The 72089-nt window shown below is 38.6% G+C and overlaps 1 protein-coding gene across 1 annotated transcript; it reads right to left on the bottom strand.

Moving 5' to 3' along the window:
- Positions 1 to 34242: 34242 nt before the first annotated feature.
- Positions 34243 to 35686, bottom strand: LOC145097586 (uncharacterized). Its single transcript, XM_079035172.1, has 3 exons — positions 35098 to 35686; positions 34800 to 34985; positions 34243 to 34610 (listed from the first exon to the last, which is right to left on the bottom strand). Exons 1-3 carry the CDS (start codon positions 35545 to 35547, stop codon positions 34326 to 34328), a joined length of 921 nt encoding a protein of 306 aa, XP_078891298.1. The 5' UTR covers positions 35548 to 35686; the 3' UTR covers positions 34243 to 34325.
- Between the last annotated feature and the right edge of the window lie 36403 nt (positions 35687 to 72089).

The following is a 72089-nucleotide window of genomic DNA, read 5'->3' as shown; positions in this document are numbered from 1 at the left end:
TCTCCGACCTCAAAACCCCTAGAACCTCTCACAGATGCTCCTCATACTGCTCCCTAGACCTCAAATACACCAAGATGTCATCGATGAACACGATCACTGACCAATCCAACGTTGTCCTGCACACCTGGTTCATGAGATCCATGAACGTTGTCGGTGTGTTGGTGACCCGAAAGGCATCACCACAAACTCGTAATGCCCATAACGAGTTCTAAAGGCCGTCTTCTGAAAATCCTCCTCGCATACTCTCATCTGGTGATATCCAGATCTCAAATCAATCTTGGAAAACTAAGACGTACCCTGCAACTGATCGAATAAATCATCGATCCTCGGAAGTGGATAACGGTTCTTGACCGTCAACTTGTTTAACTCTCGGTAATCTATACACATCTGGTGTGAACCATCCTTCTTATTGACAAAAAGGATTGGTGCTCCCCACGACAAGCTACTCGGTCTGATAAAACCCTTCCACAATAGCTCCTGAAGCTGGGAGGATAACTCCTGCATCTCAGGCGGCGCAAGGCGATAAGGTGCCTTGGCGATAGGCGCCGCTCCCTGAACTAAATTAACCTGAAACCCCACCTGCCTCTCAGGAGGCACTCTTGGAAACTCCTTGGGAAACACGTCTGGGAACTCGCACACTATCGGAACCTCAAAGATAGAACTCGGTCTCTCTGTAGCAACCCGCGTATCCACCACATACGCCAAAAAGCCCATACAGCCCTGCTGTATACTTTGTCTCGCTCTGGTAGCAGAGCAAAAAGCTGATCCGAACCTGGTACCCTCGCCGTACACAGTAAGCACTCCCCCACTAGGGTCTCGTATAGTCACCATCTGTCGCTCACAATCGATCATAGCCCCAAATCGACTCAACCAGTCCATGCCCATAATAGCACAGATGTCACCCATCGCTATCGGCACCAGATCTATCGAGAACTCCACACCAAAAATCTCCAAAACACATCCCCGGAAATCCCTGATCGCATAAACCGCATGCTCGTCGGCTATAGAAACTCTCAGAGGCCGACTCAACGCCTCTCGCTCGACACTAATGTGACGACTAAAAGCTAAGGACACGAAGGATCGACTCACACCCCAGTCAAATAACACTAACACATGTACATAAATCACAATAAAGTACATATATATATAACACAATATAATCATGCACAAATATCAAAATAACAGGAAAAGAGGGAAACACGTACCAGCTACAACATCAGGTGCTGCGCAGACCTCCTCCGCTGTCAGCTGAAAAGCTCTCCCGTGAGCCCTTGGTGTCTCGGCCTTCACTGGCTGACTATCTGTAGCATGAATAGCAGTAGAAGCAGAACCCTGGGTTGATCCCTGAATGAGCTGAGGGCACTCGGCCTTCCCATGGCCAGATTGGTTGCAATGGAAACAAACAGAAAAGTCTTGGAGCAGTCCCTCGCTATATGCCCTTCCTTACCGCATTTGTAGCAAAACTGTCACACCCCGGCCGTCTGCGGAAACACCGGTCAGTGTAACGTCATTTCTCGTATCATAGTTATCAACTTCCTGAAAACACATGCAATTTAAAATACGTCAACATAAAGTTGGTGAGTCCACAGGTTTTGACTCCATATAAAAATAATACATATTCTGAGTTTCAAAAGTATAGTTTTGAAAGTATAATTTTGACTCTCCAACGTTTACTATATATATCCTAGGTATAAAAGTTTACTTACAAAATAAGTATATACTTATAAGTCTCATATACTATAAATATAAGTGTTTGTAATTCCATACAAACAAAAGTTGCTATGTATAAATGTTATTTCAATTCTATACGAGAAAAACCACTACATATAAATCTATTTCAATTCTATACGAGTGTGTGTGCTAGGTATAATTATCTACTTAATATAAGTAGTACCTAGGGTATAAGTAGGGGGAAACTTATACTTAACATTAATACTTATATAACGACAAAGTATAATACTTCTAACAACCTGCTACCATGAGTCTGTAACCGCTGCTTGACAACAAAACCTCTGACAAAACAATACACTCGTGATTTACCATGAGAACAATACACTCATGATTTACCATGAGAACAATACACTCATGATTTACCATGAGAACAACACCGCACGCTTCATCGACGCCGGAATAAAAATAAAAGGAACGAATCGTCACTCGCTTGTCTTGGGTTGTAATTAACAACCACAAGTGGGACGTCAGCCCGTATCTTATTCATACACGACTTCCTCGCTCACACGCGATTAACGGTTACAAGTCAGAGGACTTCCACTAAGATCCCCAATCTTAGTTGATGAATGAGGTAGCTCATGTAGACTTTGACGGCTTCCTATAGCTCTAACAACAAAAGCATTTTTATGTCTAAAACCCTAAGTTACTAGACTATGCTTTTAAACATTACTCCTAATTTCATAACATTTAGGCAGTATAACAGTTATAACTTGACGTAAAACCAGGTTTTATCTTGACCTAAAACCAATAAAAACAACATATAACGTTCCTAGTTTTATCTCGACATAAAACTATCAATAACAACATATAACATACCAAGTTTTATCTTCACATAAAACCAATCATAGCAACATACTTTATAACTTAACATATAGAACTTCCGAATATAACTTCGGAACTATATCGTACACAAAATATATATAGAATCCTAAGTATAACTCAAGATCTACATGGATATACTACTATAACAATAACATACTAACAACTTTACGATAGTTGTATACTTGTAGATACAAAATAACTATATCCCGATTATTATAACTATCTACGTTGATACTAATATACTATCATATAGACATAATAATAACGTATATATAATATTTAGCATGCGTTTTCCCCCGAAAATATTAGAAAGTGGGGCCGTGAAACTCACCTTAGCAGCGTGATTTTATGTAATCTAAGCAGAAACAGTCAGTGGTACGAGGTCGTCGGGGTTCGGGAAGCGAAACGGCTTCATCAAAGGAGAGAAGAGGAAGGAGATCAGGTGTAAGAATGGCTGGGGTCGATCTTGCTATTTATAGTAAGATTTTTGGCTCTCACAACGTGAAAAACTCATTGTTCACTTCGTGAGTTTGTATCTTATCTCTTCGTAGACTTACCATCCGTCTTCTAGCTTCCGAAGGTGGCAAAATGACTCCTCACAATGTGAAAAATGCCTTGTTCACGTCGTAAATTTAGATCTTATCCCTCCACAGCCTCGTCACACCTTCTAGATCCGAAATATGGCAAAAATGACTCCTCACGTCGTGAGTGTCATAAAACTCACGTCGTGAGTTTAGTTAGATTAGGGTTTATAGAAGCTGAATCTTCGGAAGGCCATAACTTTTGCATACGAACTCCGTTTTTGATGTTCTTTATATGCACGCGTAGGTATTTACGAGTACTAAAATTCTATTTTAGACTTAAATAGCTAATTCTAAATCTATTTTAAATTCTTCTTATTATAGAGATTTATAGTGTTCGGTTTATCATAACTTCTTCATGCGAAGTCAGATTTAGACGTTCTCTATATTTTTGGAATCATATGGACGTACACTTTGAGTTGTATCATAAAATATGTGTGAAAGCTCATACTTTAACATGAATTACATAGTAAGTTTATAACGTTACTAGTTTAACAAAAATCACATTACATGATTGGCATAATCACATGTGATTGTTTTTGACCTATTTTGACTGGTGTTACATTCTCCTCCGTTAGAATAATTTTGTCCCGAAATTTATCTTGTGGATGGGGAACAGTTAATTAGTTGGTTAAAATATTGTGTATACGGCTTATCTCTTGAGGTAACTTGAGTTGGTATGCGTCAGAACCAATTCTTGCAAGAATTTCAAAGGTCCTAAATACTGTGGGTTTAGTTTGCCTTGTTTCCCAAATCGAATCATGGTTTTCCAAGGAGAGACCTTCAATATTACTTTATCTCCAACTTGGAATTCTAAAGGCTTACGTATTACGTCAGCATAGCTCTTTTGACGATCACGTGCTGCCTTTAATCGATCCTTAATTTGCAGTCTTCCGAGTTGTCTCGTGGTTTATTTATGGCTCAGAACATAAGGTATATATGTTCTCTGGCCAATTGTGTGTCTCCAACTTCCCCGTGCAAAAACTACAACTCCCAATTCAAGGTCATGGGCAGTGTAATTATTCTCATGCTCCTTAAATTGTCGTAATGTGTTGGCGATAACTTTTCCTCTTTGCATCAACACACATCCCAATCCTTGATTTGATGCGTCGCAGTATATGATGAAATCTTCTGTCCCCTCTGGAAGGGATAGGATTGGTGCACTACACAACATTTGCTTCAGTTTCTGAAAAGTTGCTTCTTGTTTATCTTCCCAGTTGAACTTCATATCTTTTTGGGTTAGTGTTGTAAATGGCTTGGCTATTTTGGAGAAATTCTCTATGAATTTACAATAATAGCCAGAAAGTCCTAAGAATTGACGCACTTCTATTGGCATCTTTGATGCTTCCAATTCTTAATTGCTTCAATCTTGGAGGGTTGGACATGAATCCCTTTGTTGCTAACTACATGTTCTAAAAATTTGTACTTCTCTAATCTAAAATTCACATTCGGAGGATTTGGCGTACAACTTTTCTTTTCTTAGTAGTTCCAAGATTATTTGAAAGTGTTGACCGTGTTCTTCCTTGGTTCGTTAATATATCAATATATCATCGATAATACTATCACGAATTTATCCAAGTACGGTTTGCAAGCACTATTCATGAGGTCCTTGAACATTGTTGGATCGTTGGTCAATCCAAAGGCATAAGTAAGAACTCTGAATGACCATACCGAGTCCTAAATGTTGTTTTCGGAACATCGTCTTCTCGTACTCCGAGTTGATGGTATCCTGATTTGAGATCTATCTTTAATCTTCTAGAATCTTCATGTGTTTTAATATACCAAACACCATATCCAATTTTAGTTGTGCATCGGTCTAACCATAATTAAACATAGGTGATCAGTCAACGTTTAGTTGTGGTTCGGCCCATGTACAATAAAACTCGACTAAGTAGTTTGACCTAAAACCTTGCGTTGAATTCTTATCGAGGGTTTGGGTTTTCTATATTTTTGGTTTATACATGTGTTCTCATCGCGGGACTGAGTTCATACATAACTCTATATCTTTGTGTTTGTTGTATTCACGAGTATTATTAATTATTGTTTGTTACTTCAAGTCTAGCTGATAAGGCACCGGCCAGTCAGGACAGTCGAAAGGGCAGGATCATTTTAGCATATAGCCGTTCTGAAATCCAGCAACCCAAATCGACATGTCTATCCTTGTCACCACTCCCGTAAGTAGTCCTTCAGTAGTATAATTACTAATACTTTTTATTTGTAGGTTAAGGGATATACCTAAACCTAACAGAGTAAGCCCTAAACTATAGTCGTGCTTTCCTAAGAAAGTACTAATTCACTATAGTTAATAGCTCTGATACCAATCTGTCACACCGCGGCCGTCGAAGGAAACACCGGGCAGTGTAACGTCATTTCTTGTATCGTAGTTATAGACTTCCTGAAAACACATGCAATTTAAAATACGTCAACATAAAGTTCGTGAGTTCACAGGTTTTGACTCCATATAAAAATAATACATATTCCGAGTTTCAAAAGTATAGTTTTGAAAGTATAATTTTGACTCTCCAACGTTTACTATATATATCCTAGGTATAAAAGTTTACTTACCAAATAAGTATATACCTATAAGTCTCATATACTATAAATATAAGTGTTTGTAATTCCATACAAACAAAAGTTGCTACGTATAAATATTATTTCAATTTTATACGAGAAAAACCACTACGTATAAATCTATTTCAATTCTACACGAGTATGTGTGCTAGGTATAATTATCTACTTAATATAAGTAGTACCTAGGGTATAAGTAGGGGGAAACTTATACTTAACATTAATACTTGTATAACGACAAAGTATAATGCTTCTAACAACCTGCTACCATGAGTCTGTAACCGCTGCTTGAAAACAAAACCTCTGACAAAACAATACACTCGTGATTTACCATGAGAACAATACACTCATGATTTACCATGAGAACAATACACTCATGATTTACCATGAGAACAACACCGCACGCTTCATCGACGCCGGAATAAAAATAAAAGGAACGAATCGTCACTCGCTTGTCTTGGGTTGTAATTAACAACCACGAGTGGGACGTCAGCCCGTATCTTATTCATACACGACTTCCTCGCTCACACGCGATTAACGGTTACAAGTCAGAGGACTTCCACTAAGATCCCCAATCTTAGTTGATGAATGAGGTAGCTCATGTAGACTTTGACGGCTTCCTATAGCTCTAACAACAAAAGCATTTTTATGTCTAAAACCCTAAGTTACTAGACTATGCTTTTAAACATTACTCCTAATTTCATAACATTTAGGCAGTATAACAGTTATAACTTGACGTAAAACCAGGTTTTATCTTGACCTAAAACCAATAAAAACAACATATAACGTTCCTAGTTTTATCTCGACATAAAACTATCAATAACAACATATAACATACCAAGTTTTATCTTCACATAAAACCAATCATAGCAACATACTTTATAACTTAACATATAGAACTTCCGAATATAACTTCGGAACTATATCGTACACAAAATATATATAGAATCCTAAGTATAACTCAAGATCTACATGGATATACTACTATAACAATAACATACTAACAACTTTACGATAGTTGTATACTTGTAGATACAAAATAACTATATCCCGATTATTATAACTATCTACATTGATACTAATATACTATCATATAGACATAATAATAACGTATATATAATATTTAGCATGCGTTTTCCCCCGAAAATATTAGAAAGTGGGGCCGTGAAACTCACCTTAGCAGCGTGATTTTATGTAATCTAAGCAGAAACAGTCAGTGGTACGAGGTCGTCGGGGTTCGGGAAGCGAAACGGCTTCATCAAAGGAGAGAAGAGGAAGGAGATCAGGTGTAAGAATGGCTGGGGTCGATCTTGCTATTTATAGTAAGATTTTTGGCTCTCACAACGTGAAAAACTCATTGTTCACGTCGTGAGCTTGTATCTTATCTCTTCGTAGACTTACCATCCGTCTTCTAGCTTCCGAAGGTGGCAAAATGACTCCTCACAATGTGAAAAATGCCTTGTTCACGTCGTAAATTTAGATCTTATCCCTCCACAGCCTCGTCACACCTTCTAGATCCGAAATATGGCAAAAATGACTCCTCACGTCGTGAGTGTCATAAAACTCACGTCGTGAGTTTAGTTAGATTAGGGTTTATAGAAGCTGAATCTTCGGAAGGCCATAACTTTTGCATACGAACTCCGTTTTTGATGTTCTTTATATGCACGCGTAGGTATTTACGAGTACTAAAATTCTATTTTAGACTTAAATAGCTAATTCTAAATCTATTTTAAATTCTTCTTATTATAGAGATTTATAGTGTTCGGTTTATTATAACTTCTTCATGCGAAGTCAGATTTAGACGTTCTCTATATTTTTGGAATCATATGGACGTACACTTTGAGTTGTATCATAAAATATGTGTGAAAGCTCATACTTTAACATGAATTACATAGTAAGTTTATAACGTTACTAGTTTAACAAAAATCACATTACATGATTGGCATAATCACATGTGATTGTTTTTGACCTATTTTGACTGGTGTTACATTCTCCTCCGTTAGAATAATTTTGTCCCGAAATTTATCTTGTGGATGGGGAACAGTTAATTAGTTGGTTAAAATATTGTGTATACGGCTTATCTCTTGAGGTAACTTGAGTTGGTATGCGTCAGAACCAATTCTTGCAAGAATTTCAAAGGTCCTAAATACTGTGGGTTTAGTTTGCCTTGTTTCCCAAATCGAATCATGGTTTTCCAAGGAGAGACCTTCAATATTACTTTATCTCCAACTTGGAATTCTAAAGGCTTACGTATTACGTCAGCATAGCTCTTTTGACGATCACGTGCTGCCTTTAATCGATCCTTAATTTGCAGTCTTCCGAGTTGTCTCGTGGTTTATTTATGGCTCAGAACATAAGGTATATATGTTCTCTGGCCAATTGTGTGTCTCCAACTTCCCCGTGCAAAAACTACAACTCCCAATTCAAGGTCATGGGCAGTGTAATTATTCTCATGCTCCTTAAATTGTCGTAATGTGTTGGCGATAACTTTTCCTCTTTGCATCAACACACATCCCAATCCTTGATTTGATGCGTCGCAGTATATGATGAAATCTTTTGTCCCCTCTGGAAGGGATAGGATTGGTGCACTACACAACATTTGCTTCAGTTTCTGAAAAGTTGCTTCTTGTTTATCTTCCCAGTTGAACTTCATATCTTTCTGGGTTAGTGTTGTAAATGGCTTGGCTATTTTGGAGAAATTCTCTATGAATTTACAATAATAGCCAGAAAGTCCTAAGAATTGACGCACTTCTATTGGCATCTTTGATGCTTCCAATTCTTAATTGCTTCAATCTTGGAGGGTTGGACATGAATCCATTTGTTGCTAACTACATGTTCTAAAAATTTGTACTTCTCTAATCTAAAATTCACATTCGGAGGATTTGGCGTACAACTTTTCTTTTCTTAGTAGTTCCAAGATTATTTGAAAGTGTTGACCGTGTTCTTCCTTGGTTCGTTAATATATCAATATATCATCGATAATACTATCACGAATTTATCCAAGTACGGTTTGCAAGCACTATTCATGAGGTCCTTGAACATTGTTGGATCGTTGGTCAATCCAAAGGCATAAGTAAGAACTCTGAATGACCATACCGAGTCCTAAATGTTGTTTTCGGAACATCGTCTTCTCGTACTCCGAGTTGATGGTATCCTGATTTGAGATCTATCTTTAATCTTCTAGAATCTTCATGTGTTTTAATATACCAAACACCATATCCAATTTTAGTTGTGCATCGGTCTAACCATAATTAAACATAGGTGATCAGTCAACGTTTAGTTGTGGTTCGGCCCATGTACAATAAAACTCGACTAAGTAGTTTGACCTAAAACCTTGCGTTAAATTCTTATCGAGGGTTTGGGTTTTCTATATTTTTGGTTTATACATGTGTTCTCATCGCGGGACTGAGTTCATACATAACTCTATATCTTTGTGTTTGTTGTATTCACGAGTATTATTAATTATTGTTTGTTACTTCAAGTCTAGCTGATAAGGCACCGGCCAGTCAGGACAGTCGAAAGGGCAGGATCATTTTAGCATATAGCCGTTCTGAAATCCAGCAACCCAAATCGACATGTCTATCCTTGTCACCACTCCCGTAAGTAGTCCTTCAGTAGTATAATTACTAATACTTTTTATTTGTAGGTTAAGGGATATACCTAAACCTAACAGAGTAAGCCCTAAACTATAGTCGTGCTTTCCTAAGAAAGTACTAATTCACTATAGTTAATAGCTCTGATACCAATCTGTCACACCGCGGCCGTCGAAGGAAACACCGGGCAGTGTAACGTCATTTCTTGTATCGTAGTTATAGACTTCTTGAAAACACATGCAATTTAAAATACGTCAACATAAAGTTCGTGAGTTCACAGGTTTTGACTCCATATAAAAATAATACATATTCCGAGTTTCAAAAGTATAGTTTTGAAAGTATAATTTTGACTCTCCAACGTTTACTATATATATCCTAGGTATAAAAGTTTACTTACCAAATAAGTATATACCTATAAGTCTCATATACTATAAATATAAGTGTTTGTAATTCCATACAAACAAAAGTTGCTACGTATAAATATTATTTCAATTTTATACGAGAAAAACCACTACGTATAAATCTATTTCAATTCTACACGAGTATGTGTGCTAGGTATAATTATCTACTTAATATAAGTAGTACCTAGGGTATAAGTAGGAGGAAACTTATACTTAACATTAATACTTGTATAACGACAAAGTATAATGCTTCTAACAACCTGCTACCATGATTCCGTAACCGCTGCTTGACAACAAAATCTCTGACAAAACAATACACTCATGATTTACCATGAGAACAATACACTCATGATTTACCATGAGAACGACACCGTACGCTTCATCGACACCGGAATAAAAATAAAAGGAACGAATCATCACTCGCTTGTCTTGGGTTGTAATTAACAACCATGAGTGGGGTCGTCAACCCGTATCTTATTCATACACGACTTCCTCGCTCACACGGGATTAACGGTTACAAGTCAGAGGACTTCCACTAAGATCCCCAATCTTAGTTGATGAATGAGATAGCTCATGTAGACTTTGACGAATTCCTATAGCTCTAACAACAAAGGCATTTTCATGTCTAAAACCCTAAGTTACTAGAGTACGCTTTTAAACATTACTCCTAATTTCATAACATTTAGGCAGTATAACAACTATAACTTGACGTAAAACCAGGTTTTATCTTGACCTAAAACCAATAATAACAACATACAACGTTCCTAGTGTTATCTTGACATAAAACTATCAATAACAACATATAACATACCAAGTTTTATCTTCACATAAAACTAATAATAGCAACATACTTTATAACTTAACATATAGAACTTCCGAATATAACTTCGGAACTATATCGCACACAAAATATATATAGAATCCTAAGTATAACTCAAGATCTAGATGAATATACTACTATAACAATAGCATACTAACAACTTTACGATAGTTGTATACTTTCAGATACAAAATAACTATATCCCGATTATTATAACTATCTACGTTGATACTAATATACTATCATATAGACATAATAATAACGTATATATAATATTTAGCATGCGTTTTCCCCCGAAAATATTAGAAAGTGGGGCCGTGAAACTCACCTTAGCAGCGTGATTTTATGTAATCTAAGCAGAAACAGTCAGTGGTACGAGGTCGTCGGGGTTCGGGAAGCGAAACGGCTTCATCAAAGGAGAGAAGAGGAAGGAGATCAGGTGTAAGAATGGCTGGGGTCGATCTTGCTATTTATAGTAAGATTTTTGGCTCTCACAACGTGAAAAACTCATTGTTCACGTCGTGAGTTTGTATCTTATCTCTTCGTAGACTTACCATCCGTCTTCTAGCTTCCGAAGGTGGCAAAATGACTCCTCACAATGTGAAAAATGCCTTGTTCACGTCGTAAATTTAGATCTTATCCCTCCACAGCCTCGTCACACCTTCTAGATCCGAAATATGGCAAAAATGACTCCTCACGTCGTGAGTGTCATAAAACTCACGTCGTGAGTTTAGTTAGATTAGGGTTTATAGAAGCTGAATCTTCGGAAGGCCATAACTTTTGCATACGAACTCCATTTTTGATGTTCTTTATATGCACGCGTAGGTATTTACGAGTACTAAAATTCTATTTTAGACTTAAATAGCTAATTCTAAATCTATTTTAAATTCTTCTTATTATAGAGATTTATAGTGTTCGGTTTATCATAACTTCTTCATGCGAAGTCAGATTTAGACGTTCTCTATATTTTTGGAATCATATGGACGTACACTTTGAGTTGTATCATAAAATATGTGTGAAAGCTCATACTTTAACATGAATTACATAGTAAGTTTATAACGTTACTAGTTTAACAAAAATCACATTACATGATTGGCATAATCACATGTGATTGTTTTTGACCTATTTTGACTGGTGTTACAAAAACCCCGACCGGCAAGATCCCTCATGCACCTTACCGCAATTTTTACAAGTATGAAAAGGGTGTTTAGGCACAATAACTCTTATATGGATGAATAAGGCTGGGACCTTTGGACTCTATGGACCTCACAAGATCCAGATCTGAAGTTTAGACCTCCTGATAGACTCAATGCAGTCAATGTACCAACAAAAGGTGGTAAAAGCCCTAACTTCCATAACCATGAGATCTAACCAATAAGATGAGAAAGGTGTAGGCTTTTTACCTTCCACAGAAGCTCTCGTCGATATAAAACTACATCCAACAGTTTCTCCTCGTTTCTTGATGGATAATCTCCTCTTCTCCTCAAAAGATGCACTAGAATACTCAAAGATTAGCTTTATAACTCTCTTAGCTCGCTAAAAACGTTTAGGGTTTCACAAAGGGGAGTTAGGCAGCTGGTGAGGCGGAAATGAGGACATAACTTCTCTTAAATAAGCCCCAACCCCGGAGATTTAGGGTTTCACCTCACAACGCCAACTCGGCAAGTCAGCTCTCTTACTTGTCGAGTCGATCATTAAACCCACGTGGCCAAATCGGAGTCTACTCAACGAGTTAGGATCACAACTCGTCTAGTCACTCATGAACTCCCAATAATAAAAATAAATAAATAATAAGGAAATACATGAGAGTCGGGATGTTACAACCGTGCTCTTGCATTCCGATTAGGAGGTGTTTATCTTGAATGTAGCATCCGTTAGTATGCATGGAGAGTGGGGGTTTATAATAATGAAGAAACTAAATCACCCCATTTTATTTTATTCCTACATGGTTGTGTTCGGGACTTTACCTTGGGATTGCTAGACGTATAGTTTTGGAGAAGCATTTCAAATCACGAGTATAATTCACGTGATGCTTGTGAAGGCCAAATTCGGTCTCCTATTTATCGGTTTTTACATCGTCTGATCACTGTCTCCCTTTACCATAAAAATCATGGGGATAAGGTGCCAACAGAAAATTTGTTTTATCTTTGGAGCATCATTACACTCGAAGTTTTCTGTGACCTACCATACATGCTTGCAAGATTTTTAGGGAAGAAGGCGGCAAGTTCTTGGCCCAGTAGTCCCATTACGGGTGGACATTTGGTCACTCGACTCACCCGATCTTATGCCATTTTGAGTCCTAATTTTATTAGGAATCTTACACGTTTCAAGGATAATGATTTGATGATTCAATTCTTGATTGTTATGCGAGTGCTGGTGAACATAGGTGGGAGATTTGTAGTATCCCGTGAAGATGTTGATCAACCTATTGGTCAATAACAAGAACAACCAAGACAAAGGGGAAGGCAAAATGTTAGAGCCCGTAGGGAAAGGGGCCAACCAAAACAACCACCTCAACCATTTGAGGGTGGGGTACTAACTGACCCATTTCAAATTCGGGTCAGTACTTGTTTGGACAATCTCCGTGGGGGTGTCAATTACCACAATCAAGCTATTGATGTATTATTTACACATCTTAATGTAGAACAACCTCCAACAATGCCACCTCATTACCCGTATATTTGAACTTAGGAGGAGTTGTGGACAAGGTAAGGAGATGGAGCCGGTACGAGTGGAGCTCAAGAGGACGGAGATGATTATTAATTTTATCCTTTATTAATTTTTTATTTTGTTTTCTTTTTTTGCTTTAAGTTTTTTTTGGTTTGTTTTGAACTTGTAACCAACTATGGGATGAATTTTTTTCTTCTTTCCACTATTTATTTGATATGTTGCAGATTTGATAAGCTATCGTGAGCGGCAAAATGAGAGAATTGAGATAGGAGCGTTCGAGTAAAGTCGTTTCATAAGAGTCAAAGCCCACACTTTTAATAAGTGTGGGATTAATTTAGTGAGAAACTAGAGATGAAGGAAGAGTCCAGAAAACAATAGAGTTTTAGAAGGGTCTCGATACATTTAGACATTCAGTTGAATTTCACTTGCATTGAAGACTTAATGTATAACTGCATTTTGAGAAGACCAGTTTACACGATATGGGTCTTCTTTCCACATCGTGAACTTTGAAGCCATCATGATTTCGATTACGTTTTACATCGACAACACGGTGTGACCTCAATTACCACATCGTGGCAAGGGAAATGGCTTTTTAATTTTCTCTTCCAATTTCATAATGTGGCATATGCTTTTGCACATCATGATACTATGCTTTAAAGACCTTATACACCACATTTGTTGAAGATTCATGTTTCTGAGTCACATTCTGCTGGCACATTCTCATATCTCAGAAGATCCAAGTTCCAATCACATATTTAAGATGTTCTAAGTTGTCTACACACGTTCAGATTCGATCTCGTCAATACTATCCCAGGGGAGTCTGTTCTTTTTTCTCCCTTTTCTTGCTTTTAAATTATTGTATGTGATAAGTGTGGGGTAGGGGGTCGAAAATGTAATTTGCTAGAAATTTTAAAAATTTAAAATTTAGAAATAAATTTAGAAATAGAATTGAAATAATAATCTAAAAATTAAATCTGGTGATAATTTAAAAAAACTTAAGTTGCTAGTGTTATGTCGGATGATCCAATACGAGCTCAAATGTTTAATTGAGCCAACATATATTATATTATATTTATTACTTCCCAAGTCCTAGTGAAAATCCATGAGATATGAAAGGTAATCTGGTAGTTTATATGGCATAAAAAGTTTTACAACCTGTACTTGAAATCTATCTAGGAGAGCTTATGTAGTCATTGCACTTAGACTAATACCTCTAACCAATAAAGGTTGAAGTTAAGCTCCCTTGCTTAAGAATGAAGGTATTGAGCGAAAAAAGAGAGTTATATAAAAACCAAGAGAGAAATTACAAAAAAGTAGTTGTAATTTCTAGATTATGTATGAAGATCAAAAGATCAAAATTCTGAAGAATCAAAAAGTAGATACCAAAAATCAAACATAAAGGTGGTGAATTCAAAGATATCAACGATCAATTATTAAAGAAAGTGAAGAATTCCAAAGAGCTCCATTTTGGTATCAAAAGTTGTAATTTCTAGATTATGTATGCTTGGGTGGCTTAACTAAAAATACATGAGGTTAAGAAATATTTCTCAGTATTGATTTGGAGGGTTGCAGAAATGAGTGTCGTATAAGCTAAGGGGTGAAGGTTCATAAGGACTGTGAGTATTTAGGATTGGGAAGTTATTAGGATTTTAGACACAAATATACGCATTGAGGTCTTGGTATAATGGCTGAGTTCAAAATGGCTTGTCTTGTGTGATATTGGTTGTGACAACCCAAAGTTTATTCCGTTACATTACCCCGTTACCGTTAACGGAATATTCCATTTTATAAAAGTTCCGTTAGCTCGAGGTTGTAAAATAAATAAATGTTTTATTTATTTAGAACATTCAAACACAAGGAAATATGGGGTAAATTGGAGTTTATGGCCCAAGCAAGTGCCTAGGCCGTAAACACCCCCAAACTATGCCAAAAGATGGTTTTTGCCCCTCAAATGGCCTTAGACCTTTATTACAAATTACTAGAAGTGAACTAGGGACTTTAAACTTCCATAAAATCAAAGGATAGGAGTTCACGGCCATGAACTCCCATAGGGGTGGTTCATGGGCCGTAAACTCCCATATAGCCCCTTTAAACACTTTAAATCCCTTCATACAATTTAGTTTTGGACCTAGCAAAATTCCATGAAGATGTTAAAGCCTTAAAACATCCTAGAAACCCCTCACCATGAGTTTACGGCCGTAAACTCATGGGGAGTTGTCCCTGGGCCGTAAACACCATATGGGGAGTTTACTCTTGGAGAGTAAACTCCATCCCTAAGCCATTCAAGCCCTTAGATGTTACCCAGGACACCCCAAACACTTAACCAAAGTGTTTTCTGCTCCTTAGAGTGTGTACACTTGTTTAATTGGTATTAAATATACTAATTGTATGTGAACATATGTTATCATATGTTAAATTGGTCACTAAGTGTGTTCAAGTCTTTATTTGATACCGAGCACCCAACCGGCACCTTCGTCGGATCCACTTAGACCAGGTGAGTTCATACCTCTGAATGAACCTTTTCAATGTTTTTACATGTTTTATAGGGGGGGAATACAAGTTAAACATGCCGGTTATCATATCAATCACATGTGATTGATAACCCGCATGCACAAGGATTTACCACACTGTAAACTGTTTTACAAAGTAGGACACTATAAATGGTTTTCTAAAAGGTTTTCATTTGTTTCAAAACTCTTACTTATGGTGCTTTATCAAAGTTCATTGTAAACTGGTTTATGAAAAGTTTCCAAAGGATTTCTAAAGATTTTTCAAACTTATTTTACAACAGAATACCCTGTCGTGATTTTCTCAAGAATAAAGGTTTTCTTCCATGTTTTAATACTCCTTCTTAGTTAAAGTTCCTACTTGATAACGCTTTCACTTTGTGATGCGTCTATACCTGTTATTACATATATTTCTCTTATACTTGTGATAGCTTATACCTGTTAGACGCTCTTACTTCACTTGTTGTCGCTTCCACTTCGTGATACACTTATACCAGTTAACGCTTATACTTCACGATTCGGTTATTCCACACGATTCGGTTATACATCACGATTCGGTTATACTTCACGATATGATTCCACTTGTTATACACACTCACGCATAGTTAGATGTATGTATGTGCTTGTTTAGATGCATATAAATAATGATTGAAGGACTTAGGAAGGCTTGTCCGCCCTATTTCCTTTTCTTCGTTGAGATGTGGTCTGGTGGGATCGGATGTCCATCCGAAGGTCGTTTGATTCATTAGTTATATATTATGTACACAAGCATAGACATATAGGTTTACATTAGTCAGTTCAGTTAAGAGTCTCTACCACCAGTTCAACACTTACATTGGAAACCCTCTACCCACTATTTGGGATGCATCTTCGGGACACGGCCTTCTCCGTCGTCTAGTTGGTAACCATAGTCTCCTGTAGGGAGAGCGGACATTGTGTGTATAGATTTATACGAGATTGACACCCCCGCACCCTGACTGCTAGCTACAGTCCACGGCCTACCAAGCCAAGGGGTGACAAATGTCATATTCTCTAGACGCTTGTAGGGCGTCAGGTACTTTAGTGTCGGTTAGTATGGTTACGAGTATCCCAGGTTACCTTATAATTCATGGCCTTAAGGTAATGGCTTTTCACCAGCAATTTACACTGTATGCTGGAACCCACTCTCGGAGTCACACTGTTTTAGACCTTGCTAGACTTATCATTCATTTGATACTGTCTGGGGTCTGTATTCATTGTATTCACTGTTTTAGACCTTGCTAGACGTATCATTCAGTTGATACTGTCTGGGGTATGTGTTCACTATTTTAGACCTTACTAGTTGTACCTTTCATTTGGTACCGTCTGGGTTCTGTGTCTCTTTCTATTAGACTGAGCCAGGCATGTCGTTCATTCGATACCCTCCTGGAGTCTATGATTCCTTTTGCCTTAGTCAGCAGTCCTCACTGCTGAGGCATATGTTATTTTCCCTGATTCCTCTTGCTTTCTTTAATAATCAAATTCTGTATTTTGTTAATGATAGCGATTAAGGGAAAAACTCCTTTTTACCACATAACTCCGTCCAGTCTTGGTAGAAGACTGGTTTTATTAAAGAAAATATAGGATTTTCTGGAAAAGACACTAATGTAATAGATACACTGAAACCACCACTTTTATTAAAGTTATTTGGATAAAATGCCACTAAATACTTATGAACTCACTATCATTTGTAAAAATGCTGATACTCGCTTTTCAAATAACTTGTATTCTCAGGTTAGCATTAGACAGGTACATCCCCGGAGCTGTTGATGAAGATAGCTTAGTACCATGCTGTACTTACTTATATTTACTTGTATTACTTTGATGTATTGTAGTGTAAACTATGTAAAACTATTAGTACTAATGCAATGGTTGTTGTAATTTGATTACTATAATGCATGTGTTGTGATACTTGACATGATGTCATCCACCCCAGAACGTTTCCGCCGTTCCGGTTTTGGGGTGTGACAGATTGGTATCAGAGCATTGTTTATAGTGAGCTAAGTATATCAATTCATAAAAGATATACAGCCTATAAATACAAAGGGATAAAACACTCTGACCAAGAATTATACTTTAAAATATAACCATATTTTACCAAAGTATAAGAACATCCAGAACCTAAACACTCGAACAAAAGTATCACAAGAAGAACAATAATAAAAGTCTTCGGATGTTGAGCACTACAGTCAAACCTGGGCAGTTATGTAACCGTAAGCTGGAATAAATGTAACCTGATCAACTACATTTATTCGAGATGCGATGAACATGTGCTTGGGAGTGATAGTGGTGTTGCAATAGGTCTGAAACTTACCATTTAGGATTGATAGAGCCAAACATAAAGTTTAAAATACTATAGGAGTATTTTGGAATACTAAAAGACTAACAATAATCCCAGAATCATAATCGGAAGATAAGAATCAAACAAGAATTAAAATACCATAGGGGTATTTTAGGATCCATAACTAACCTTGTGTGAAGAACTAAAAAGATCCTTATTGATATACCTACAATTACAGAGAGTATAATCCCACGGTTATATATAATAAGGATCCCATAGGCTAAGAATGTGTGGTTTCGCCCTATTTCCTTTTCCTCGTTGGGATGTGGTTCTAGAGTAGTATCACATATTCAAAGGCCTATCGGATCTAAGCTATATATGATTTGTATACCTTGTGTAATCGTAGCAGGACTCGATATGGATCATCCAGTGAAATGTTAATAATCTCTTAGGATTCTTTAGACATTTCCATTCTCGCACAAACCCTGTAGAAAACCCTATCCACTTCAGTGCTTGACAGAAGAGTTGATTCCGGCCCCGAAGAAGTTCATTGAGAAGATTTCCAGTTCGAAAATAAAGGAACTGGGTCGAGACTATTGAATTCACCCAGTGCCTATATCTTTTAGGGACAGTGGTGAGAGATTTACCTAAACTTCCGAGATTCCAGTCATCCATCATGAAGTGATGAAACTCAGAGACGGAATCAGAAGGAAGGCGAAGAAGGAATTCAATATGTCCATACGAGGAGAGAACCCTAGGTAACTACCCGAAGGAAGCCAACACCGATTCCAGTCAAAGATACGAGGCAGATAGAGGGAGCCAGTACATGGAACACAAGAAGTGTCTTACCCTCGTGTTCGTCACGCTAATACACCCTTAAAATAATACAATTTAGTGAGTTAGTGGTTACACTACTCACGCTATGTGTTAGGAAAATCGTCGTTTCCCGTTGCCAGTCACACGATTAGAGCGGATCCCCGCACCACTATTGAGAGTATTTAGCCATAAGCCTTCATGAGCCTCTCTTTCCGTGGTTTCGTTCCGAACTGTTCTCAAATCTCTCCAGGCTGGAGAGTGAAACCTTTCCCAGTATAAAGGTAACGTAGTAGGAACGACTCGCATCTTATGGCCTTTTTCCGATACTCATACCCCTACCTTGCACACCAGGACTACATCATAGGGATGTAGGTCGACACTCAGGCAACCAGTACCCGAGGCACGGGAAAAAAAATTATATGCCTAATACAGTCAGGACAGATATGTCCAGGGCTAGCCATCATCTCTCATTATCTTGTGTTCCTTTCCGTGTAGGAAAAACCATGCCTCCAAAGAAGCATAACCAGTCCGCAAGCAAGAAACCTACTCTCCTGTTTGATGAAGCTACTTTCCGGGCTGCGGTCTCGGCAGCCGTTGCAGCTGCCATGGCTCAACTGAATGCTAGCAACGCCAATGTTAGCGAGAGCCCTATCGGGATTTCCAACCTCAACATTGGACCACAGCAACCCACACTTCCATGCCCGGCCATTCAAGAACCTCAACCAGCCCCACTAAAGAGAAAGTTCAAAAACGAGGAAGGAAGTACCTCGGCTCAAGGACCTTCCGAAGGGCAACGAGCTGAGGTAGTCAATACCCCTACCAACCCTTCCATCCCAACACCTACAAGACCAAACCTAGAAAGCCAACCAATGACGACAGTCACGAGCAGGCAAAGTGGTAAAACAGAGTGGAGGAAACGGAATTGTCACGCTCGAAAGGAGCGCCAACGACTCCACAAACTAGTTGCGCAACAACAGTAAGTGGAAACTCCCACCCCTCCAGCGCCAGCACGACCCCTTTCATAAGTCCCCGGCATCGGGTCCAACCCTACACACAATAGTGGTGTCAAATTCGGACTCTTTAAAGGGAAATTTTCGAAGTGGAGAAATGAGGAGGGCACTCGTGTCCACATAACTCTGACTAAGCACCTCACTCCTACCACCAATACCAGTACAAACCAGCCATGTCATCAGTGCGGTGAGACGGGACACCTCAAAAGGGATTGTCCAGTAATAAAGAACTTCGGCGCAGACGGGAGGATACTAAGGATCACTGCTGCAGGAGAAACGACAGGGGCATAGGAAAAGTCTAACTCTAATGCTTAGGGAGAAGCATCAAGGAACCCGGTGGATTTTTGGTACGTCTTTCGATCTCAGATAACTAAACCGAAAACATTAAAAGACTAATTCGTAATGTAAATACTTCCCCATTAAGGTGAAAGTCGCAGCACTATTATAAAATTTAAAATTCATCAGGTAAAACTATAATGGCTAAACATATACGTTACGTCCATGTATAGTTAAGATGGAAAGACCTAGAGTGAGTGAATGCCGCCTCATTTCCTGTTCCTCGTTGGGTTGTGGATTTAGTGCGGAGTCGCTTAGTCAACAGTCCTCCCCACCTTAACTATACATGACTAGTATATGTTAGGCGATTATAGAAATGCCTCGTGAGAATCCATCCATGAAAAGGTACTCCACTTGGAAACACTTAGGACTCTCTATAGTTCCGCGTTGACTCTATCGGTCCAAGTATCCGCGGCAGTGATATACAAGACGAAACCCGAGACGCCTAGAACTTGTGTGCCTGTTCGGCACATGACTCAATCGACCCTCACTTTATGTCATGTCGAAGTATGCCAACTTCGACGACTCTATCTATCATGGTTTGACATAGTTCAACCATGTGTACATCCTTAGTGCTGTGTAAAAAGAACTTTCTCCGTAAGCCATTTCGGCAAATAAAGGTTCTTCCGAACCTAAACATAATACAAATAATCAAACCTAATACAATCCGTCAGCCGTCCCTCTTATCTCAAACCTTCCGAAGTACCCAGGAGAGGGGTACCGCGCGCTGTTAACCAACCCTCCTTAGACAGATAAGAACCGAAGCGAAAGGCACTGCATGCATTCCAGAAGACGATAACCAACCGAAGCATACTTCGTAGATTCCCCAGAAAGACCCTTCGCACCTCGCACGTCAGGTTCGTAAACCTAGAGATTAGAACTCATAAGGAATGACCACTATAACCAGGTATATGCGTAAAGGTGGTATATAATTGAGATCAAAAAGATTTAAGGTGTGTGTTTCCTCCCTACTCCCCGTTCCTCGTTGGGTTGTGGGTTTGGGGTGGAGTTGCACAGCTGAACATCCTGCCGACCTCAATTATATACGGCTTGCATACACCAAGTATTAGTGGTTAAGCCAAGTATGAGATCTACCACGAACCTCATAGTAAAGCCCTTCATTCTATTCCATGAAATAGGAACTTGAGTCAAGAGAACCACGAAGGGTTGAGCTACTATAATGACCACAAAATCCGAAATTTGTTGTCATACCGGTTAAGCCCACATAGTAGCTAACACCCTCAGTTAGTAAAGAGATTAAAGTCCCAAGTGATGGGAACCTATACTCACTAGATTTGACCTAGACCGGGAAAACTCAGAACCTTCGGAAGAGTAGTTGCAGTAGATGCTCGCACTACTCAGGCACTTCGTCCACCCGTTACCGACGAGCAGTGCCTAGGATCCTCCGCCTCCTCGCATGAGAGAAATCGTCGTCGCCCTGTAGACGATAGACTTCATTCCCCGAGGTAAACACTAGAATACCGAGAACCATAGGATAACCTCTGCAGCCAAGAATACTTGATCAAAGTGCGAAGAAGTTGCGTTAAGCCTCATGACCCAGATCCCAAAGAGATTATAGACTTGACACCAACCTTGGTGTTAGTCGAGGGATTATGCAGGAGTATGTGCTTTCCGCACTAGAATAAACCAAAGTCTTAGAAATTCATTGGACTATTAGGTGTTCCACGGATACTATCTCATGCAGAAATAGTAGAACCACCTCCCGGAATAGTCCAACACTCGTCTGGTGAAACCCTATCTCCCCGACCCTGAGGGTTTCCGTTGGAAATATCTCAATAATCAATAGTGCAGGTTCATTTTGCACAAGATTGAGATAGCCACTCTACAGCAAACAGGTAACCATAGTCACGCAACCCATTCGACGATCTAGAAAGCCTCTAACAACCAGTTGATAGGAAACGCGAAACCAAAGACAACCCGAGCTTCCTAAGAACCAACCTGAAGGACTACACATCCAGTACGAGTGAGAACGTTAGGAACTTCGGAATGGCGATCACGCCAGTGATGATCTTGCCATAGAAGTACACTATGTTCTAAGTACTGAAAAGCTCTACCCTTTCGAGAGCTTAGGACCATCTGAGAATCCTCATGGAGATTTGGTCCAACCTTCGTCAGACCACTACTACTTTTGGATATTCCACAAGCTTCACACCCGATCGATCCACTTCTTAGACTTGATATGTGTTTACCCGACGTCACTCTTCGTACCCCACTCGTCGTAATAGAAACCATTATGAACCCTAACCTCGTAGATGCACTAGTCGGAACCCACTAGCTACACAAGACGGAATCCGCATCCCGTACGTGAAGGTCTGTTGGAATGACAAACATAGACCAGAATTCACTTGGGGATGCGAGGACAAACAGAATAGGAATTACCCTCCTGCCTCTATCATTCATACCTAGTACCTTGCCTAGACCTGAATTTCGGGACGAAATTCCCTCTAACGGGGGGATGATGTGACAACCCAAAGTTTATTCTGTTACATTACGCCGTTACCGTTAACAGAATATTCCATTTTATAAAAGTTCCGTTAGCTCGAGGTCGTAAAATAAATAAATGTTTTATTTATTTATAATTTTAATGTCGTTAACGTCGTGATAAGATAAATAAAGACTCGTAATATACATTTCCAGTTAATTGGAAAAAGTTAGTTTTTATTATTACGACCACTAAATCGGGTGCGACCAAAAGCCCCATTTAATGACAGTATCGGGTAGATTCTCGCTGAGCTCCAACTCCAACCCATATATAAGGGGGAATGGACTTCATTCCACCCCTTTACACTCTCTCTCTCTCTATACTCTCTCTCATAAAACCCGTTTTCGACTCAAAACCGCGAATTTCCGCCTCCTAAACGTAAGTCTCTTTACCCTAACCTATTCTAAACATCATGACTTGTTGTTATAGCCCAAAAATTGAACTTAGAAGCTGTTGAAAAGGAGTTCACGGCCTAAGAGCATGCTTAGGCGCCAAAATGACCCAAATTTGTCCCTTTGAGCCTAGGAACCAATTAATGAATTTGTCTAGGAGTGTTTAAACATCAAAACACAAGATTTTAGGGCATAAAAGAGATTTTACAGCCCAAGCACATGCTTAGGCCGTAAACACCTCATATCTTTGCAAAAATGCCCAAAAAAACACTCTCAAACCACCCTTAGGCTTAAGACATAAATTAGGGACTTGCTATTTCGGGTTTAGAACATTCAAACACAAGGAAATATGGGGTAAATTGGAGTTTATGGCCCAAGCAAGTGCCTAGGCTGTAAACACCCCCAAACTATGCCAAAAGATGGTTTTTGCCCCTCAAATGGCCTTAGGCCTTTATTACAAATTACTAGAAGTGAACTAGGGACTTTAAACTTCCATAAAATCAAAGGATAGGAGTTCACGGCCATGAACTCCCATAGGGGTGGTTCATGGGCCATAAACTCCCATATAGCCCCTTTAAACACTTTAAATCCCTTCATACAATTTAGTTTTGGACCTAGCAAAATTCCATGAAGAAGTTAAAGCCTTAAAAAATCCTAGAAACCCCTTACCATGAGTTTACGGCCGTAAAATCATGGGGAGTTGTCCCTGGGCCGTAAACACCATATGGGGAGTTTACTCTTGGAGAGTAAACTCCATCCCTAAGCCATTCAAGCCCTTAGATGTTACCCGGGACACCCCAAACACTTAACCAAAGTGTTTTCTGCTCCTTAGAGTGTGTACACTTGTTTAATTGGTATTAAATATACTAATTGTATCTGAACATATGTTATCATATGTTAAATAGGTCACTAAGTTTGTTCAAGTCATTATTTGACACCGAGCACCCAACCGGCACCTTCGTCGGATCCACCTACACCAGGTGAGTTCATACCCCTGAATGAACCTTTTCAATGTTTTTACATGTTTTATAGGGGGGAATACAAGTTAAACATGCCAGTTATCATATCAATCACATGTGATTGATAACCCGCATGCACAAGGATTTACCACACTGTAAACTGTTTTACAAAGTAGGACACTATAAATGGTTTTCTAAAAGGTTTTCATTTGTTTCAAAACTCTTACTTATGCTGTTTTATCCAAGTTCATTGTAAACTGGTTTATGAAAAGTTTCCAAAGGATTTCTAAAGATTTTTCAAACTTATTTTACAACAGAATACCCTGTCGTGATTTTCTCAAGAATAAAGGTTTTCTTCCATGTTTTAATACTCCTTCTTAGTTAAAGTTCCTACTTGATAACGATTTCACTTTGTGATGCGTCTATACCTGTTATTACATATATTTCGCTTATACTTGTGATAGCTTATACCTGTTAGATGCTCTTACTTCACTTGTTGTCGTTTCCACTTCGTGATACACTTATACCAGTTAACGCTTATACTTCACGATTCGGTTATTCCACACGATTCAGTTATACATCACGATTCGTTTATACTTCACGATATGATTCCACTTGTTATACACACTCATGTGTAGTTAGATGTATGTCTGTGCTTGTTTAGATGCATATAAATAATGATTGAAGGACTTAGGAAGGCTTGTCCGCCCTATTTCCTTTTCTTCGTTGAGATGTGGTCTGGTGGGATCGGATGTCCATCCGAAGGTCGTTTGATTCATTAGTTATATATTATGTACACAAGCATAGACATATAGGTTTACATTAGTCAGTTCAGTTAAGAGTCTCTACCACCAGTTCAGCACTTACATTGGAAACCCTCTACCCACTATTTGGGATGCATCTTCGGGACACGGCCTTCTCCGTCGTCTAGTTGGTAACCAGAGTCTCCTATAGGGAGAGCGGACATTGTGTATATAGATCTATACGGGATTGACACCCCCGCACCCTGACTGCTAGCTACAGTCCACGGCTTACCAAGCCAAGGGGTGACAAATGTCATATTCTCTAGACGCTTGTAGGGCGTCAGATACTCTAGTGTCGGTTAGTATGGTTACGAGTATCCCAGGTTACCTTATAATTCATGGCCTTAAGGTAATGGCTTTTCACCAGCAATTTACACTGTATGCTGGAACCCACTCTCGGAGTCACACTGTTTTAGACCTTGCTAGACGTATCATTCATTTGATACTGTCTGGGGTCTGTATTCACTGTTTTAGACCTTGCTAGACGTATCATTCAGTTGATACTGTCTGGGGTCTGTGTTCACTGTTTTAGACCTTACTAGCTGTACGTTTCATTTGGTATCGTCTGGGGTCTGTGTCTCTTTCTGTTAGACTGAGCCAGGCATGTCGTTCATTCGATACCCTCCTGGAGTCTATGATTCCTTTTGCCTTAGTCAGCAGTCCTCACTGCTGAGGCATATGCTATTTTCCCTGATTCCTCTTGCTTTCTTTAATAATCAAATTCTGTATTTTGTTAATGATAACGATTAAGGGAAAAACTACTTTTTACCACATAACTCCGTCTAGTCTAGGTAGAAGACTACTTTTATTAAAGAAAACATAGGATTTTCTGGAAAAGACACTAATGTAATAGATACACTGAAACCACCACTTTTATTAAAGTTATTTGGATAAAATGCCATGAAATACTTATGAACTCACCAGCATTTGTAAAAATGCTGATACTCGCTTTTCAAATAACTTGTATTCTCAGTTTAGCATTAGACAGGTACATCCCCAGAGCTGTTGATGAAGATAGCTTAGTACCATGCTGTACTTACTTATATTTACTTGTATTACTTTGATGTATTGTAATGTAAACTATGTAAAACTATTACTACTAATGCAATGGTTGTTGTACTTTGATTACTATAATGCATGTGTTGTGATACTTGACATGACGTCATCCACCCCAGAACGTTTCCACCGTTCCAGTTTTGGGGTGTGACATTGGTGATGGAAGTTTGACTTAAAATAAATTAGTTTTACTTGAGGGCAACCAAAGGATAAGTGTGGGTTATTTGATATTGCCATATTTATACACATTTTAGGCAATATTTTGATACATTTCTATTAATATTTTGTTTTTTTTTCAAAGATATATGATACTTATGAGATTATATTGTATTTTGCAGCAAAAAGGAAAAATCTTGAAGAATAAGGACCATAATTGACAATAAGATGAACTTTGGAGGATTGGAGAATTAAAAGAATAAAAATCCCTGTTTAAAGCCCAAATCACGATGTGGCCATCACTTACACGACGTGGAGTGAGTGTTCTAGAAGATAAGTGCACAGGAAGTTAGAGTCCTTGCCCGATAAGGATTTATCTCAAATAAACGACGTGAAATCTCTGATCACGTCATGAAGTGTGAAAATTCCCAAACTATATATACTCATTCAGTTTCATGATTTGAGAGGCTTGGAAGATTTTCAAAGAGATTTCTGGAGAAGAATTGTTTAGAAAAACAGAAATTAAACATTCATTGAAGGAGATTTATTTGAAGATAAAGAGATTGAAGATTATATTCATCATCCTAGTTTGGTACACTATGATTTTGTCTTTTATTATTGGATTTGTGTTTGTGTTATCAGACATGAGTAGTTGAATCTGGTAGTTTCTGTTTAGCTAGATGAAGCTTTAACTCTATGGTTTAGTTTATTGATTTATGGATTTTAATTGTTGGTTATGAGCCATTGTTTGATTATCTCTACTTAGCATGTTAATATTTGATGCTTTAATTGCTTGAATTCAGGTTCTCTGTAGCTTAGCGAACATTAAATTACATGAACTTGTTACCTAGTAGTTTAGTGGCCATTAAATAGCTAGAGCTAGGATCGACCCAATCTTAGATAAGTACTAAAAGTAACTAATTTAGTTGTGTTGGAGAACATAAATTGTGACCACAATTGTGTTTATTTAGATCAATCTTACATAGTTTATCTACATTTTATTACTGATTTTGTGTTTGCTAGTGTATGACCATACATAGTTCTACATGAATTAGTGAAAATACTAGCAAATTTAGACTTGAATTGCTAATAAAATAATAATTGATAACCAACATTAACAATCTATAATTAGTTGCTAACCATAGAGGAGAAGTGGATTCGAACTAAATGGAAGTGTTATTAGTAATTGATTGAATTGTTAGTTAAGTGATTAAGTTTGTCTGAACTAGCAAAATCAGATAGAAACCAATTAAACTTTTGCTTGTTTTTAGGTTAATTTTTAGTAGTTAAATTAGTTAATTAAATTCATTCCCTACGATTCATACCCGACTGTTTGTGCTATATTATTTTCAACAAGGTCCACTGCCTTAAGTCATAATAATTAGTTAGATAGTTGGTAAAACTAATAGGTGTTGCAATATTTTGACATCAATTATTCTCCCCCCTTTTGGAAGCATCAGATTGGGGATGAGAGTTAGGAAGAGGTGAAGGAGTTCTTGGAGGAGGATGAGATGGTGGAAGAGGTAGTGGAGGAAGATCTGTTGATGGAGGTGGAGGTGGATGTGGAGGAGGACTGTCACCTGGGGAGTTTCGTAGGGTCTCATCAACAACCATATCATCATCATCATCACCCTAAGCCATAACTCGCTTCATTATATCCACATCTCTTTCAACTTTACTCAATCTTTTATCTAGTGATTGAGTAATTTGCACAATTAGAGAAAGTTGGGAAAGCACAGTAATCTGAAAGTTAGTGCTAGATTCTTCCTAATTATCCTGATGAAATGCAACATTCATGATAGGAGTTGGAGTAGAAGGAACAGTATCAGATTGAGGAGAAGGAGGCGTTGACTTATCTTGGATCATTGGTTCAAAATTTTCCACAATTGGAGGGGTTAACCCATGTTGTGAAGCATCATATGTAGAGAAAGAGGATGAGGATGTAGTTGAAAAACGAATGTGCTTGTTCATCCTTGGAGGAGAATTCATTCCCTGAGCAAAGTCTTCTCCCATATCAGCGGATGATTCTTCTTCATTTTTATCATTGTCTACTTCCTTATCAACCTTTTCTTTATTACCAGCTTCTAGACCATCATCATTCTCATTATTCTCTTATTCATTACCAACATCATCATTATCATCATTATCCTCTTGAGAGTCTGAGGATTCAACCATATAGGGCTTTGAATTCCAGTTTTGCATCAGCACAGTAATAGGCAAGTCACCCTGAGATGGAGCAGCATTAATAATCTTTGTGTAAAGGGCATGAGTTGGAATGATAATCCCATGACTTTCAACATAGCCTTCATCTCGATACAAGATCAGACCAAGCCAATGAGGATACGGAACATTCAATGGCTTCTTCTTCCCAGTAATGCAGTTAACTATTTGATCGAGAAAAAGTTAAGCACAATCCAGTCTTTTGTTGTAAACAATATAGTATAAGATCCTTTTCTCAAAGAGATTCAATTGATCTAAACTTCCAGTCTTGTGACCAAGACATTTTCTAATCACACTTGTTAAGTACTTACATCCTACAATAAAACACTGACGAAGAGTGTTCTTATACGGATCACGAGTGAGGTCCTGAAGTTTGAAATTATACCCTAATTTTTCTCGAACAGATATGAAAATTTCTTCAGAAGTAGTTTCAGAGTAAATTTCAAATTGAGGAAGACGAATAGTAGCTTGAAGGGATGTCACATCAATGGTAACACGATATTGACCTTCTCTAGTGGTTCCAATGAAGGTTCGAGCAATAGTGTCAACCGAGCATGTATAGTAAAACGCACAAACTTGTTTAGGGTAGAAAAGGGTCTAGGAAGTCACATAATGCATATCGAAGAGGACCACTCTTGACATAGTTGACAAAATCTTCGATTCCTGAGTTCGCGAACTGCTTTAGGACTTCATCCGAGAATGCCACATTTGTCAATTGAATGATGATGGTAGAGTAAGGAGCATGAGAACCTTTGATGAAGTTAGCGTTAGGTTTAAACTTGTACAAGGGTTTTGACATGGTACAAGCTTTGAGGAAGATGACGATTGGAGTCTTTTTGAGAGAGAGAGAGAGAGAGAGAGAGCTTAATTTCTTGAATTGCTTGTAAAAGTTGCCTAGGACGAAGCATTCCCAATATATACCCAAAACGTTTCTTCCTTTTTACATAATCATGAGTAACAATATATGCACCGTAAAAATCTCATATCCCAAGATAATGGAGAATATTTTTAGACGTTATCCAAAAAGTTACCATTGAGACAAGGAAGTTACATCAGTGAGACAAATCATCAGCGACAATGAGCATCAACTCAAGCGATCAGTGAGTGATTTGATGATGATCGTCTAGTTGGTTTGTGATGTTTCCTGATAGTTTAGGTTAAACTACCATTCATTGACATGGAATTGCGAGATATCATCAGCGTGGTTTCATATGTTGAATCATAAATCACTTTTATTAGAAGAAAATTGGCAAGAGTGGATAAGTGTGTGTAATATATCACAGATAATGATATACCCATCGACATAGATTTGTCAGGATCTCATCAGTGTATGGTACATTATGTTGAATCATAAAACTTTAAAGAAGAATATAAGGGCAAGAATGGATTTGTGTGTGTGATAGGCTACGATACATAGTTTAACCATCAACATAGACTTTCAAACTTTTATCAGTTTGTGGTTTTACATAGTGAATCATCAAGTTCTATATTAGAAGACTTGTGGAGAGAATGAATTGTTTTAGTCACGCGGAGGTGAAATCAACGTCAATCATTGACAATTTTACTCATCAACAAGAAGTGGTTTAAACTTCCGTATCATAGAGTAAGTTGGAATTTAGAATCAAAGATTCACCGTTAATTCATAATGGTACCATGTCATACCTCATACTAAGAGGTCAGGACATGAACAACCCTTTTTCATTTAAGGACCAGCCAAGTATCTCTTATGTTGATAACTATGCAATCAGGGTAAGCCATTGGGTTTTGCTCGATGTCTCAGCAGAACATGAGACTTGATGCATACGGCAAGCAGGCTTCCAGGGATAGGGTCAGGTGAAAGCAAGGTTGTATAACTCGTTACTTGGTACCTGTTCAGCCGACTACCGAGTAGCAAGTACTCGGGAGTACTCGGATTCGGTAATTCATGGAGAAATTATATATGTCAAAATCATAAGTTAAAATCATAAGTTGATTGAAATATATAATGAAATTAGATACACGTGAATACACAAAAACTGAAAAACATATAATGGTCTCACTACGTGAATAATTAAGAAAAATTTAAGATATATATGTAGTAATAATCACATGTGTGAGTGTTAAAAAATAAATCATTAAGTATATTATACATATTAATCACTGAGTTGAACGGGTTTTACAACACTGCTCAGTTCAGTAAGGGGCTGATCGGGGAGTACTCGTGATTTTGTAACTCGCCTCGGTAAGAGGCCGAGTAGCGAGTACTCGAAGGAGTAATCGGTCAACTCGACAAGTTTTACAACACTAGGTGAGAGATGATTAACCAAGAAAATAAACACGTACCCAAACTTTACAATAGTTTTTTTATTAGGACCAAGAAATCTCACTTTGAAAGTTTAGACAATGTTAGACAGTCAGCGTGAGAGGGTGACTCAATGTTCTTAGCAAATGGTCTCACTGATGAGAAACTTAGAGAGATTTAGTCACATACAACAACATGCTTCTAGGGACGATGATGTGTCAAAAGTTGCATACTAGCTTAGAGTTGCCATCGTCAAATTCCTTTTAAAAAATAATGGTTCAAAAGAATAAACAATATGAGAATACAAACAAAATAGTTAGTTAAACAAGAAAGTAGTTTAAACAGTGAAATATGTGCAACTTTTTAAACAGTGAAATATGTGCAGCTTTTTAAACAAGTAAGGCAATGTTGACTGCTTTGATCGATCCCACCCTATTCCTCCGTCTTCCTTTGCAGTTGTAATTTTATCCCATGTGAATCAACTAATTTTTGAGGTACCATCTGATCCACCCCAAAGGAAATTTTTTCAATTTTTTTTCCATTTGTTCTAGTACCCAGCATGTGCAACAAATAGTAAAAGATAATAGGTCGGAAGATTACCAAGTACATCCATGATTAAAGTAAGTCTACCCCCAAATGACAATGTTTTCGATTTCCAGGAAGTGAGTTTGGACATGAACTTGTTGATGATAGGCTTCCATTTACTCTTCAAATTCATATTTGCACCCACCGGTACCCTAGGTATGTGAAAGGGAGGCAAGATGGTTCACATCCAAAAGGTCTAGCCTAACTAGTTGTCTCATTTAATGTCGATCCGACTCCAAAAAAATTAGATTTGATGAAATTCACTTTGAGACCGGATGAGATGTAGAAGCAGTACAATATCTTGGAAAGGTTCTTGATGTTCCTTTCCGACCATTCCCAATGAAGAGTGCATCATCCACATACAGTAAGTATGAAAACAGTTGGGTCGTTATTAGGAAGTTGGAGTCCTTTAAATATACCTTTATTACATGCAACTTTTAGTGCTACACTGATTCCTTCCATGGTGATGAGAAATAGAAATGGTGATAGATGATACCCCTGCCTGATGCTTTTCTCCATTGAAAACTCTTTGGTTGGAACTCCATTTAACAGCACAGACGCCCTAGCCAATTTCATACAACCTTTAATCCACATCCTCCATTTGTCCCCAAATCCCATTTGACTTAGATTTGAGTCTAAGTAATTCCAGTTCACCGAATTGAATGCTTTGTCGAAATCGACTTTGAAAAGCATAACCTTGTTCTTAGATTTTTTCCGCCCATGAGCAAACTTCATTCACAATTACAGGGCCATCTAGGATATACCTGCCTATAATATAGACGGATTGTACTTCATCAGTACAGTCTCCCATAACCCCTTTGAGACGAGAGGCAAGGATTTTGGAGATAATTTTATAAAGGCATCTAATCAAGCTTATCGGGTGAAAGTCACTAAAGCTTAACAGATATTTTATTTGGGGAATAAGAGATATAAATGAGGAATTGCACGCTGGTCCAGTCTACCAAATCATTCAAAATATTTAACTATGAGAGTTATGTCGCCAAAAAGAATATCCCAGTAAGATTTAATAAATTTAAAGGAGAACCCATCGGGCCCCGGGGCCTTTTCATTCCCGCAATCCCACACCGATGCCTTGATTTCCTCCAATGATATAGATTCTTCTAGGTAGATCCTATCCGCCTCAGATATGCGTGAAAACAGGGGATTGCAGAATTTTGGATGGGAGGGCCACTTTTCTTTGAATTTGTTGCTAAAGAATCAGAATGCTTATTCTTTAATCTGAGTTGGGTTTGTATTCTAGTCGCCGTTAATCATGATTCCATTGATGTTATTCTTCCTATTCTTATTCTTAACATAATCGTGAAAGAAACTTGTGTTTTCAACCCTGTCAATAGCCCAACGAATCCATGATTTCTATTTTAGGTCAAGGCTCATCATTTTCTCTAGCTTGATTATTTTTTTGATGCCATCCCTCCGTTTCGTTCTTTTAGGTTCAGAGAGAATGCATGTTTCAGCGATGTTATCCAAATAATCCACCTTATCTTTAAGCTTTTTTAGATCTTCCACTTCTTTAGGATACTCAGTCTCCCTCAATTCTTTGAGTTTATTTTTTAGGTGTTTGAATTTGGCTGCCAATATGCAGTCAGCTGTGCCATACCTAGGAAGTACAACCACACATTAGCAACTACATTTGCAAAACCTTTCATGTCCATCCAAGAGTTAAAAAATCTAAATCGGGGAGGTCCGAAGTCAGCCATAGCCGTCAAGAGTAAAATGGGACAGTGATCTGAAACCTCCCTTAGAAGAACAGTGACAATGAAATTTGGGGTAGGCTAGTAGGAATTCTAAACAGACCAATAATCTGTCAAGTTTACTTAGCTTCAAGTCATCATGACAGAAATATGTGAACCTATGACCATCCATTCTAAGGTCGATCAAACCCCCCCCCCCCCCCCTCATGAATAAATCTATTGAATCCTAGTGTAGTGTGTGCACAAAAAAAGGAATTGAATCTTTCATCTACTCTCTGAACCGCATTGAAGTCCCCCATTAGTATCCAAATACCACCTCTAATCGCTTTGAGCTTCAACAGGTCTTCCCATAGTTTCTCTTTGTCAAGAATAGCCTGGGGACCATAGATGTTAGCTAAGATGACGGGTGTGTCAATTCCAGCCCAATTACCTATATTAATCAGGTAATTTCTAGATTCAATAACTTTCATTTAGGTAAAAACAAGAGGGTCCCAGATGTTAAGAAGATCCCCTGATCTACCAGTTGCATGAACTCTATATGCATCGAATTGACTTGAGCCCCAACAACTCTTCACATTGATGCTATCCAAGTGTGCCAATTGAGTCTCTTGAATACCGATGAAAGATACCTTATGTGTTCTAACAAGTCGTCGAACCAATGACACCTTGTGATCTCTCCGATCTCAGGAATGTTTAGGGTTTGCAAATTGATTGGATAACGTTATTCTCTCCGTGATTACTCACGGTTTCTACAGGAATGGGATCTTCAATTGGGATGTCAAACACAATTTCATTCCCCGCGTTCACTCATGGTTTCTGCAAGAATGAGATCTTCAATTGAGATGTCAAACACAATTTCATTCCCAATTTTAACTGTCTTCTTGCTTTCATTAAGGTCGCCAATATCTCTGTTCGAGTCTTCCACATCCAACTTTCTTTTACTAGTTTGTAATACGACTACAAATGAGTCACGACAAATTTACATTGAATTTGGCTCGAGTTCAAATCAAATTACAACTTCATCACGATTCGAATTGAATTTTTTTATAAAATTCAACAGATTCGAGTTAGAAAAACTTTACAAAACTCGATTTATTTATGGTTTTCATGAAAAGTGATAATAAACCATGACATGAATGCAATTCACGTTAGTGTAAACACACATTAAAGATCCTAACGGTGCAATTACCCATAAATATAATAACACAATCATAAAGTCGTGGAACATTAAAGTCATATATATTCCATTAAAGAATTATAAAAAATAATATTAAAAATCAAAAAATAAAATAAACAATTACAGATTAGTTCAAAGTTTCCGATCACCACCGACACCAACACCATCACCGACACGGTCAACAGCTGCCCGTATTCTCCAGATCTGCCCGAACCCATTTCCTCTCTACTTTAATTTTATAGTCTTTAAATAAAAATATAATTTAGTAATTTACCAAAATATTAAAATTGTGCTTTAATAACTTGTACATTTCCAACATTTTTGGGTTCACTCAACTGTGCATGAGTTCTTGAGAGAAATTGGGACATTGACCTTTGTGGGTTTGTAAACCACAGCACAAGAAATCTTTCTATGGAACTTCGGTTTCACCAATTTTCCGAGCACATAAGCTTTGGCTTTCACCGTGAAATTCAGGTTCAACGGCACCGGCGCCGTCAGTTTGCCGTCCATGCTACTCCAGTTCACACCGCCGCCGTACAGTGGCACACCGCGACCCTGTAAATTCACACTCACCAATCTTTGTCCCTTTCTTGATTGATAAAACTTCTTGATCTGCAAAATACCCATTTAATTTGAGATCAAATTAGTGATACCCATGTGAAATTTGACTCAAATTAACAATACCAGTTTGAGTTTAGATCGAATTAGTGATGATCATGTGAAATTGAACTCGAATTAATGGTACCCATGTGAAATCGAGAACGAGAAGTGAAGATTTGGATGTATTATTTTGAGACTTACAGATCCTGAAGCTAGAGTTAGCTCTGTGTATGCGAGATCGACTGGTGTTGATGATACATGAACTCCAAAGAATGTTCCCCGATTGTGGAAATTGAATTTGATTGTAGTATTTATAGTCACCATTTCTGTAGCAACTCCAGATGCATCAGCTCCAGCATTGACCACAAATTGATCAAACGAAATGCTCTACAAAATGATCAAAATTTCAGATCCCCAATTCGATTTCGCAAAAATCAATCATACCAATATGAGATTTAAGCAAATGAATTAATGGAAGAAAGAAGAATGTGATGTTTACCCTCATTGTTATACTGGGTTTTTGAGGTTTGGCAGCAGCCCACAAAACGAGTGAAAAGAACGAGAATAGAACAAAAAATCCAACAACAAACGCCAGAAAATAACACCGGCGAGGGATTCCACTCCGGTGATCATCATCAGCAAGTCCTTCTTCTTCAATTGCATCAAATCCCTTTTCGCCTTTCCGAGGCTGTAGTTGATGGCTGACTTTCCTCGACCCAGGTCGGAGGGAGCCGGAAAACCGGGTGGAGGATGAGTTCCGGGAGTGGCGGCCCGGCGACCCGTTAGGACTTAAAACGGGTGTTGAGTGGAATGAGTTGGTGGTCTTCTCCCCGTCGTGTGAGTCACGCGACGGACTCTGAACGAAATACACCGGCCGCCGTGGTGATCTCGTCGGAGACGATGCTGTCTGGCTGGTGACCTCCGAATCCGTTTTTGCATGCATTGACATTTTTTTAACTACTTCGATCTGAGATCCAAGAACAAAAGCAGTTATAGATTTATCTTCCTTACTGAGGGTTTGATGCTCTCTCTTTCTAGATTTGGACAAGAAGAATCATATGATAATGGAGGTGGGTTTTAGTGCCGAACTCTTGTGGGTGAAGCTGGAATTTTAAAGATTTATTAATATGGACAAAAGCCAGACGTAAAACCACAACTAATATTAAAGAAAAAACACTATCTTTCAATAATTGGCCTAAGAATTTTTTACAGATAGCTATAATTTTTATTTGTATTGAATTTTGGCAATAGTAATAGTTATGGATTATGAGTTATTTATTTATTATTAATTTTTTTTAATGAAAGCTAACAATTTCTATTGAAGAGTAGTTTTTCTCCGAGTTTTTTGTTCTTACCTCAATGTTGAACATACAATAAAAGATATTTTTAATAAAGCCTTTTATGAAAACATTAGAAAAATCTAAATATTCTAATAAATGAATTCTATTTATTTATGTTGAAAAATCATTATTACACGTCATAAGAGGCTCGTGATGAGCATTATAGATGGCATAATCATGAAAAAGTGCCTCATAAACAACATTTTTTTCGTTGCCAAGTAGACGTCGCATCGGCTCCGTATCAACTTTGTCATATAGGAGGTGTCGTGTACCAAATAAGGAGAGAGAGAGAGAGAGAGAGAGCAACTAGATATGTGCGGGGTGATGTTTCTTTTTGACACCGTATCAAAACTATGATATAACTGCACATACTTCCTTCGGATTAAGGTCTTGTTTGATAGTTTCTGTCTAGAAAAATGTTATATGGTAAAGTGATATCTGAGAAAGTTTTCTAACTAGGAAAGAAACGATTTTATTTGATTGTACATCTGATTGATTGTGCTGAATGATGAAAAATGACCTGGTTTATGTCCAATAGTGGTGGAATGGATATGACTTTTTAAAATAAATTAGGATGGTGGTGTTGTCCAAAAAAAAGAATTAATCCAATAAAAATGAATTAAAAAATTAACTAGAAAAAATTAATAATCCAATAAGGTAGTATTTATTAATATATAAATATTATACATTATAAATAATATTTATGAATATATAATAATCCAATAAAAAGAATTAATCCAAAAAGAATTATTTAAAAGAAATTAATAATCCAATAAAATAATATTTATTAATACATAAATATTATATATTAAAACAATATTTCTTAATATAAAATAATATATTAAAAAAGTAATAATTCAATAAAAAAATAAATTTAAAAAAAAAAGTTATTTAAAAAAACTAATAGTACAAGAAAGAAAGAAAGACGCGGGTTTGGTGCATAATTGTCTTTCTAGCTCATTCAGCCAGAAAGATATGATTTTGAGGCTTTCTAGGAAAAACATATATTACCGGGAAAGACCTATTTTTTTTATGCAAATCAAATAGTCTTTCCGGTCCATTCAGTCAGAAAGATCTGTTTGGACCTGAAAAAATGCGTATCAAACGACGCCTAAATCTTATAATGAATTCAATGAATATGCAAATCCATTTTCTTTTCAATATTATATCCAATCATATTTTATCCGGTCATATTTTAATGTGTACAACATAAATAGATATTTTGATTATTGACTTGGGTTGTTTATATTAACAGTAATCAAATGCAATTTTAAAAGTATTAAGGAGTGTCTTATCACATTTGTTAACTTTTTTTTCATTTTATTTTAATCACCTTTTTAAAGTAGGTTTTTTTTTTCTTAAATACGTTTTAATGATTTATTGTGAGTGTCCAAAACAAATGCCTACAAAAATTTACCATAAAATCTTTAATTAACTTTTTAGTTTTTTTTTTAACGGCAATTTTTTTTGTTAAACTAGTACCAAGAAGCTAGAGAAACAGAGAAACAAAAAACAGAACGAGATAAAGACAAGATTATATGTGCGAAAAAGAAAAATACACCATAATTCCCAGTTCAAGAGAAAACCCGTTACTCTACTTTTAATCCATAAGAAAGTCAATGTCTTTATGTCTTCAAAGACCTTTGATGGAGATGAGTGTAGTTTATTAAAGATCAAATCATTCTTTGCTCTCCATATTCCCCATAAGACAGTTAGAAAGATAGCATGGAAGACCTTTTGGTGCGATGCCCTTTGAAAGTAATTGTGTTTTCTTGAGAGAAGATCTTCAATTGTTGTGGCATGAGTTACATACACATCACACCATGTTTGTATTAAGAGTCATATCTCCTTTACCCATCGACAATCAATTAGAATGTGAATGGAAGATTTCACCTCCAACCCACAAGATTCACACAACATCGAGTCCATTTTAACACCTCGCTTTTCCAGATCCATTTTAGAGGGTAAACGGTTCAACACAGATCTCCATCCAAAGAAGTTGATCTTAATTGGGACCAATTTATTCCAAAAATGTTTATATGCTAACGGAGTGTATACATTAGATTCCCACAAACCTCTAAGAGAGCTGACAGAGAACTTTCCATCCAAGTTGTCGATGATCCATTTCCAAGTGCCATTTTAGTTATGGAAGACAGCCACATTAATCTCCAGTGTACATCTATTTAGCTCATCCAGTTCAATCGAAGATCAGGGCAGCCAACTCTAACTCCATAAGCAAAGAGGTATGCCATTTGATTTGGTTCATCTATCCATAACTGTGCATTCTTTTATGGATTCTAATGTAAACAAGGATGGGTATTTCTCTTTCAAAGTATAGTTACCCAACCATTTTTCATACCAAAATGATGTCTGGTTCCCGCACCCAAATTATTTTTTAAAAAGGGCTTGCAAATCAATGTTATGAACCTGGAAATCAGTTGTAATACTAAAAATATTCTTCCAAACCCTAGAATTCGCCAATCTTACAGGAAACATCTTCCAGGATCTCAATATTCCATGTATTGAGACAATCAGCTTTGACCAAAGGGCAGATAGTTCTGTTTTCAATTGCTACAACCATTTAGCAAGCAGTGAGAGGTTGACCACTCTCAAACTTAGTACTCCCAGGTCTCCTTTATTTTTTGGAGTTAATACTTTGTCCCATGCTATCCAACAGATCTTAAAACCCAAGTTTCTTTCGCCCTATAAAAACTTCCTCCTGATTCTTTCTAAGTCCTCAATCACCTTTAAAGGCACTTTTAACATTGAGAAATAGAATATCGGTAGACTCCCAAGCACTGAATTAATAAGTGTAATCCTTCCTCCAAATGATAATGTGTTAGCTTTCCATGACGACGATTTTCGTTGGAATCATTCAAAGATGGGAGCTCAATTTTTAATGAGTGACATGTTGGTACCCACCGGCAAGCCTAAATTGGTAAACGGGAATGAAGATGCTTGGCAGTGGAGAAATTGAGCAAAAGATCCGATTTCATTTTGATTAACACCAACACCAAAAACTTTACTTTTTTAAGAAATTAACCTTAAGCCCAGATGTGAGATGAAAACATCGGAGGATTCTAGCAAGGTTAACAAGATTGATTCTTGACCATTCCCCGATAAATAGGGCATCATCAGCGTAAAACATGTGCGATATCCTAGGCCCTCCACTTGGGAATGAAATACCCCGAAAATACCAAGTTCACTAGCTTTGTGCATGATAGCATCCAGCGACTCCATTGCCAGAATGAATAAAAACGGGGCCAAATGATCACCTTGCCTGACGCCCTTGATGACCGATAATTCATCTGTCGGTGAACCATTGACTAGAACTGATGTTTTGGATGAGGAGAGACATCCAGAAATCCAAAGTCTCCAATGCAAAGGAAAACCCAGTTGAGACATGACTGAATCAAGAAAGCTCCAACTCAGAGAGTCAAAGGCTTTGTTAAAATCAACTTTGAAAAGTAGAGCCTCCTTGTTGTTTCGATTAAGCCAAGAAAGTGATTCATTTATCATTAATGACCCATCTAGTATGTTGTGACCTGCAATGAACACGGTTTGTTCTTCACCCACAACAGAACCAATGTCCAATTTTAGGCGATTTGCGAGAACTTTTGCAATTACTTTATATATACAACCAATTAAATTAATTGGCCTATAATCTAAGAGTGAAAGAGGGTCGTTTGTTAGAAATTGGGGTATAGTAAGGCTTGGAATTCTAAGAATTGTGTAAAACACTTTCAGATTAAAGCATTTGGGTGGTACTCCCAATATTCTTTAATCGGATAAGACTCAGAGAGACAAGAATTTAGAATGCTTTGATGATGATTTCGTCTGTACCAGAAAATAAGACCAAAACCGAATTTATGATCTTTGTCTGAAAACTGTCATATGAAAGTTTTAAACTGTCATAAAATATAAAAACTAACATAAAACAGAAGTTTGGATAAGGGTCAAACAATGGTCAATTCTCTGAAAATACGATTTTCTGATGCATTTTTTATATAGCAACATACCCTATATGACAGTGTACCCCGCCAAGGGCTGCCGCCCCTTAGAACCCGCTCCCAGGGGCGCTGCCCCCAGACCCCCGTTCGTTTAGGAGCTTCGCCCCTAAATGACAGTGTACTTTGAAAACTTGATCAAACTTAAACAAGTGTGTACTCCACACCTTCTTTACTTGTTTAATATTTATCAAGATCACCTTTGGTTAACAAAGTAATCCCATTACACTTAAATAATATTGATGACAACAAATCACCAACATCGTTTACTATCGGGACCAATGAAATAAATGATGGATTGCATCCGGTGTTTAGGATACCGGTGGAATGAAAATTATGAAAAATATCCATGAAATCATTCTCAAAAATATCCCAAATAATAAGATTTGAGAAATTTAAATGAGATGCCATCCGGTCCCGAGGCCCACTCATTCCCATAGCTCCAAACCGCAGCCTTCACTTCCAGTAAGTTGAATGGTTCAATAAGAAGAGAAGCATCCGAATCCGATAATGTATTGGGAAAATCGCACTCTAAAATAGGTCTAGCATCCATCTTTTCAGAAAAATTTTCTTTGAAAAATAAGATGACCTCGTTTTTAATTGAGGTGGGATCGGTAAACCATACACCATTAACTGAGAGACCATTGATCCGATTATTCGAAATGTTGCTCTTTATGATCCTATGAAAGAACCGTGAGTTTTCTTCACCCTCGACAACCCAATGTATTCTAACATTCTGTTTAAGATCAAGGTTTTTTTTGTGTTCAAGATCCAATAATTTTTGTTTCCATTCCATACGGTTCTCCAATTCCACACTTGATATATCTCTCGATTCAACAATAATTTCCAATGCATCAATCCACTGCTTTAATGACTTCAACTCACCATTTTATTTTTCCATCTTCTTAATTTCCCAATGTTTAATTGCATTGTTTATCTTCCAAAGTTTACAAGAAAGAAGCTTGTCCGGAGGACCATTGAATTGGAAAGAGGCAGCCGCCTCTCGCACCACATCACCAAAGTTTGGATCCATAAGCCAATTATTAAAAAATCAGAAGGGAGAAGGAACGAAGTCACATATCGATGTGAGAAGAACAAGTGGGCAGTGATCAGACAATTCACGTGGAAGAGAAATGAGAGATGCATTGGGCCATTTACCCATAAACTTTGGACCCACCAAAATTCTATCGATTTTACTCAATTTCTCACCACCATCAGTCATGTAAGTATACTTCCTGCCACCCATTGAAATGAACTCATTAAATTTTCTAGCCCCCAATTCGCAGAATTGTGAGTTCATTCTGTCTTTCGGAATTCTCACATCATTAAAATCGCCCATAAGTATCCATATTCCGTCTAACGTGTTAATCAAGCTTAGAAGACTAGTCCACAAACTATTTTTTAAAGCCTGACATTGAGGTGGATAGACATTAGCAACTATAACATCCACCTCCACCCCTTGTAAGGAGCCCATAATTATCAGGAAGTGTTGATTTTTGAAAACCTGATTTTTCTTAAAAAATACTTGGGTTCCATATACAGAAAAGACCACCTGATCGACCATTTGCATCCACATGCTCAAAATAAAAAATTAATCTATCCCAAAAAAATTTAAATAAAATTCTTGAAGAGTCAATGAATTAAGATTCTTGAAAAGCAATGAAATGAATTTTGTTACCCCTTTCTAGACGTTGAATCCATTCCATTTTGGCAGAACTACCAACAACCTTAATATTGATGGTCATAAAATTCATGGTAAGAATTTATCGGCCCTTGTAGATTTCACTAGATCATTGATTTGTTTATCAAAATTCCCCATTTGAAATCCTAAGCAATTCCCAACTTCGATAGTGTCTGATATCTCCTAATTAATTCTATCCAGACGGTGAGAGGATGACTCTGATTGTGAGTTGCCTTGGTCGGAGTGACATTTATCGCAGAGGCCGAACCCTCAACCACCGATGTTTCAACGGAAAGTGCAACAGCAAAGCGGTGGCGCGTGGGCCGTGGCGGTGGTAGAGGAGATTCACAAAAGTTCTCCCCCCATTCATCATCATCATTATTCAAATTAGACCGAAATTCACCTTCTTCATCCTCGTTCTTTTCACACCCCCAAACCAAGGATGGAGGAAACGTCCGGGGGTGGAGGACTTCATGTATAGCATCATAACAACAATTGCAATAGTGATTTAAGCAAACACAACCAACATATATATATATAACTGAAAAAGTTACATCATTGTATGAATTACATGTTTCTAAATCAATTACAATATGTTGACAAATGTGAAATGTTTGACGCCTTAACGTCCCATCCTCAAAAGCACTTGGTTACCTATTTAATGATTTCCTGAGAATACAAGTTGTTTGAAAAAGTGTCAACACACAGGTTGGTGAGTTCATAAGCATTTGTAGACGGTTTATGAAAATCTTTTTCTTGTAAAAGTAGTGTTTGTTCCAGAAAAATCCAATATTTTCCTTAAAATGTAAAAGTAGTCTTAAAACCCAAAGACCGAGGTGCACAAGTAAATTGTTATACTTATCATAAAATGATGCAAGTTTAAATCTACGTAAAATCGTTTGATCTACATGAATTCCCTGTAAATTCTATGTTTGTTAATACTTAATGTGAGCTACTATAACCATACTATGACCTAGTTGGCCTGAAACGACGTTCTTCAGGCGTCGGAACTGTTATGACGTTTGTCACCACAGACCTGCCGGTCTAGCTGTTGCAAGCAACTCAGGTGTAGGTTTGTCAATCCCAATATAGATCTATATACAACTATCATGCTCTCCCCCCCAGGAGACTCTGGTTACAATACATGACTTATTGGTAAAGTGAAGCGAATGTCTCACAAAAACAATTAACGAATTCACGTGTAAGGTAATGGAAAATTCCTTTTTGTATGAATGTACCCTTTTTGTATGAGTGTGTTATGTGATGTATCATAAACTATACCTATTATATTTTATCAAAACAAGGGTAAAAGTGGTAATGTACATAAACTAAATTTAACATAGTTTATTCAAACATTTGTATGTAATAGATGTAATTTTATTATAACAAATTGTTATTTCTATGATTTGTCTAGAAAACTTCATTTGTTAACTGATGTATGTATACATACTAAGAAAATAATGTCATATATTGCAATAACATATAATCACATAAAGATATACACCTTGCTCAACATGTTACAAGGTGAAACGAAATTGATAGTATTTTTCTGTTGATAACATTTTATATCCCTATTCTTAGAAAATTTGTAGAAAAATCATCAAAGGTCCAAATCAGAATCCAAAACTTCTGAGAGTTTGGAAAATGAATTTAGTTTCTCCATAATTTTTCTCATGATTTTTAATGACCTCTAACTTGTGTGAACATGTCCATAATCACAGACTGGTCCGGATTGATCTTTGAAATGATAGGCAGTTTTGTAAAAATCACCATAAATTGTAGAAAAATTGTATGGAGATGTGAAAGTAGTCATTTTAAAGCTAAGAACTTGAACTATTTTCACCGAATACATTTTTGAAAACTAAAATGTTTAAGTTGTCCAAAAGAGTCCGTGAATGGAGTCCAACTTTTCTGATGAAGGCTGTTAGAAAAGTTTAGTTATGTTCTTGGTGTTTTAACTTGTATCCCCCCCCCCTAAAACTTAAGAAAACATGAAAATACAAGGGTATGAACTCACCTTATGTGATTTCAGTAGATGATTGTTGGAGAAAGGAAGTGTTCAACTCAAGAACACTTGAAGATGCCTTGAAGATTTTCGAGAATCTAACATCAAAATGATGGAGTTTGTGTAAGCAATCGATGATTGGAGTAGGATGAAGTATAATAATCACAAGAAGGATGAATTATACTTACCAAGAGTATAGTAAAGCTTGCTGATCAGCCTTGGAGTCTCGAACTAGAGGAAAAAGTTTGAGAGAAAAGTTGTTTGTGATTTTTGGTGAAATGAGAGCAAGTGAGTGTAAATGAGGAGAGAGGTTGACTTATTCCGGCTCTTAGAACGTGGGAGGGGCTAATGATTGATGGAAAGGTACAAGGAAGTTACTAGGGATGGTGGGTTAGTCATGGAGTGGGTATGGTGGTTGCTTGTGTCATAATACAAAGAAAAGCCAACACTCAATCTTTGTACTTCACCCACTCATTTCTTGGATAAGATTTTCACCAAAAACATGGGAATTAATGAATTATGAGACTTTAATTGATAAAATAAAGTTTTGGGTGAAAATCCCACGTTAAAACAATGAAAAACGAAGCCAAAACGAAGTCGGAATCGAAAACCGGGAAGAAATGGGCTTCCCTGCGAGACCTCTCGGTCCTTGCCGAGGTTCGGTCATGGGCCGAAAGTGAAATGGACCGAAAGGAGTAGGAGGCGAAATGGACCGAAGGTAGCTTCGGTTCCTTGTGCGAGGTTCGGGCCCGAGAGCACCCTTCGGGTTCGGTTCAGCAGCCTTCGGGTTCGGTCCAAGAGGGTTCGGTCCCTAAGAGGACTTTCGGCCCTAAGAGGGGTTTCGGCTCCATAAGAGGGGTTTTGGCTCCTTAAGGCTGCTTTTCGTGTAGACTTCCGTTTTCGAGCGGTTTTTGACTAAATTAAGGGCTGGGATGCCCCGAGTGATTTTAGAGAGATTTGGGAGAGATTCCACATTCTTGGAGAGATTTGACATTCTTGGAGAGTTTTGGCATTCAGAGAGATTTTTGGGAGAGATAGAGTGAATATGATTGAGAGAGGTTTTGTTTGTGACATTTTTGAGTGTCCGGCTTCGCAATGCAAGTTCTGTAAACCCCATTAAGCCATGTTTTAGGATGTTACACACTCCAGATGAGTATGCAACATTGTTTTATCGGTTTTGTTCATTGTTTAGTACTAAAGCTAAGGAAAATTAAACACACGAATTTTCCAAGTGTTGTTTTCTCATTAAAATAGTGAGTTATACAGTAATTACATAACGTAAACCATAATATACAAGGTTTAATTGAGTTGACCGGTTTGACTCGTTGACTTTGTTTGACTTTGACTTGACCTGAAATTGACTCTTGTCACATCATCCCCCCGTTAGAGGGAATTACGTCCCAAAATTTACATTCTGACAGGGACTTCAAGAGTTTGGGAAGAGACGTTGGTATTTTTGTTTCATTTGATCTTCGCGTTCCCAGATGAACTCAGGCCCTCGTTTCGCGTTTCAATGAAGCTTCACTATTGGAATATGACTTTGTTTCGTTCTCTTGACCTCCCGATCCATAATCTCAACTGGTTCTTCCACGAAATGGAGACTCTCATTAACTTCAATTTCGTCGAGAGGTATCACGAGAGTCTCGTCGGATAGGCACCTTTTCAAGTTGGATACGTGGAAACTAGGGTGTACGTTATTAAGTTCTTGTGGTAATCGAAGTTTGTACGCTACCGGACGAATCCTGGCAAGGATTTCAAATGGTCTGATGTACCTTGGGTTTAGTTTCCCACGTTTACCAAAACGTATTATCCATTTCCAAGGGGAAACTTTTAGTAATACTCGATCACCGACCTGGAATTCCAAGGGTTTGCGTCGCTTGTCCGCGTAACTCTTTTGTCGATCAAGAGACGCCTTCAGTCTTTCCCGAATTTGAACAATCTTCTATGTGGTCTCCCTTATGATTTCAGGATCAGTAAGGGTGCTATTAGGGACTTGCCCCTATCTAGTTAAGTGTCCCCTACTTCTGCCCAACACAGGGGTGATCGGCACTTGCGTCCATAAAGAGCTTTGAATGGGGCGACCTTGATGCTAGTGTGATAGTTGTTATTGTAGGAGAATTCAATAATCGGTAAATGGGTATCCCATGCCTTATCAAAGTCTATCACACAGGCTCTCAACATGTATTCTAATGTATGTATGGTGCGCTCGCTTTGCCCGTCGGTTTGTGGATGGTAGGCCGTACTCATGTCTAGCCTAGTTCCCAAAGATTTCTGTAGGGACTGCCAAAATCGCGAGGTGAATCTACTATCTCGGTCGGAGATAATGGATATTGGTACACCATGCAGTCGCACAATCTCCTTGTTGTACGTCCTGGTTAACTTCTCCATCTTGTCGGTTTCCTTTATCAGCAGGAAGTGCGCAAACTTGGTCAATCTGTCTACGATTACCCATATGGTATCAAGCCCGCCTGAAGTCTTAGGCAGCTTGGCTATGAAGTCCATGGTTATCCGTTCCCACTTCCACTCAGGTATATCAGGCTATTGTAGTAGTCCTGAGGGTTTCTGGTATTCCACCTTGAACTTGGCGCAAGTCAGACACTTGCCCACATAAGTCGCAATCTCGGCTTTCATGTTCAGCCACCAGTATAACTTTTTGAGGTCTAGATACATCTTGTCCGAACCTGGATGGATGGAATATCGAGTCTTGTGTGCTTCATTCATGACGATGTCTCAGAACCCACCACACTTTGGCGTCCAGATCTGATTCATGAAATAACGTGCTCCATCATCCTTGACTTCTACGTTTTTATCCATCCCTCTTAATGCCTCACCTGTCACATTTTCTGGTTTCAAGGCTTCTAGTTGGGCTTCCTTGATTTGCGTGGCCAGGTGGGAATGGATGGTCATGGTTAAGGATTTTACTCGGCGACCTGAATATTCCTTCTTGCTTAGGGCATCAGCCACTACATTGGCCTTGCCCAGGTGGTAGCGAATTTCACACTCGTAGTCGTTCATCAGCTCAACCCATCTTCGTTGTCGCATGTTGAGCTCTTTTTGATTGAGGATATGCTGAAGACTTTTGTGATCAGTGAAGATAGTGCATTTTATGCCGTAGAGGTAGTGCCTCCAAATCTTTAAGGCGAACACTACCGCTCCCAGTTCAAGGTCGTGGGTAGTGTAATTAACCTCGTGTGTCTTAAGTTGTCTTGACGCGTAAGCGATGACTTTCCCTCTCTGCATGAGCACACATCCGAGGCCTTGATTTGAAGCATCGCAATATACCACGAAGTCATCAGTTCCTTCTAGAAGAGACAAGACCGGTGCGCTACATAGGGCTTGTTTTAACGTTTGGAAGGCGGCTTCTTGTTTATCTCCCCACTTAAACATCACACCTTTTTGAGTAAAGGTGGTGAGTGGTTTTGCGATCTTGGAGAACTTTTGGATGAATCTTCGGTAGTATCCAGCGAGTCCTAAGAATTGTCGGATTTTTGTCGGCATTGTGGGTGCTGGCCAGCTTTCGATTGATTTGATCTTTGAGGGATCCACATGTATCCCTTTCTCGCTAATTACGTGGCCAAGGAATCCCACTTCTCAGAGCCAAAATTCGCACTTTGAAAACTTAGCATAAAGCTTCTCGGCTCTTAGAGTCTCCAGTATTAGTTGCAGGTGTTGCCTGTGCTCTTCTTCCTTCCTTGAATAGACCAAGATATCATCGATGAACACGATCACAAATTTATCTAGGAAGGGTCGACACACTCGGTTCATCAGATCCATGAACACCACAGGCGCGTTTGTTAATCCGAATGGCATCACTACAAATTCGTAGCGTCCATAGCGGGTTCTGAATGCCGTCATGGGGATATCTTCTTCTTGAACTCGCAATTGATGGTAACCGGACCTCAATTCGATTTTTGAAAAGTAGCTTGCTCCCTAAAGTTGGTCGAAAAGGTCGTCGATTCGGGGTAGGGGATATCGATTCTTGATGGTAAGTTTGTTTAACTACCTATAATCGATGCACATCCGAAAGGATCCATCCTTCTTTTTCACAAATAGAACGGGTGCTCCCCAGGGTGAAAAGCTCGGTCTGATGAATCCCTTGCTTAATAGTTCGCTCAATTGACTAGACATCTCTTGCATTTTTGCCGGTGCGAGGCGATATGGTGCTTTGGCTATTGGGGTAGCACCGGGAACCAAGTCGATTCAGAATTCGACTTATCGTGCGAGCGGTACACTTGGCAGATCTTCTGGGAATATGTCGGGGAAGTTGCACACTTACAGAATGTCCTTGATGTCCTTTACCCCTTGATTCTTATCTATGATGTGGGCTAAGAAGGCATGGTATTCCTTTCGGAGATACTTTTGAGCCTTGACGCAAGAAATGATTTGTAGGTTTGTACCGAGTTTATCGCCGTAGACGAGAAGAGTTTTGTCATTTGGCATATTGAGGCGAACGGCCCTTTCGTAACATAGAATGTCAGCACGATGAGAACTTAACAAATCCATACCGATGATTATGTCGAAACTTTTATTGTTACTGGCATTAGATCGATTTTGAACGAATGATTGTCTAGAGTGAGGGTACACCCTATGTAAATATCATTAGCGCGCTCAACCTTTCCGTTTGCCATTTCTACGACGTATGAATCTTTTAATGACTGGGGATTTTGCTTAAGTAAATGTTTGAATTGGTGACTCACGAAACTCCTTTCTGCCCCACAATCGAAAAGTACGCATGCATAAGAGTTATTGAGGGTAACATACCGGTAACCATTGTAGGATCCTTGACTGCTTCCCCATGTCCCATTGTCAGGACTCTCCCTACACCACCGGCATTAGGAGCTTGTGCCTTGGGGTAGTTTCTCCTGAAGTGTCCTGCTTCACCACATCCATAGCAGGTTTGGCTTGCCCCTGCATTGACAACTTCGTTGCTCGGTTGTGCTGCCGCTTTACAGAAATGAGCGGTATGCCCTTTCTTGTTGCAACTTTTGTAGTGCATTTCCCGATAGGCACCATTGTGGTGGTAGTTGCACTTGTTGCACTTAGGGAGACTTCCAGCATATTGCTTCGGTGGTGTTGGAGTGGTAGCAGTAGTGGCAGCATAGACAGCAATGGTCTGTTGCTTCTTCGTGGGGTCCAGTGCTGGTTGCTTCTTTTTATGGTTCTAGAACTTCTTCTTCTTGTTTCCTCCTTTTGCTTAGTCAGTGGTGGCAATCACGGTACCACGGCTGGCCCTGTGATCGATAAGTTGTTGTGCCAATTCCTTGGCACTCTCAAAAGTAGTAGGTTTCAAGGCCAATACACTATCTTGCATCTCCCCAGAGGTATCGTTCCACCTTTTTCCCTTCTGGAGTTACCATTGATGGACAAAGGAGCGCTAGGTCGTTGAACCGGGCAGTGTAAGCTTCAAGATCTGTGCCCAACATTCTGAGGTTCCAGAGTTCTTCTTTGAGTTTTTGGATCTTGCCCCTTGGGCAATACTCCTTTAGCATTAACGCTTTCAAATCTTCCCAGCTTATGGAGTTAGCCACTACGGGAGTAAGTGATGTAACTCGGTCATTCCACCAAGTGAGAGCCCTACCGGTGAAAGTGAATGTTGCGAACTTGACCTTGCTTGCTTCGGGACAAGCACAGATTTCGAAGACTGCTTCGGTCCTTTCGAACCATTGCATCAGTGTGATGACGTCCCCGCTCCCATTGAAGGTATCGGGTTTGCCATTTGTGAAGTCCTTGTAGGTGCATTCCTTTGTGCGCCCCGAACTGTCACCCTGATTAGAGGGTGTAGCACCAAATCCGGATCCACCATTGCCATTAGGGCCGATTTGTGACATAGCTGCCGCCACAACTGCTGTTACTGCAACCTGGAACATTGCTGGGTCAAATTATGGTGGCGGCGGCGGAGGAGGTGGTGCTGCGCTACTGGAAGGTCTTGGTCTTTTCCTTGGTGGCATAGTTCTATCATAATTTTAAAATGACAAGTGGGTAAGACTTCAATAGTAATAGCGAGTCGAGTGTTACTGGTTTTATCTCATTTGTATTATATCCCGAGTTTATTACATTAGCAGGTAATTCATAGAAAAGTTTATGTAATTAAACTTATGAATTAAATAGTGTTCACCCAAACAGAGTCATGTGCTTGGTTCATGTCAACATCCAAGGAAGTAAAATACATGCCAAATTCATTGATAACTTTTTAGTACATATTGTTTTGAGAAAATTTGACCTCCCAAGGGTCTACATTATATCAAAATAAAAGATGATCATTGGCACCACAAAAGCCCTTTGACTAGTGTAGTCACTTAGTCACGGGGTCAACCTATTCGCAATACAAAGTAGCACCAACGCATACTCGAAATCCTAGTTTTATAACAAAACATGAGCAGTGCGAACACTACTCGCGGCGGGTGGCATCGGGTCCATGGTGGCTCTGAGATGAGGTCGACCCTCCCTGAAGCTCCGTAATCCGGCGTTCGGCGGCGATCACTCTCTCCTCGGGAGCTGTGTGCCTCTCCTGGTACTCCCTTACCTCCGCTCGAGCAGTGGTAAGGTCCTCGATGAGTTGGTCCACTGGATAGAAGTCCCTCTCCAAATCCCTGGCATGTGCATCGGTGGCTGTCGTAACAACGCTGAGATTTCGGACCTGATCTGCCATTTCCCTACTCTGGTTCCCCAAATTCGTGATGTGTTGGACCATGACGAGGAGGGCTCTTTCAGCTGGTCCCCCGTGGCTGAGGTCATAGTAACCTCGTTGGTCGCCATATGGTGACCGTTGGCGTTGTTGTCGGATCCACCTCTCGATCATGGTTGCCCAACGGGGCTCAGGCCTGTTGTGGCCAAAGCGGTTCGCCGGCACCCTAACGATGTAAGGAGGGTTGAAGACTTCCTCCTCTGGTTCTTCTTCACTTTCATCCTCATCCATGTCTACCTCGTCGTCTTCCTCTTCTTCTTCTTCGTCTACCTCCTATTCTTCTTCTTCGGGTTCCTCTTCGGGATCCTCTTCGGGGTCCTCTTCAATCAGCTCTTCGGGCTCTTCTTCAATCCAGCCGACATTTCCCTGATTGGGAAAGTATGGGTCTCCTGGTAAGTGGAATCCTGCCATATCGTCTGCGCGAGAATAAGGGTGTAAGAAGCAGGTAATGGTTAATAATAATAACATTGCGCTATAGCAACATACAAATACTCCTATAGTATTTTAAGTGTTTAGATTTGGTTCTTAGAGCATTCTTTGTAGAGTGAAGTTAGGTTATTAGATTTGTTGCCCCCTACGACTATCCCCCGGTATGAGTAAGTCACTTCTCGGACAGATATAGCTTATCAGGCTATATCCTTCCCAGAATTGATTACTCATACCAAGGCATACTCGTAGCGTTCAAATCCTCTTCTTTTACTTTATGTTCTTCTAGTTATGACACTACGCGGGTATGTAATGCATGTAGGTATACTTTTAAACAAGAAAACTATTTATTTTCTAAAAGTATAACCTGTTAAAATGTTTTAAAATCAGAGACTTTTAGTCCCAATGTGTTTATAGTTTGTATATCCTATGTTGTTTGATATACTTAATTCACTATAAACCGTGCTCTGATACCAATCTTTCACACCCCAAACCAAGGATGGCGGAAACGTCCGGGGGTGGAGGACTTCATGTATAGCATCATAACAACAATTGCAATAGTGATTTAAGCAAAAACAACCAACATATATATAATTGAAAAAGTTACATTATTGTATGAATTACATGTTTCCAAATCAATTACAATATGTTGACAAATGTGAAATGTTTGACGCCTTAACGTCCCATCCTCAAAAGCACTTGGTTACCTGTTTAGTGATTTCCTGAGAATACAAGTTGTTTGAAAAAGTGTCAACACAAAGGTTGGTGAGTTCATAAGCATTTGTAGACGGTTTATGAAAAGCTTTTTCTTGTAAAAGTAGTGTTTGTTCTAGAAAAATCCAATATTTTCCTTAAAATGTAAAAGTAGTCTTAAAACCCAAAGACCGAGGTGCACAAGTAAATTGTTATACTTATGATAAAATGATGCAAGTTTAAATCTATGTAAACTCGTTTGATCTACATGAATTCCCCGTAAATTCTATGTTTGTTAATACTTAATGTTAGCTACTATAACCATACTATGACCTAGTTGGCCTGAAACGACGTTCTTCAGGCGTCGGAGTTGTTATGACATTTGTCACCATAGACCTGCCGGTCTAGCTGTTGCAAGCAGCTCATGTGTGGGTTTGTCAATCCCAATATAGATCTATATACAAGTATCACGCTCTCCCTCCAGGAGACTTTGGTTACAATACATAACTTATTGGTAAAGTGAAGCGAATGTCTCACAAAAGCCATTAACGAATTCACGTGTAATGTAATGGAAAATTCCTTTTTTTTTTTTTATGAATGTACCCTTTTTGTATGAGTGTGTTATGTGATGTATCATAAACTATACCTATTATAGTTTATCAAAACAAGGGTAAAAGTGGTAATGTACATAAACTATACTTAACATAGTTTATTCAAACGTTTGTATGTAATAAATGTGCTTTGATTATAACAAATTGTTATTTCTATGCTTTCTCTAGAAAACTTCATTTGTTAACTGATGTATGTCTACATACTAAGACAATAATGTCATATATTGCAATAACATATAATCACATAAAGATATACACCTTGCTCAACATGTTACAAGGTGAAATGAAATTGATAGTATTTTTCTGTTGATAACATTTTCTATCCTTGTTCTTAGAAAATTTGTAGAAAAATCATCAGAGGTCCAAATCAAAATCCAAAAATTCTGAAAGTTTGGAAAATGAGTGTAGTTTCACCATAAATTTTCTCATGATTTTTAATGACCTCTAACTTGTGTGAACATGTCCATAATCACAGACTGGTCCGGATTGATGTTTGAAATGATAGGCAGTTTTGTAAAAATCACCATAAATTGTAGAAAAATTGTATGGAGATGTGAAAGTAGTCATTTTAAAGCTAAGAACTTGAACTATTTTCACCAAATACAGTTTTGAAAACTAAAATGTTTAAGTTGTCCAAAACAGTCCGTGAATGGAGTCCAACTTTTCTGATGAAGGCTGTTAGAAAAGTTTAGTTATGTTCTTGGTGTTTTAACTTGTATCCCCCCCCCCTAAAACTTAAGAAAACATGAAAATACAAGGGTATGAACTCACCTTATGTGATTTCAGTAGATGATTGTTGGAGAAAGGAAGTGTTCAACTCAAGAACACTTGAAGATGCCTTGAAGATTTTCGAGAATCTAACATCAAAATGATAGAGTTTGTGTAAGCAATCGATGATTGGAGTAGGATGAAGTATAATAATCACAAGAAGGATGAATTATACTTACCAAGAGTATAGTAAAGCTTGCTGATCAGCCTTGGAGTCTCGAACTAGAGGAAAAAGTTTGAGAGAAAAGTTGTTTGTGATTTTTGGTGAAATGAGAGCAAGTGAGTGTAAATGAGGAGAGAGGTTGACTTATTCCGGCTCTTAGAACGTGGGAGGGGCTGATGATTGATGGAAAGGTACAAGGAAGTTACTAGGGATGGTGGGTTAGTCATGGAGTGGGTATGGTGGTTGCTTGTGTCATAATACAAAGAAAAGCCAACACTCAATCTTTGTACTTCACCCACTCATTTCTTGGATAAGATTTGCACCAAAAACATGGGAATTAATGAATTATGAGACTTTAATTGATAAAATAAAGTTTTGGGTGAAAATCCCACGTTAAAACAATGAAAAACGAAGCCAAAATGAAGTCGGAATCGAAAACCAGGAAGAAATGGGCTTCCCTGCAAGACCTCTCGGTCCTGGCCGAGGTTCGGTCCCTTCTGATCATGGGCCGAAAGCGAAATGGAGCGAAAGGATTAGGAGGCGAAATGGACCGAAGGTAGCTTCGGTTCCTTGTGCGAGGTTCGGGCCCGAGAGCACCCTTCGGGTTCGGTTCAGCAACCTTCGGGTTCGGTCCAAGAGGGTTCGGTCCCTAAGAGGACTTTCGGCCCTAAGAGGGGTTTCGGCTCCTTAAGAGGGGTTTCGGCTCCTTAAGGCTGTTTTTCGCGTAGACTTCCGTTTTCGAGCGGGTTTTGACTAAATTAAGGGTTGGGATGCCCCGAGTGATTTTAGAGAGATTTGGGAGAGATTCCACATTCTTGGAGAGATTTGGGAGAGATTTGCACTACTAGAAAAACAGCCTTTTACGACGCTCATTGCGCGTCGTCAAAGGCTCAGACGACGCGCAAATGCGCGTCAAGGAAGGCCCTGTCATAAACAGAGACGACGCTCATTTACGACGCGCAATTATGACGCGCGTTTACGACACGCAATGCGTATCAAGGAAGGCCCTATCATAAAGGAAAACGACATGCATTCACGTGTCATAACCTTACGACGCGCGTGTTAATGACACGCAATGCGTATCAAGAAAGCCCCTGTCAAGAAAGGTCATGTCATAAATGAAGATGACACACATTTTTGCGTATACTAATTTTACATGTTTAAAAAAATATATTATTTATAGATTTACTAATTTTAAAATTAAATAATACATTAAAAATCTCATAATACAAAATAAAATACCATAAATAACAAAGATAATTCATTTCACTAATATGTCAAATACAAATAATTATTCCAAAAGTGAGTAAATGTTCTAAAAAAATGAACTCATTTATATACAATTGCATCATCTAGCTTACTATGTGCCAACAACTCTCTGTGTTTACTTTTGCTTGAGTCTCATTTCCTCCAAAGCTTCTAGCCATGCCAATATATGATATCTTGAGTCTCGTTTCAAGAACCAAAATCACCTTCAATCACCCAATTAAACTCTAATGTTGGTAGACTGAGAGTTCCAGAATCAAGTTTACATCCATCACCTTCAATCACCCAATTAAACTCTAGATCTTCTGTTGTTTGAAAGAAATTGGTGTTTGTAATCTATGAACAAAAAACGCAAAGACCAAGGTTAACATTTGCTATATAGAAAGCACAACTGGACATATGATTATATAATACGCAACATAAACATTTTCATGAAAATGATATAGACAAATAAGTAAGAGTGATGATATTAATACCTTAATTACGCCATTGGTGAACGAAATTTTAATTGGTTGATAGCAATACTTGACCTTTGAAAACAAATAAACAAAGGATCGCATCATAATTAGCTCAATGAAGTAATTCTTATACATTGTGTCTACCAAAAGATTCATCATGGAAACATTTTTGTTGGAAATAACTAAACAAAAACCTAAATACTAAGAAAAAAATTATAGTAATCACCATTTAGAGCAGGATGAGGAGTCCGATCAGGCCATATGAGACCATTTAAGCAGAAATTTAAGTCATTTGGTGTATCTCCCACTACTAATCAATATTGTGAAATTTGTTATTTGGAATGCGAGGGTAAAATAGTCATTTACCTGAGAACCATGTTGATCACACACCACCAATTGTGGGGGACAGGAAAACTATCACGTATTATCAATTATGCATCATCATGTGGAGCTTGTAACAACTGAGCAAATGCCTAAAAAATATAAAAAAATATTGATCTGATGTTTTTTTTTTAATTATAAAAAGGAAAAGTGAAATGAGGAAAAAGTACTTGATGTTCAGGCTAATCTTGGTAGCCATTGTTTCTCCATTGAGCAATTGTCATGCCATGAAAAACAACTACACTAAAATAAGAATCTAACAACAAGATTCTATCAGCTGAAATTGATGCCACATCAAGCAATGTTGGAGAAGGAAGAGAGTTAAATGAATATGAAATTAATGAAGGTTGAATCATCACAGTTGCATTTGTTATGCTTTCTCTGTTTAACATCATTTGAAAATAAGCAGTTTCATCTGGACTATCATTAAACACCTGCCAACATTTCATAAAATTAAGAACATATAACAAAAGGGCAATTCGGTAAATTAACAACTTTTTACCTGAACAAACTGTGATCTTCGAAGATTGAACATGAATTGAGGGAACAATGAGAAACTAGGGTTTAAAGAAAATGAAGAAGGGTCGTCTTTTCTATAGTCCCCAAATTTGGAACATAGACGAATTAGGTTTCTATCTATCCACCTTGTTGCATCAAATGATTCCTGAAAAGAATAATTCTGTAAATAAAATTTATATATTTGATTTGTGCAAAAAGTACTAGAAAGGAAAGTGCAAATTCACCTCCATTTCCATTTTATAAGAAGTTAATCTAGCCACTACTACAGCAGCAGTCTCTTGATCAAAACCTTGCATTAATTCCTGTTAAAGAAAAGGGTAATTAAGTCTTTTTCCGAAATAAAGAAAAGGGTTTTACTATTTTTTGCCTCTGAAACAACAGCACTCTCGACCATGGCAGCAAGGGCATAATCAGAAAGCTTAGTTTTCTCAAATGGAGCTGCGAGCTTACCAGGGAATCTCTCTCTCCTACTGCTTTTCCAGATGCTGTTGCCAACAAGAAATCTATATATTTGATCATTGCATGATCTGAAATATTCCTTGTTGGAAGTTCAAAGCCCCATTCCTGCATTAATAAGTACTAATCAAACCTAAATTCATCAAATTAAATCTTTTTATACTGTTGATATTCTAGACTATAGACATTGGAATTCAGACGCCTACTTGGACAATTGATCGAAACATTGTCATATAATGCAGCCCAACGACTGCAAAACTGTATGAGTAGGTGGCCCACTCTTGAGAGCATCCACAAGTTTCTAATAAGATAAGCAGCAAGTTTAAATTTGGTGTTTATTTAGAGAAGAAACAACATATAACATATAATGCAGAGTGTATGTATGGTGTTACTTAACAAGTTTTGTTGTGCTTAAATTTGTACTATATTAAAACTAGTTTGCACCATTTTAAGTTTGTTTATCGTGTGAAAACAATGTTACAGCAACAATGAACAACTTGCTTCCAAACTCCAAAGGTGTGCTTATCAGTTTTTTTTGGTGCATCAATTCATTACCCTTCAAATAAAAAGAAGCAAGTATCCTATAGTATCAGTATGTACAACAATGTTAAAATGAGATATTGCAGCAAATAAACAGATCCAAAACTAATTGATATGCTTATTAAACCACTAATCCGACTTATTGCAGGTTATGAGATGAAAAGAAAATGAGTTAGATAGACCTTGCATAGATCTGAGAGACTGGAGTGCTCAGAAGTAACCATCAATCCACATATTGTGAAATCACAGAGTCCCATGTTTGACCTACACGCATCATGTGTTCTAAAGTTTGAAGCCCTAGAATCTCTGAATCTAACACACCAGGAGCCATGGCTCTGAAAAAAGCAATGTCTTTGCCTTCAGCTGACAACATCCCACTAACTGCCTTGGGAACACCAAGAAACACCGGTCTGATGTTCATGATTGCTTTGATATGCTTGTCACACCACCCTGGACCACCGCCACCACCCATCGGAGGTGGGGCTTCCACCCACTTGAGGAAGTGGAGGAAGTAGATGACACCCATGGAATGGGGCACCACCACCACTTTCTTGTTACCATTGTTACCCAATTTTAGCCAAATTCTTGATAAGAACAGCCCAAACGAAATACCGATGAGCAAAGTAATCTACAACAACAAGACCCGGAACCGGTCTGACTCGAATGCATGGCGGGTCGAGTCCTGTTTCATTGTCGAGTGACAAATGCTCCAACTAACACAATGGCCTGAATTTTAAACAAATAAGTCGTATTAAAATTCAACTTTTTTGCTACTAGAAAATCAAGATTGAAGGTGGTTAATTAAAGTTATAGAATTTGAAAAAAAAAACTCTGTAAGATCTGGGCAAAGCTACCACCCTAAAGGCGTTTTCGAAAAAGGCCATGAGAACAAGGTCGACCTTCCCAAAGCTCAAGGCCACCGGTGACGATTCCAGGGACCAAAACGACAGGGTGGAGTGGGGTTAACCCTTCGTTCTTGAGCCTTACACCAGGCGCTTCAGGGGATCTGAACCCAGACAAATGAGCAGGTAGACAATGGTACAGAAACAAGAGTAGCCACCAAGTAGTACACATGCACCCGATGAACCAACAACAAGAATCTATACACTTGCACCCTCTTCCTTTTGGCTGCATCTTCTTATTCTTCTTCTTGTTCTTATCGCACTCTTGTTTTGTAATTGTTTGACGTTCATCTTGTAATTGTTTTACATATTCCTGATTTAACGAGGACCTTTTTGCCAAAACCACACCACTAGGCACAATCAAGAAAAATAGCACCCAATTCGAACCCTATGACCTAGTTAGTAGTTACCCACACCTGAAAAAGAAGAGATAACTTATCGCCTGGTCTTTCTGTAACTCGACAAGGTATGGAGACAAATTAGGAGAAAGACTTGAACAACACAGTAGGAAGGCCAAAGGGGAAAAAGAAAAGAAAAGCACACACTACGAAAAGCACTAGTACCCAAATGATTGGATCAACAGAGATCCATCAAATATGGACCCAGTTCTGGAAAGTGCCGGAGACGAATGGCTCCACCAGCTGGGTATCGCTGGAAAGCGTTGGACGGCGGGGCTGGGATGGACGGAGGTCAGAGGTGGGAGGCGCCAACGCCAAGAGAAATGTCAGAGGTGGGTGAACCTGTCGACGTCGAGAACTGAGAAGAAGAGAAAGGGACATCGAAGAGAGAACGAGTAGTAGAGGAAGGCGGCGGGGCGAGTTCTTGAAAAAGCCCTAGCTATTACAAAGAGGGAAACTATAGTGGAGGAGGAAAAAAAGGAAGCGGGGTTTTTAAGTTTTTGGAATTTTATTTTTCCGGGCTGAAAGCGCGCATTATATTAAAATTTATAAAACGACAGTCTTAGACGACACGCACTTTATTATAGGTGCCCTCCGTGTTTTTTTTTTGTTGTTGTTTAGACACTAATTTTAGGGCACGCAAAAAATGCGTGTCCAAAATCCTTTAAATTTTGCAAAACTGACATTATTTTTTAGGGCACGCACAAATACGCGTCCTCTATCAGCGAGTGTCATTGTTTGTGCGTCATTAAATGGCTGTTTTCTAGTAGTTGACATTCTTGGAGAGTTTTGGCATTCAGAGAGATTTTTGGGAGAGATAGAGTGAATACGATTGAGAGAGGTTTCGTTTGTGACATTTTTGAGTGTCCGACTTCGCAATGCAAGTTCCGTAAACCCCATTAAGCCATGTTTTAGGATCTTACACACTCCAAATGAGTATGCAACATTGTTTTATCGGTTTTGTTCATTGTTTAGTACTAAGGCTAAGGAAAATTAAACACACGAATTTTCGAAGTGATGTTTTCTCATTAAAATAGTGAGTTATACAGTAATTACATAACGTAAACCCTAATATACAAGGTTTAATTGAGTTGACTGGTTTGACTCGTTGACTTTGTTTGACTTTGACTTGACCCGATATTGACTCTTGTCATAGTTCTCAACGATCAAAGGACTAGAAGGAGGATCGAAGTCCTTATCAGAGTTTCTGTCGTCGTCATCATCATCATCATCATCATCGATGCTTTCTTCCACGAAATTCGGGACCCAGTGATCATGAAAACAATTTATCTACATAGAGATTCACCTTTGGTTTATTAAATTATACATGCCTAAACCTTCAATTATTATTCACATTCTGTTTATGAACTATCTTTATTTTGTAATTGAGAGCAGAAGCTTAAATTAAGAAAACAAGTACTTTATGTACATAACAAAGATATTGTAAAGAATACCTACTTGCTTTGAAGTCATTTCGTGCGAAAGTTGATTATGTGAATGTTTCTAAATGAGAGAAATTGCATGAGATTGTTTTGAGTAGTTTTGTTAAAGTCGTGGCCATAAAATTTTCATTTTGCTAATTGCAAAAACTTTTTAAACTAATAGTTATTTTTTATAAATAAATAAAAGATATAAATACATTATAGTTTAGAGAAACTGAATAATCTAACCATTTTTTATTGTATTTTTTCTTTTAAAGTAATCACTTTTAAAAAAATTGAAAAATTACCATCTCATCCGAAAATGACCATTGTGGAGTAAAATTCGGTCATGTCTAGCCCAACCCATTTTGAATCAGGTTTCAGAATGATGGCACTACCTAACCCATTTTGAAATGCATACGAAATTTCATCACATTTCAGACTTGATGAACAAAAGAAGAAATGATATCAGATTCTGATGAGTTTGAGATTCTACGGTAAGTTCATGGCTCATTTATTTGTACTTGTTTAATTTTCTAATAACTTTAGTTTGGAACGCGATGAACTAATCCAGAACACGAAGAATATGTCCAGGATGTTATGTTGTTTGTTATTAAAACTAGTCTGGAATATGCAGATTTGAACATGTGCCTTAAATATGTACTTTTATAGTATTACTAAACACCCAAGGTATAAGAAAAGCAGTTATGTTGACAATAGCATGTGAAAATCGTATTTTGAAACACGCAAACGTATTCCGAAACATGACCGAAATACAAGGAACTAGTCCAAAACACGATGATCAATTTTGATATATGTGGATCAACTTTGGAATGTTTAGATTAGTACGTCTCGGAGCACCATTTACAATTTGGATTTATCCTGAAGATGTTTTTTTGTTTGTTTGTAGCATGACAATGTTTTTGATACTTCTCTTACACTTTATTCCAAACCCGACATTGTTGTGAAGATCCTTGCAAAAATCAAGAAATGACCGCCATGCAAGGTTATTTTCCAACAGACGTATTTTAGAAGATGGTTAGATACTCACGTTGGGGTAAAAGGGGATCATTTGCTTTTACATTACGTATTCTGAAAAGAAGTTCTGACAAACCCTCAAAGTTTGGTACAGAAAATGGTTTTTAAGATCGAGGGGTAAGAGTTGACGTTTGGGAATAAGGAATTTTGCCTTGTTACATGCTTCTGGTTTGGTGAACATTTTACATCCTCAAATTCCGATCACGCCTTCTGATTATGTATTTTTTTTAGGGTAAGGTGAATGTGTTGGTAAATTGCAACATGCTATTAATATATTCAAAACATCTCTTCATGAATTATCAGACGAGGATAGAGTCCATGTGTGTTTATTATATTTGTTGGAGAAGGGGTTTAATGGTCAGTTAGCTTGTCATCCTGTGAAGGATGAGTATTTGGGTTTGGCATCCAACTTTGATGACTTCAATAAGTATCATGTAATTAAATTGTAAATATCATTAGTAATATGTTTTACATAATTAATTGTGCATTTTTTATGTTGAAGATATACATCGGGGATGATAATTTGGGATCAATTGTACTCTCAGCTAGAATCGATATTGAGAAGCTTTATAGGCTTATTAATTCTGTCAAAGAAAAACAAACAATACCTCATAAAAAGATGTATAGTGTAAATGAGTTTTTATAAGTTTTTAAGGTAAAATACACGATTATCCTTTTAATGTTTTATGTTTCCTAATATCATGATATATGATTCTTTTAGATATGGAGTCGGAGAGTTTATCAATCAACATTTTGTTTGGTACCCGATAAGCGAATATGATCCCACATATTGTTGTATGGTCCAAGCTTAAAAAGTTATAGAAGAAGGAACGCAAAAACTTTCTTGATGTTGATCAGGTATAATTATTTATATTAATTATTATTTTCACCCATAATTATAACGATGTTAAAACTAATGTATAATTATGTTAGAAGGAGAATAATCTTATAGAGAAGTTGCATTCGACATCGGATGAGAGTGGTGCAGCCTGATGGTCTTTTAGGTCCGCATAGATTGAAGGTGATGCTTTACCTACTGCACACGATCATAAGGAATTGAATCTCACACCATCACCTCACATGTCACCTAATTATGAGACTCCATAAAATCATGAACGATGAGATGTTGCCAAGGTTCATATTCATTCGACCCACCACTACCACCACAAACTGAACCAACAATAGATAAGGACCAAATCATAATGAATTTGAAAATAGCAACTTCAAGAATTTCAGAGGAAGTTGTTAGCACATGATATGCATTTATCTTATATCGAAGTGGCGGTAGACATACATGTACATCTTAATAATAAGGGTGGCTGATAGGATGATGATACCTTATAGGTGTTACAGGTACATTGTTATTTAACTCTTGTACATTATTATTTAACTTTATAGTATACCCGTTATTTGCATCGTTGATAATTTAATAGTATAGGACTGTTGAATAATTCTAGGGTGACAAGGGTACCAACGTAGAGCCATTTATCATAGAGGATCGTGGTACTTTACATAATGATGAATTTTTGGCGACATGCGTTTAAGGTGTATAAATAATTACATATGTGCTATTACACGTTTTTATATTGTTAAATACTTAATTATATTGAATATTTACCTTTTGTAGGATGACACTAATAACACAATGAAGCAGCTGAATTTCAGACCTAAGCAAATGTCTCTTATACATACAGACACAAGACCTATGCATTAATCCATAGACCCTTCAAAGATAAAAGTGATTCCACAGTCAAATTACAAAACGTCATCGATAACTCTTAGGCGTATGCAACGAGCAACATATATTTCGATATGTTTGAAGTTTCTATGGATATAGATGAAAAAGAAAGACGTTGCAGGCATACACCCAATTCCATAAGAGAATTGTATAGACAAAACAACACACACACACACACACACACATATATATATATATATATATATATATATATATATATACTTATAAAAGAATCATTTTTACTTGCACTGTAACACCCAAAAAATTAGAATGTAAAAATATCATTTTAATATAATCAAAACACTTTTTATCCTTTATTTAATCATTCAAAAGTATTTCAGAATAAAACAATTATCAGAGTAAAATCCCAAAATCATGAGTTGCGGATAATACGGGTGTAAGTGTTGCGATCAATTCGGGCCTATTCCTCTCGAACCGAAAGTACCTGATATCATAAACCACACCTGTAAGCACAAAGTGTAACACCTGGAGTTCAGAAGTGCAAGTTCTGGGTTCTTTGTGTAAATAAGGAAGGTCAACTCGGTGAGTCGATGGATAGACTCGACGAGTCGAGTCGTGATTCTGGTCATGTGTTAAGTGACCAACTCGACGAGTCGGAAGTGGACTCGGCGAGTTGGTGCTGAAAGGAGAAAACCCTAATTCCGGGAGTTGTGCCATATATAAAGCACATTATAGCCACCCTCAGCCTCTTTACTGCCCATTTGATTTCCAGAAACCCTAAAATGTGTGTGTGAGCCTCCATTGTTAAAGTTTGAGCTTGGAAGAAGGATTTAAGAGGAGAAAGTTAGAAGATCAAGAGGCTAGCATCGGGAGATCATTGTAGATCCGAAATCTACTCCTTCTTGGGCACATTTCTGAGGTAACAAGTCGTAACCTTGAGTTTTCTCCTTATAGATCCATTCTTGGTTGTTGTTTTGGGAATTTTAGCTTGATTGGAATCCCTTTCGGGTTTAGAGGTTCGATCTGAAGTTGCAACTTCAGATCTAGGTTAATAGTGAGCCATGGAAGATTAAAGCATCAGCCTTGGGGCTTGATTTAGAGTATCTTTGTCCCAAAACCTCCTTGTAGCTTGTTTGGAGCTTGTTGAGCCTTGCATGCACGTAAAGTTGGAAACTTTACCTGTGAATATGGCCTTAGGAGTCCAGATCTATGTATTGGAAGCAATGAAATGGCCTGAAATCGTCTGAATGAAGATGTCACGTTTGGACTCGGCGAGTTGGAAGAACAACTCGGCGAGTCTGTTGGAGATTGCCTTGGACTCGGCGAATCTGTTCTTGGACTCGATGAGTCTGGTCGTGGAACCCTAACCTTTTCTGGTTAAGCTGTGAATCGGTGAGTCGAGTAATGACTCAATGAGTTGAGCGGGAAGGGACTCAGAGCTCGTTGGACTCGACGAGTCTTGGGGCAACTCGGCGAGTTGAGTCGTGGCTTGGGAGTTTCTGAGCATAGGAACTCAACGAGTCAATAGGTTGACTCGGCGAGTAGGGTCAACTAGGAAGGTTGACTTTGACTGAGGACTTTGACTTGGACCAAGGGTTGACCAGTTTGACTTCCAAGGGTATTTTGGTAATTATTGGTGTTTATTGGTTTTGGTTATTTGGTAATGATTAGTGGTGGAGTTTGTGCTGGTGGTCGGAGCAGCGTGGTCTTATTTCTTCAAGTCGGAAGTTGTAGGTGAGTTATCCTCACTATACTGACAGGGTCTACGGCACCAAGGCCGGCCCTTAATCGGATGGAAGTCTAGGTATTGTTTGTTATGTTATTGCTTTGCTATGATTACATCCTGGTAATTAGGATTGTATATGTTAGAGACCTAGTTAAGGTCGGTATCCTAGTATATAGGATGATGCTATGTTAGAGACCTAGTTAAGGTTGGTATCCTGGTATATAGGTGATGCTATGCTAGTGACCGGTTAGGTCGGTATCCTGGTTAGGATGTTTCTATGTTATGTGATATGCTGGATCGGTTTGATTAGTTGTGAGATGTTATATGATTATATGTTTATGTGCACATGGTTGTTGGACTGGGGTTGGGTTGAGGCGGGTCCTGCTTTGTGTTGTAGGCCAACATACCCAGAGCGTACCAGTTAGACCGAAGGCTCGACGAGCTGTCCGGATAGGCTGAAGGCCCCAAGAGGGCAGACCAGACATGCCGAGGCTCGGAGAGTGGACCAGACAGACTGAAGGCCCGGTACGGGTGGACCAGTCATACTGTAGACTCAGAGGGTGGACCATATGAATGCCTCTAGGGTGGATGACTGATGTATTGTGTAACATCCCAATTTTCAAGGCCAAAAATTTCATTTTTAAATAAGTTATTACATAAAACCATTAGTATAAAAACATTCATAATAATATCTCGTGTCAAACCAAAGTGTCAGTAATCAAAACATATTATCATAAAACCATATCAGAGTGTAATCCCAAAGATCTCATGTGCGGAAAACATAGTGTGATGCACTGCGATCAAGCCGACTCCTTTCCTTTAAACACGAAGTACCTGAAACCAAAACTGAAAACCGTAAGCATGAAGCTTAGTGAGTTCCCCCATCATACCACATACCATATAAACACATAATACCTAGCATATCTTGGTGCTAGCCTCCCCTTCGGTATCTTTCAACCGGTAACTGCCTAGCATATATGGGTGCTGGCCTCCCCTTCGGTCTCTTTCAATCGGATAACGACCTAACATATCTGGGTGCTGGCCTCCCCTTCGGTCTCTTTCAACCGGATAACTGCCTAGCATATCTGGGTGCTGGCCTCCCCTTCGGTATCTTTCAACCGGTAACCGGGGACTATTTCACCCCCTACCACTACAACATAATAACATAGCATAACATACATGAATATAGTGTTAGGCATATCTGGGTGCCCGACCTACCCCTTCGGTATCTTTCAACCGGTATCCGGGGACTATTTCACCCCCTACTACCACGAATTAATAATATCATATCACATGTATCATAATCTGTCTAGCACATAAACATAATAGGTAGTAGTAAACATAGACAATTATCACAAAGACAATCATCTAACAACAACTCCTACTGGTGGGCCGGCATTGTGGCCGTAGACCCACCCCTACTGGAAGGTAACTCACCTCACACTGCTGAAGTCTCGTAGACACAATCCTACACCGCTAAAGTCCCGCAGACTCAACCCCAACTGTTGGATGACAGATTCCCGATCTGTCAATATCAAAACATCACCCAATTAATAATTGGGTCCCACTACGTAACCATAAACACTTACATTGGATAATTACATTACCTCAAGCTTGGCTTATTCAAGCCCAAGGCCCAATCCGTAGGCCCAAAGTCAACTAGGAATCAAAGCCCAACACATGGCCTAATTTTCCAAATTGGGCCTATGTGACATCCCCTAATTTCTCGGCCAGAAAAGACCGATTTAATTTATGATTTTTAAAATAAAATCAGAGAAATCTTTTTAAAAGATGTTGCGGAATTGGTCCCCAAAATAATACATGATAAAAGTTTATCAAAATCATTCCTTAAGAAATGTATAGTTTCATTTCATATCAAAACCTCGGGATGTCATGTTCCGATATAGATCAAAAAGAATAAACAAGACATTATAAGCCTTTCAACAGTTATTTACAACTACTGGCCTATAATCAAAAATCTCTCATCATCTTCCGACTATGTTCGGGGTCCACTACCTGTAATCATAAAAACTGAGTGGGTCAGGCTTGGGAGCCTGGTGAGCATATAGGGTTTTCAACCCACAATAATAATATACTTATTAAGTTCACCATTCAACAATAACCCTGATTACCCATTCCCGTTGTCCTCACTTTACGTCCCTAAACAGTAATCACAAGGGACCTAGCCTAAGGAATATCATCGGGACGGACACTACTACTAAGGGGTTTCCTCAGCCATACATGTCCTAAAGGCAACCATGAGGGGGATTGGAGTACACTAATGAACATTTAGTTCATCAACACCTACAAGTTGTGAACTTGCTAGTGTACCACTGGACTGTCTAGAAAGGTCCGTGGTCGTCATCTATACTCCGCTAGATGAGTACAACAACAACAACAACAACAACAACAACATCAAGGCCTCTCACCATTTTAACACACATCAGCTATTTCATCTACCCACGTTCTACCCAACATATTTTGTAGATAAAGTACATATACAGTTTAAAACTTGTATAAAACATTTATTTAACAGTCGCCTCAAATAAACACTTAATATAATTACACATAGCACGTATTTTATAGAAAATACTTCATATATAGGTGTAAGATGAAAGTGACTACACACTAACATGTTTTGATGAAAATCGGGCAGCGATTCGTTTCCTAAAACGATCGTTTCTAATAAAACCGGCAGTTTTATTAAGAAACCGGGCTCTGCAAAAGTCGGGCTTCGAAATCGAAAAGATAAATTTTCCGGGCTTCACGGGCTCTTCGTGGCGTATTCCGAGGCTTATAATTGATATCGGGGCTTTGGGGGATGTTAAGATGAAAGAAATATGGGTTTAGGGGCTTAAAATGACAAAATTCCAAAATATACCCGGGAGGTCTCGCACCCTCCTATTTATAGGGGCGAGGCTTCTGATCGGAAGGTCAGGAGAGAAGCCACGCGTCGCAGATCCGGTATTCGCAGGGGTGGCTCGCACGTGGGCTGCGCATGCGAAGGCCTCGCTGTCGGCCTCTGATTGGACCGCGGTCTACTGGTCCACATGCGAGGTTAGGAGGCTAGGCGGTGCAAGGCTCGGTCCAGCTGCGAGCTTCGGATTGGGCCTCCCTTCGGTCGAATCATAACCCGCCACGCAGCTACTGTTCACGCGAGGGAAGGCGACACGCGTCGGATCCTCACTGGACCGGACTTCGGATGCGAGGGGGTGCGACACGTCTCGCCAGGTGGCTTCCGGTGACTCAGCAGCTCGAACACGTGGCTCGCCCTAAGTGAAGGTGACGTGGCCGAAGCCACCTATGCGAATTTTCTCGGTTTTTGTGCAAAAACTTCTAAAATCCATAACTTTTGCATACGAGCTCCGTTTTTGACGTTCTTTATATGAACGCGTAGCTAAAATTACGCTCTACAACTTCCGTTTAGACTTAGTCCGCTATTTTGATTTAATTTTATTATTATTATTTTTAACAGACCGGGACAGGAAATCCGTTAAAAATTCATAACTTCTTCATCTGACGTCCGTTTTCGTCAGACTTTTTACCGTTGTGCTACTAATGACGAGACATTCAATTCTCGTTTAGGTTGTGTCGGCTAAAAATCGCTCGATCTAAAATTCGAGTTTTTAGCTGTGTACTGCTAAGTTGAAACTTCGAAAAATCATAACTTCCTCATACGAAGTCAAATTTGGGCGTTCTTTTTATCGAACTTCTCGGTTTAATGAATACTACGACTCTCGTTTAGATCACTAAGGCTAAAAGTAGTTTATCAAAAACTCACTTTATACGATATTCAGCACCGTGCCGGATTTGTCGCAAAACTTCGACAGGTCATAACTTCTTTGTTATAACTCGGATTTTGGTATTCTTTATATCCCCGAAATCCTTGTTTCGACCACTAAAACTTTATGTAAAGATATCGGGCTTATCTCACACTTTAATTTTGACGCTTATTTTTATTCTTAATTAATTAAGCCCTAATAATTAAGCATAAAACACATAATTCACATAATTCCTTTTCATTTCTTCAAAATGTGTTAAAAAGGTTAACCTAGACTATCACCTCAATATAAATGCCTAGGCTAGAAACATGAGTGTTACAATTCTCTCCCCCTTACGATGATTCCGTCCCCGGAATCATATATCACCAAACAAATGCGGGTAGCGACTCATTATGTCACTCTCCGTTTCCCAAGTGAGATTTGGCCCATTCGTATGTTTCCATCGCACAAGCACTAAATCAACCATCTGGCGTCGCAACTTCATAGTCTTACGGTCAACTATTGCCTCAGGTTCTTCAATCAACCATTTGTTTTCATCCAACCTTAACTCAGAAATCGGAATTATGTCGGGCACATCTCCTGTGAACTTCCTCAAATAACACACATGAAATGTGTTATGAATACCCTCCAGTTCTTCCGGTAATTCTAGCTTGTAAGCTTGATTCCTGATCTTCTGAAGAACTTTGAACGGTCCAATAAACCTTGGACTAAACTTTCCCCTTTTACCAAATCTTATAAGTCCCTTCCACGGCGAGACTTTAAGTAAAACCGAATATCCAACTTCAACGGTTATCGGTTGTCTTTTCTTGTCAGCATAACTCTTTTGTCGATCTTGAGCAGCTAACATCCCTTCCCTTATCACTTTCAACTTTTCAGCAGTCTGATGGACTATTTCAGGTCCTATAAACTACTTTTCCCCAGCTTCCAGCCAACATGATGGCGTTCGACACTTTTCTCCATACAAGGCATGATAAGGTGTCATCTTAATGCTTAAGTGGAAACTATTATTATAGGAGAATTCTACTAGAGGTAAGTGTTCATCCCAGTTACCTTGGAATTCTAGGGTACATGCTCTTAGCATATCCTCCAATGTTTGAATCATTCGTTCGCTCTGACCATCGGTTTGCGGATGGTAAGTTGTACTCAAACATAACTTAGTACCCAATTCCTCTTGTAGACTCCTCCAAAACCTTGAGGTAAAACGGTTGTTACGATCGGATACAATCATTAGTGGAACACCGTGAAGCCTCATAATTTCCTTCACGTAAGAATTTGCAAGTTTATCCATAGACCATTTCTCGTTGGCAGCTATGAAATGCGCACTCTTAGTGAAGCGATCAACGACCACCCAAATCATGTCGTGACCGTTCCTTATTTTGGGCAGTTTAGTCATAAAATCCATGGTGATGTCTTCCCATTTACCCATGGGTACGGGTAAAGGTTCTAAACTCCCATACGGTTTCTGATTTTGTGCCTTAACCCTAGCACAAGTTACACACTCGGCCACATACTTAGCAACATCGAGCTTCATCTTCGACCACCAATAATAGTGTTTTAGATCCCTATACATTTTTGTACTGCCGGGATGAATCGAGTACATGGTCTTGTGAGCTTCTTCCATCAGAAGATCTCTTACTCCACCCGTCTTAGGTACCCAAATCCTATCTTGGAATACCATCAACCCTTGGTTGTTTGTACCGAATACTAACGTTTTTCCCGAACGTTCTTCCTTTCGGTTATTTTTCTCTAAAGCTTCCTCTTGAGCTTTCTTTATACTTTCCACAATTGTCGAGACAACTTCAATTCTCAACGCTCTTGGCCTTTTCGTTTCATGGTTTACCTTCCGAATGAGAGCATCAGCAACAACATTTGCTTTATCGGGCTTATCTCACACTTTAATTTTGACGCTTATTTTTATTCTTAATTAATTAAGCCCTAATAATTAAGCATAAAACACATAAACATAATTCACATAATATTCACATAATTCCTTTTCATTTCTTCAAAATGAGTTAAAAAGGTTAACCTAGACTATCACCTCAATATAAATGCCTAGGCTAGAAACACGAGTGTTACAGCGTAGGCCTATACATGGTCTTATTCTGAGGCCCAACATCATGTAATTATTAAGGCCCAAACTATGGCCTATCTATGGCCTAATTTTCCAAATTGGGCCTAAACCCCTTACATGGGCCTTACCCTAGGCCCATTAAATTATTCTAGTTCAATTGCATGCTCTTGGATGGTCCATTATTATCTCAATCATTTAGGCCCAATAGAAAGGCCCAACAATAAACCCAAGTGAAGTTAGGGTTTCACATAAAATGATGATTAGGGTTAAATTTCCTACTTAACCCATTAAGGACTTGATCCATTAAGTCCAATAGTTCTTAGATTAATTTCCGCCAATGATTATTATTTAATATTCCAAATTATTAAAAAATTTCCCGTGTGTCCCGATTATCCCAAATTAGGGTTTCATTGCATTAGGGTTTTCCAAACCCTAATTAGGGTTTCCAACCCATATACTAGCCCATTTATTTGTTGGGATTTTAGATCAATTAGAGCTTTATTGGGCCTATTAAGCCCACTAAAATATTATTAAACCCTTTAGGGTTTTATTAGGTCCATTAGAGTCCATTAAGCTTCATTGGGCCCATTTGAGATTCTTTAGGCCCATTAGGGTTTCAAGCATCCCCAATCGAGTCAACTCACAAGACAAGCACATCACCACCCGACATGGCGGCCGATGGCGGCAGCCACCACCTAACGGTGGTGGTTTGATTTTTCCGTTCATTATTCCAGATTTTACAATTACAAAAAACTCACGAAATAAACACACACACAAACTATACTAAATAAACATACACCCGCAACCACCCTTTGTGGTGGCCGGCGGTGGCACGTGGCGGCAGCCACAACCTCACGGTGGTGGCAGTGGCTATTCCCGACTTTTCGACTAGACAAAAAACACACAACACCCACATAAAAGCAAAATCACACACCCACACAACTCACAGCCACCTCCCACGGTGGCTGATGGTGACGAGCCAAGGCAGCGACGGAAAGAAGTAGAAGAACTAGCGGCAGGTGGTGGGATTTGCGATGACAGCCACCATGGCCGGCTACCATGGTGGTTCTCCACGGCTTCTACTCGACAGAGGCTCAAACCTACGAACACAACAGCCCCTCGGGGCAGCAAACGATGACCTGAGAGACATACTTGAGCCATACGGAGGTCGCGACTGAGAAATAGCACCATGAGAACGATGAGGAGGATGAATGGAGGCCGCCGTGGACCGAAGCAACATTGACCGTCGGCTAGCGGTGCTTTCGTCTTCAACTGATGGAGCATAATGGTGGCAGCGAACACACCCGAAACTTGTCGCCGACTTGCTCTCGCTGGGCGATAGGGGCTGCGACGTGTTGGCGGATCGGAAACGGTGGTTGACGACCTCAACAGAGGTGGTGGTGCAGCACCGGAGGACGAAGAAGCGAGACCGGCAGCTGGAGGAGGGGGCATAAGGAGATGACTGGATGCAATGGTTTTTGCTAGGTTTAGGGTTACATAACCTTATATACCCGATCCCATTATAAAAGTTTGCCATAATGACCAAAATGTTCCCTCCAGCTCCAATTAAATTCGAAATAGATCCATATTTTACCTTAACAACCCCTCCATCCTAATTCCTTTCAAATTAAGTCAATAATTTACCCTTTAAACCCCATCTTTTGAAATCCTTACAAATAAGGTTAGGAATTTACCAACCAGCCCCTATGTTTCCAAAATCTCTTCATTTGAGTCCCAAAAATTCACCAATTAGTCCCTGCCTTCATAAATATTTACAGAATGAATCTGAAACTTACATTTTAACCCCCAATCTCTATATTATATTGATTAGCTCCTTGAGACCAACACCTGACTATATAATTATCGATTTTTGGGTAATATACATTCATTAATTAATTTATTTAATTACTTAATAAATAGGCTGTTACAACTCTCCCACACTTAAATTAGATTTCGTCCTCGAAATCATTTCTTACAACTCCTTACACGCCCAACCACTCTAGTAGCATGGTCACCAACCTAGGCATGCCCTAGCCTTCCCAGGGTATCCATGACCCATCCTCGTAAAGCCCTAAAATCCGCAGGTGAACGAATTCCTCACCACATGATCACATCCACTTCGTCTGAAATCTGTTGCCTTGAGATAGTCTGATTCCCTGACAGACCACTCATACAGAATCATTATCGTTGAATCCAATCCGTTTATCTCACAACTGACTACTCAACTTCTGATCACTTGTGGTTCCCACTATAAAACAGGGTCATAGACCCAATTATCCTTCAATAACACTTAGACTCGGCCAAAGCTCAACTAATTCCGCTGCGAGTGACTTGGCATACCCCAAACAATATGTTATTTCGTTCGAACTTGCAATCCCAAACACAAATACAAATACTGCCCAAACGCTGAAACTACTCGAACACTAAACTACCTAAAGCAGAGCTGCTACATAGC

This window comes from Lactuca serriola, chromosome 4 (assembly GCF_051521515.1).
Source record: "Lactuca serriola cultivar US96UC23 chromosome 4, Lser_US96UC23_V15, whole genome shotgun sequence".
Classification (NCBI taxonomy): Eukaryota; Viridiplantae; Streptophyta; class Magnoliopsida; order Asterales; family Asteraceae; genus Lactuca; species Lactuca serriola.
Note: the sequence above shows the minus strand (reverse complement) of the source record. Positions and strands in the feature narration are given on the sequence as shown.

What these genes read in the sequence shown, in the direction of transcription:
- LOC145097586 (XM_079035172.1), bottom strand. Translation starts at nt 35,547, where the DNA reads ATGTCAATGCATGCAAAAACGGATTCGGAGGTCACCAGCCAGACAGCA. An exon ending in AACCCAGTATAACAATGAGG is followed by an intron (nt 34,986 to 35,097) that starts GTAAACATCACA and finishes ATCATTTTGTAG; the next exon opens with AGCATTTCGTTTGATCAATT. An exon ending in TAACTCTAGCTTCAGGATCT is followed by an intron (nt 34,611 to 34,799) that starts GTAAGTCTCAAA and finishes GGTATTTTGCAG; the next exon opens with ATCAAGAAGTTTTATCAATC.